Genomic DNA, 72,089 nt, shown 5'->3' on the forward strand with positions numbered 1-72,089 from the left:
AGTCGGCGCCAGTCGTCCGCGTCTAGCCACTTGAGCTTTGAAGCCCCACTCTTGAGTGCCTTGTGTGTGTCCGATCATCTGTGTGACATGTATGCGCGCATACACTCCATCATCCAACCTGTAGAAAACCTATCTACTGCGGTTGGTATCAGAAACTCCTCATACAATGATGCTACTATGTAGTCATTTCTCCCCTCCGGTATGTTCTTCCAATGATCCAAGATGTTATGCCAAAAAACTTGTTGGTACAACTCTCTCATGCGAGCCATCACCCTCCTCCCCTCATCATTCATGATGATGGCTCATGACCTATCATCTACAAGGTAGGCATACCCCTCTGGGGTATGCCTAAGATGGGTTCTCTCCCACCTGCGACCACGCTCCTGGGCATATCCAAGAGACCCCTGTATATCTGGTGTACCTACCAGGATAGTATCTCTCGAAGTAGCACCCATAGGAGTGCCACCTGCGGACGGTTGAGCAAAAGCCGGAGTGACTGGAGTAGAGGTTCCCACAAGTGTGACAAATCCCGAAGGTGACGCAACTCTAACGGAACGACGAGATGGAGACACTGCATCGGTACCTCCACAATAACCACCTAAGCCATGCTCTCTCGAATCGCCCACGAGAGCAAGGAGTAGCACTTGTATCCTCAACTGACCGCAGGCTCACTGCATCCGGATCTCCACAGCATCTTCATGAACCGCTCCCTCCGTCTGGCCCAAGTCTGGAGTGTTGACCTCGTCTGCTAGAAACTAAAGCATCAGAGCGCGCCGAAGTAGATCTAATAGAGCGGCCTGATGGTGTCTGAGACAACTCTTGGTCCTCCATATCTCTGAATCTCACCATTTGATCTAGAGACATACGCGTGAAGATCTCCTGTAGCTCCTCATCGCTCATCCCTCGACTCATCTTGATGATCTAAATATCCACAAAGGTCACCTGCACAGACAAAAAATGATGTTAGCATAATCAATATAAATCATACAAAGCATGGTAATATAAATATTTAAAAAATAATCTTACTTAAAATACATATCTTATGTATCCTTATAAGTGATTTGTCAACGAATTGAGTAGGTGGATGCTTCAAGTATGAAGTACCCTATGGTTCCATGTCAATCTCCTAACACAACTCCGCATACACTAGAAGGTCAATAGACATGTCACCACAAAAGGATGAGTCCACCTCGTTCTCAAAGAATTCTTGGATTCCTGTATTTCTATCATTGTTACTCGATGCTAGCTCCTTTACATGCTTCAAGCTTTCGGTGACCTCCACCCCTTGTAATACCGACCCCTCTATTTGCATACTATCCTCATCCATGCTCGAAATATCGCTTTGATCATATATTCTCGCACTTCAGGGAGCTAAAGGTATAACGTACCACCATCGAGGTTGTCGCGGGTTTGGATAGAAAATTATATGTTCACAATCACGTACAAGAGAGATTTAACTATTGTGACATATACCATGTCATAATACAATTAAAAAACACATGAGTTCATGCACTTGTTCACAATGGGCCGGCAACACAAACGTGTCACGCAAATTCGTCCATTTTTTTTCGAAATCTATTTCGAGAAATCTAAATGGACCTCGTTGAACTGTTGCTCGAGCTCCTTTGAGTACCACTTTGAACCACTACACATAGAATAGGATCATGGAGAAGCTACGGTAATCCATAGTGACAATACTTTGCAAGTTCCCAAAATACTCCATCTCATCTATAATCGTGTTTGGATCTGTTGCTCATCGTCGGCTCTCTTGCTCGAACCTTGCCATGATACCATAATCTGTTGTGGAGCGCATTTTGTAATACGCTCCACATGAAAATGACGTCCGCGCGACCACGCTGCACTATATATTTTGTATTGTACATTGAAATACTCAAATAGTTGTTGCATATAAAATATAGATACTACAAACCCTAAACACATCATCACCTTTAGGCTACATCCCCTTGAAAATTCCCACTCCTCGGTTGAGACCTCCACCCCTTTGCGAGATGTTGTGGTCAAAGCTCCATGCAACCATCACGTTGACATAAACTGTGGCATCTCCTCCATGTCCTCAGGATATCAAATCACTCGATGGCATGTACTACGTCGAAATTCAAATCGTGCTTCCTCTCAATCTTTCCTAACTTGTTGATACCTAGTGAGCCACATCTCCATAGAGGCATGGTGCAACATACAAAAGCGATTCACTTTCTCCTCCATTGCAGCATCCATTCTTTTTTCTACCCCATTTCCAACCACCACATCTCCAGTCAGTCTATCATCATCCTTCAACGACCATAGCATACTGTTGTCTGAATCCACAGTTGGTAGCCATTGTGAAATATGCATTAGAGCCTCAGACACTAACCAACCTTTAGCTATGCTACCTTCTGGGCCGAGCTCGTTGTCGCAAAAAGCCTTTCAGGGTTTTCGTGAAGCGCTCCAAGAAGAACATCCATTGCATATAGACAGGTCCAACAATCTCCTCTTCATCTACAAGATACACAAGAAGTTGGATTTGTATCATAAGCATGCTAGTAGGCAAGTATTTCTCAAAGAGACAGACCCGTCTTCACTGCTCCCCGCCTCGCGAATTCAATAGAGGACGTCTTAATCTCCTTCTGTGAGATCCATTGCACTAAAGTCGACAACCTGTAAATCGCCCCACGTATTTTTGGAGTAAGGCATCTTGCGATTGCGATCTACAGTACAAACTGCCACAAACGAGAAAGCATTATGAACAATGACTACACTCCAAATAGCAAAATACACAGGCCACTTACAATCCATTCGTAGTACAAACCTGACATATCTTACGCCAATCATGGGATTTTAGCCCTGATAATTGGTTGTCTTTAGAAAACGTGGACCTGAGAAAACGCATCATACCCATCGAAGTGCGGATAGACTTGACTATTTGCTTCACAATGCACTATTCTTTAATGGACAAAACCCAAGGAGCGCGATATAGCTGCAAACGACCATCAACACTCAACTGTGGCCAAAGCGCCTCCATCTTGCCTATCTCCTTCAAATCCATTCCTGCACCTACATTGTCTCTCTTTCCTATGATGTGGTCCCATAGCAAGTTGCCCACGTTCTTAAAATATGCATGGGATCCAATAAGTGGTTGATCTATAAGTGGGTCCAATAGAGAAACTCGTAGAAAACTACCGTCACATTCCATTTGGATGCGACTTCATGTGGACCATTTTCAGCTCGTACCAGCTTTGGGCATTCATACGTGCTAGAGCTCATCCAAGAAAACCTTCCCTGAGTTTATGACCCTCTGGCAAGAAAGCGGGGTGTCCTTGATATACCATATTCTTCATGGTTTGTGGCCTTCCGAGAGTCTAACTGTGGCCCACACAATGGACATGCATAATAACCTGAGGTAACCAGACCTATCCCAACACCTCTATCTAGTGAATACAAACTTGAATAGATATTACAAACAAGAACGGAAGCCTACTTACCTGAGCACTCTCCGAGTCCCGAAAATTCATACATGGTCCACATGAGAATGGCTCGAATATTAGCGAACCATCGACCATCGTGCTTGCTCATATCTTGCACGATGACCCCCTCCCATAAAATCTTAAGCTCATCGACTAATGGACGAAGATACATGTTCATATTTTTTTACTTTGTAACAGCCGAGAACAAGTAAGCTAAGGATGAGATGTCCTTTCTTCATAGAAAGCCATGGAGGGATATTGTAGTTGACAAGGACTATAGGCCACACACTGTAAGAAGTTGAGCACAACTTGAATGGGTTCACGCCATCCATAGCAAGACCGAGCTGAAGATTCCTTGGCTCTCGGGCAAAGCCTGGGAAGGTAGAGTCAATGTGGCTCCATGCGTGTGAATCTGCTGATATTCGTTGAACTCCATCTGTTGACCTATTCTGCGCATGCCACGTTGTCAAGCTCGCTATGCGGGATGTAGAAAAATGTGGTTTATGTAGGGGATAAATGAAAAGTGTCTAATAACTTTTTGAGGGATGGTTTGCCCTTGCAAGTCCTGTTGATACCTATGAGCACCACACTTTGGACATGTCTCCATAGTCTCGTATTCTCCTCAAAACAGTATGCAATCGTTGATACATGCATGGATGCTATTGTAAGCCATGCCAAGCTTTCGTAAAACATGTCACGTATCATCACGAGACTCAGGCATGGTATTTACAAGTGGTAATATATAATACTTCAATAACCTGAAAAAAATCATAAAATACATTGAAAAAGCACAAATATTTTTTATGATAGTGCCAAAAAGAAATCAACGAAGCGTACGTATAAGGTACTTGAACAACTCGGTCACACTCGCATCGCTCCACCTGTATTTTGCTTACACACTTAGGAGTGCAAGCAGTGTCTTCAAGTGAGATACTCGGCACCCATCATATAATGGTATGGATGCTTCCTCTCTAAGCGGATCAGAAGTCTCAACATCCATAGGCATCAATGTATCGATCATTGCCTCCATCTCAGGCTCCAAGATTGTAGGTAAGTCTGGAAGGCTACCTATCTCTTTTGTATTGACGGCATAGATTGGGTAGTACCTTCCAAGTGGTGGATTAGCTTAAGCATTCCATCCATCGCACGCCCACAAACTCTTCTAACTGGCTGTAAAGGGTGCACTCCTTGGGATGAGACATTACCTCCTTGGATAGAAAATTTGCCATCCACACCCAATGTTTTTGTATATGGTATTCAATTAGCTTGCGAATACAATGCATGATTGATATACACTTTTCTTGCCATTTGCTCAAAATCTGAGATCGCCTGATCAATGATCTCAGATTGAAACTTGTCGAAGCATCGTACGTGTTTTATAGACAATCAATGTTTTCATCTAATTGCCAGCTTACATTGAGAGCAAGGACATGGGATACGCTGATTAAGATACGCCTCGCGATCTTGAACATCAGGATCTTCATCGTTTTCCATTTGGTATACGTTACGACAAACAATTTATTTTTGTTATCATTCTTTTTTTTCTTTCTTAAATTGTTTGAGAAGGGATTTCTTCTCTTGTAACTCAGCAAAATTAACGTATGTAAAGTCTCCACCCACCCACAAATTAACGTATGTCGGAGTGATTCCCGTCTCGTGGTATTGCACCGGACCTCGCCATCACTCTCTCTTTGTTTTTTATCCATTCATTCTCTTCTCTCCTTCTATCTCTCTCGTTTTTTCTCTCTCTCTCATTTTCTTTAACAAAACATCTCTCTCTCTCTACTACTACCACTACCACTACCACTACTACTACAATAAACAAGCAACAAAGAAAAAAAAAAACAACAACAACTACTACTACTACAATAACAACAACAACAAATAAGAAAAGAAGAAAATACTACTACTACTACTACTACTACTACTACTACTACTACTACTACTACCACCACCACCACCACCACCACCACCACCACCACCACCACCACCACCATGACTATGACGACTACCACTACCACTACAATAAATAAGAAAAGAAGAAGAAAAAAAAAACAACAACTACTACTACTACAATAACAACAAACAAGAAAAGATAAAAAACTACTACTACTACAACAACAACAAATAAGAAAACTACTATTACTACTACTACAATCACGACTACAATAACTACGACTACCACAACAACTCTCTCTCTCTACCACTACCACTACCACTACAATAAACAAGAAAAGAAGAAAAAAAAACAACAACAACAACTACTACTACAAATAAGAAAAGAAGAAAAAACTACTACTACTACCACTACTACAACAACAACAAACAAGAAAACTAAACAACAATAAACAAGAAAAGAAAAACTACTACTACTACTACCACAACAACAAACCACTACCACTACCACTACATTAAATAAGAAAAGAAGAAAAAACAACAACAATAACTACTACTACAATAACAACAAACAAGAAAAGAAGAAGAAGAATAAGAAGAAGAAGAAAAAAAAACAACAACAACAACTACTACTACTACAAACAAGAAAAGTACTATTACTACTACTAGTACTGCTACTACAATCACGACTACGATGACTACGACCACGACTACGACTACGACTGCCACAACAACAACAAACAAGAAGAGAAGAAATTAAGCAACAACTACTACTATTACTACCACTACCACTACCACTACTACTACTATGACTACCACAACAACAACAAATAAGAAAATAAGATATTAAACAATAACTACCACTACCGCTACTGCTACCATTACCACTGCCACTACCACTACCACTACCACAACAACAACAAACAAGAAAAAAATAAAAGAAAAAATAGCACAACAACCTCTACCTCCCTCTCTCTCTCCCTCCCTCCCTCCCTCCCTCCCTCCCTCCCTCCCTCCCTCTCCCTCCCTCCCTCCCTCCCTCTCCCTCTCTTTCTCTCTTTTCCTATTATGTTTAATGTTTTCTCCCTCCCTCTCTCTCTCTCGTTCCTTCTTTCCTTTTCTCTCTTCCTCTGCCTCTCTCATTTCCTCTCCCTCTCTCAATACACATGATTTTTAACAAAAACAAGTAAAAGAAAAGGAGAAAAAACGAAAACAAAGCAAGAAGGAACAATGCACTCACCGTACAGGCCTAAGGATGGATTCGGTGGCTCCTCTTCACGACCGCGGCTCCTCTTCGCCTCCGTACACTTCCTCCTCTTCTTCGCAAAAACGGCGGCAGCGACAATGAGAAGCTTTCATTCTCCCTCTTTCTCTCTTTCTCTCCCTCTCCCTCTCAAATGCAAGATGGAGTTCGCTCTCCCTTTCACTCTCTTTTTCGTTCGTCTGCACAAAATAATGCGCTCGAGTTTCGGCCCACGTTTTTTCGTCTGAGCACCTTGCTATTTGCGACGCAAATAGTGACGCCGCTATTTTGTGTCGGGAAGCGCTATCGCTATGCCTCCATATCCTTGTAGTGCTATCCTTGCCACTTGCACTAGCCTCATAACTTACACCAGACTATGTTTTGGAATGAATTTATTGGAAGAAGCATTTAAATGCCTTTGGAATTCACTAAGAAACTTATACAAACCAAGGTCAAGAGGTATAAAAGACACTTTGTCACATCATAAGGACCTGGCACACCTAGCATCTAGGCAACACACATTAGGCTAACATAACCTAGGAACATATGGGATCATAATGCAAAAATACAACAATCATTTCCACACCTTGGTATAGAGTGTAGAAGTCAAGGAGGCAAATCATCCAAGCTACCACCAAGAGTTAAAGTCTAATCACTACAACAAGGGCCCAATGAAAGAGAAGCTATTAACTAAAGCTATCAAAAGTACCAAGCTAAATTCATATAATTCTGAAGATTCAAAAGAACAGAAATACACACAAGAACTTGAATTTACAAGGCTAAAGTCAAAGAATATAAAAGCACAAGAGTTGGATGTATTTGAGAGTGGAGTATTATTTTTGGACACTTACACTAGTTTTTGTACTTCATAGACATCAGATTATCACCCTAAAATGCAAAGTGGGTTTCAAACCCTAACTCTAAAATAGTGTGCCATCCTAGAGAGGTAACATAACCCTAACCCTAATTTGTATCTATATAAGGGTGGAAGGTCTCAATTGTGAGTGCATGTGAGAAGCGAGCTTTTCTGGGCAACCTCCATTTCTTGTTCCACATAGTCCACTTATTCCTTCTCTTCTCTTGTGCACATATCAAGTGTCACTATTGCCCCCCATTGCCACCACCATCATCAGCACTACAATCTCCACAGCCACCACCACCACCACCACTTCTACCGCCGCCTTCATCGATATTGTCACTACCACCTCCACCGCTTCCACTACCACCATCCCCTCTTGTGTTTCTCCCCCCATGTTAGTTAGCTCAAGTCTCTCTCTCTCTCTCTCTCTCTCTCTCTCTCTCTCTCTCTCTCTCTCTCTCTCTCTCTCTCTCTCTCTCTCTCTCTCAATTAGCAACTCCTCGCTTTTTTCCTCTCTTACAGTCACCTTCTCTCTCGCTTGCTCTCGCTCTCCTTGTATCACTCACAAATACACACACACACACACACGCTCTCTCTCTCTCTCTCTCTCTCTCTCTCTCTCTCTCTCTCTCTCTCTCTCTCTCTCTCCATACACACTCTCTAAATTAACAACCTCTCTCTCTCTCTCTCTCTCTCTCTCTCTCTCTCTCTCTCTCTCTCTCTCTCTCTCTCTCTCTCTCTCTCTCTCTCTCTCTCTCTCTCTCTCTCTTAATTTTGCAAGGGTCATCCATCCATTTTTCACAACCCTCTTATTTTTGCAAGGGTCAAGGATTTGCATGAGGTCCATTGTCTTAGACACTTTTAGTTGTTAATATCAGGATGAAAAGAATATCACATTGTTACTCCCACATGCATATATACATTCACGTACCTCTCACTTTTATGTGCATGATTTGATATTATATCATGATATATCAATTCCATTGTGCACACATAAGCAAAACTACATCGCACATGTTTTTGCTACTTTCAATTGAGCATTATTGTGTGGACTTATTACAAGAAGATAGGGTATTCGATAGCTTGTTACACTCACTGTGATAATGTGCGATATCTATTTCTTTTCACACTATCCGAATAGTTAATATTGAAATAATAATATTACCTAATTATCACTCAATCCACTATGCACATATACATTCACATGTGTGCATGTTTCTACACTCCACCCTTCCCTAGATATTTTGCACGTGTTTTATTTACACATCTTGTAGTATTGCAATTGAGCAAATGCCTATACACAATCTCCTTCACTTGCACATTCCTCTCTCTTTTTCATTTTCCCTCTAATCCTCATTTCATTGCGTTTATAAATAAACACAATCTAATAATTCTAAAAGTACATATTCATCATGCACATCAAATATCAATCGAGTTCCATTGCTAGAGGGTGAAATGGGTGATCCCTAACAAAGTCTAGGACTAAACCATGGAAGCATGCTAGCTCATTCAAGTAAGGAAGCATGTGTTCCAGGAGGATTGTGTCCATGAGATTTCCTTCAAATGGAGGTGGGCATATAAAGGTGTTGGGTGGGTTCATAAGCATCTCCTCCATGCTATCATCCATAAATAGTGTCGTTGTTGGACTGAAGTAAGCAATCAATGTCATTAAAATATTTCATGAAAAGGGGCTTTGTGTAACTCCTTCCGACAAAAGTTGTTGTGGGAGTTGCTCTGCACGTGCCTTGTCCATATTGAAATACAAAGGTTGGTGATTGCTTTGACAACTTCACACATTCACGTCTAACCAATCAGAGTAGCTCACTTAAGTATCTTCCTTCATAAAGCTCCAAATGGCAATGTCAAACAATATAGATATTTCCTTCAAAAACCTTGCGATCCTCAACTACAAAATCACCCAATACATGCCTACTTCCAGGGGCTTCACTGGTAATGATCCCTTCTGCTTTGGCCCCCTATGTAGAAGTATCCATTCATATCGAACACAATTCATTTTTGGGTTGTGGGAGGTAGTTTTACATGAGTACATGGAAGGGTGAGCACCCATGTATTGGTATGATGAAAAAGAGCACTACATTACAATCAAATATTGTACAAGTTTACATAAACATATTACCTTTGCTCTTAGATATCTTCCATGTCCAATAAAGCAATATAGATACGCAATCTGTCTATTGGAATTTAGCGCTACTAATGCAAGGTTACCACATCTTGCATTATTGCAATCTAAAATGGTGTCCTCTTCTTTTGTGTATGTTTGCAAGAACAAGCTCCCAAAATCCCTAGCACATTGTATGCCACCTATAGTATGTGGTATTTGTATAATGAATTAGGAATCTACTAAATGTCTACAAATATCTATGCAATAGTTTAACAACATTGGATCTCATACTGACCTCTCAATGGGAATCTTGATGTATCTTCCACCCACTCATTCACAGTAATGTCATCTTTTGTGAACTCAAAAGGGATGATTCTATTGTAAGCAATATCTAAACGCATGTACTCTAGAGTATATATCACATGTATCTACATTTAAAGCTTGAAATACTAATTTTAGTAATTGCACTCACTAAACGGAACCAGCAAGTGTGATATATAAACATTATCCAACATGGCCATATCATAACTTTAAGACTCTCATCTCTCTACCTCCAATGACATAGACATGTGTCTCGCAATAAATAGCATGTGCCATGCATAAGGCCCAACACCTTTGCCCCCTAACTCCATCCATCGGTGTCCATCCTCCACAACTTGCTTGACAAGCTCTACCATGGAGTGTATTGTGGCAAGGAAAAGTAATATCCATGTGTCCTTGAGAACACGATCAGCCAAATGCATGGCATCGACTAACTTTGCCTTAGTGTATGAGAGTTCCATGATGGAATTGCATCCCCCAATCCATGCACAACACTATCTTTAGGGAGATGAACCACCATAATATTGCATGCTGTGCTTATGGTTTCTTCGTCAACCTCAACCATCTTGTGTTGGTTGACCTCCTCCAATGCCTCTACCAATCAAGAGAATGCCTCACTTGGTTGATCATTTCACAATGCATTTCCTGTCTTGAATAGGTTGCACAAAATCGTATGCCACTTCACCTTCGCCATCGTAGTGGCATGGAAGACAATGACTTGTAAGGGGTCTTCCATTGGGTTTTTAGTGTGGACCTCTGCACATTGACTCCTCAATTAGTAACATATTCTTCTTACTGAATGTTTTATATATAATATTCTTGATACACATTTGTTTACTTGTGTATGTGGTTGGCACATCTTGCACCATTGTAGCTTCGTGGGAGACAATGTCATGCAAGGGGACTTCCCTGTGACTTTTGGTATGGCCCTCTACACGATGAATTCACAATTAGCAACATATTCTTCCTTCAAAATGTTATTGTAGATAGTATTCTTGAGGCACGTTAGTTCACTAGTATCTGTGACTGGCACATCCTGCAACATTATAGGTTGATAATAAAAAATTGTATCCCCCTTTGCAAAAATACAAACCATTCTTATTGACATTGTATTGTGGGAAAAAAACCACGAGTCACGCTTGTTTACCAATAGCTACCACATCCCTTAGCACGATTAGTCCATGTTCTTGCACTCTTTCCTTCCCTACATAGGGACACACATCACTATTAATATCATATAGTGATAGAATATTTTAAAGCTATGACATCATCCAATCACAACATGTGTGGAATTCACGAGCATCGTTTCTTTACCTCTCTGCATACAAGCCACATCCGATGTCACCTCAAATCCAAGACCTTTAGTTCTTCCACCCTTTGCACAATGAAAAATATTATTGTTGTTACTTTGGTGATGAATAAGAATTATGTGCCTTCACATCATGAGTTTTGTGCAAAAGCGAGCTTACCATCTTGGTGCTATGTAATACGCGTGTCAATCTGATGTGATGCTGTGTCCTCGATTATTGCCTCACCGCTTCTCATCATTATCGTGCATCTCTCTATAGAAGTGTGTAAGGTAACACTCTCCACCCCAAGATCTAGAAGAACTTGATGTATCCTTCTATCCATGCCAATGACATGGACCTTCTCGGTGGTGCCTTCCATTGCAATTTGCTCTTCAGTGGTATCAATGAAGGGGCCTACATGGTTTAGTGGTTACTATTCACATTCAGTGAAATATTTTCACTACAAGGACACAAGGGATGTCTTGGCTATAGAACTTTAAAACATCGAACCTTTCGGGTGTGGAGAAACCAAATTAATTGGTGATGAGGGCCGATCTTTGCTTGGCCTCTCTTCAACGATATTAGATATGCGCTTGCTCTTCTCTTTTCTTTTTTCAACAACTACACTACTAGTATCAGTTTTCAGTGAACACATCATAGTCTCTTTATTAGGAAACAACAAAGTGCAATATACTCCTAAGAACATAACTCATTTTACTTACCATGCCTCTGGATCCTTGTGTCTCGTGTTTGTTTTTAATGATATTAGATATATGCTTGCTCTTCTGCTTTCTTTTTTCAGCAACCTCTCTACTAGTATCAATTTTCTGTGAACCCATCATAGTCTCTTTATTAGGAGACAACAAAGTGCAATATACTCCTAAGAATGCAACTCATTTTACTTACCATGCCTCTGGATCCGTGTGTCTCTTGTGTTTGTTTTTTCCTTGAGTATTTTTGGTACAAACCCTTCTCATTGGAGGGGTATTCATCTTCTAGACAATTGAGAAAAATAGGGCATCTTTGATATACCTCCTCGTCCCACTCTTGCTTTATCTAGTAATCCTCATACATGCACTGATCATCCTACAGGTTTTCCCAATTCTCACATTCTCTCGGCAAAGTTTGTATAGTCCCCCTCTTTATTTGCCCATATATGAACTTGACTTGCAAAGTCACCATTACATTTATCGAATGGATTGGCAAGGTAGCACCACAAACATGCTATTAAAGAAGGATATTATGAACTACCTATACATAAGCCTCCATGCTACCAACTTCGTTGACTTCTATGACTCTATATCTTCATCTAGCTTGAAATCATGAAAGATAGTGCAAAACATTTGCTCTCTATATTTTTTCTTTATCTTGTGTGTGTATTAGAAGAACAAATTGTGTTCCACTCGAATTCTATAGTTGTCCTCCCAACTCAAAATTAATATCTTGTCTTATCCAACTTTGAAACGATGGCCCAAAAGGTCTCTTGTCTTATCCAACTTTGAAACGATGCATTTCCATCTACTCAAATTAAAGTTATGTCATTTAATACCAATTCGTCGGACTTATGATGCATATAATTCGGACAAACAAGAATAACCTACGTTAGTTAAATAATTAGTTAAATAACTATCAAGTCAATTAATTAACTAATAAAATTATTTATTAGTTAATTAGTTGAAATTAATAACTAATTACTTAAAATTAATAATAAATTAGTTATAATTAATAAATAATTATTTATTTATTAGTTTTAAAGTACTTAAATTAAAATCAATTGAAATAACTATTAACAACCAATATATATCTTTAATTTAAGTAGTAATTGCTAATTTTAATTTTGTGTATTTATTTTATTAAATTATTATTAAATAATTCCATTACATAGTTATTTAGTAATTAGCACTATTTATTACTCAATTAATTTATATTAACCTATTAATTAAATTATTAATGATATATTTTATTAATATAAAAATAAATTAATACATATATAAATCAATTAATATTTACCCAGATGGTATCAATTAGTTTATTGATTAGTTAAGTAGTATATCAATCAAATTATATTAATTAAATTATTAATTAATTAGTTATTATAGTGATCAATTAGTATGAAGTGAATCATTTGTATATTAATATTACTTAACTTGACTTTTAATTTATATATTAGTATTAATCATTTTATATAAATAAATGTGTCAGTATAGTAATACTAATTATTCAGTTAATATGATAGTACATTAATATGTTAGTTGTATGGGATTTTTTTGGAGGGGATGAAGAGAGAGTGCAAGTGCATGTGGATTAGGATCGTTCTACCCTTGCTGAGAAAGGGGTTGTTGGTGTCCGCATCTTTATTAGTTATCTGGGTTTGGGGTCTAGGGTATATGAGAGGGTGCATGTGGGTCCGGATGGTTGAAGAGAGAGAGAGTCCATGTGGACTGGGATCATGCTATCGCCAAAGAAGGGGTTGCCAACGCCCCAATATTTGGTGTAGAAAAATATGACAAGCACCTCTCCCTCCTCTTGTGGCTCTCTTGTCGCATGGCACATGTTTCTCAATCTCCCTTTCTTCATCTCTCTCTCTCTCTCTCTCTCTCTCTCTCTCTCTCTCTCTCTCTCTGTGACATGCATTTAATGCCCCCCTCTCTCAATTTGTAAAATATTTTCTTAATCTCACGGGTACGTCTCAAATTGTAGAATATTTTCTTAATCTCGCAGGTACGTGCCCATCTCTCTCTCTCTCTCTCTCTCTCTCTCTCTCTCTCTCTCTCTCTCTCTCTCTCTCTCTATCACTCCATGTCTCACTCCGTGGCTCCCTCTTGTTGCTCTTCACCACCATCCCTCCCTCTCTCCCTCTCTCCCTCCCTCCCTCCCTCCTCTCTCTCTCTCTCTCTCTCTCTCTCTCTCTCTCTCTCTCTCTCTCTCTCTCTCTCTCTCTCTCTCTCTCTCTCTCTCTCTCTCTTACCAAACACTTCATATATCTGGCACTCGCACACACACATGCATGCTCTCTATCTCCCTCTCTCTCTCTCTCTCTCTCTCTCTCATGCACACACTTTATATATCCTCCACCTCTCTCTCTCTCTCTCTCTCTCATATATGACACATCCCACACATGCATATTCATACATGTGTAGATAGCTTTGGAAATGGATCTATGTGTGTGTGTGTGTGTGCGTGCGTGCGTGCGTGCGTGTGTGTGCTTTGGCAATGGGTTTGGTGGTGGAAGATAGTGGCAATGACTACTATGAGTGGGTGACAGGTATGGCATGGCAAGGTGAGTTGGCTACTAGCGGTGGGGCTATTGGGTTGTTGGTAGTGAGGGTCTAGGAGCAGTGAGAGGGTGGGGCTATTAGATTGATTGCGAGAGGGCTATAGCCCTGTTGATTGCGAGGGGGCTATTGGTGGAGGCAAGGTTGTTAGCTTGACTATGAGCATGCAAAGGGCTGCTTGCAACATGGTTATCAGCCTGATAGTGAGGAGCTCCAGGGGCAATGAGAGGGCGGTGAGCTCCAAAACTAGGGGCAATGCTCTGTGTGTGTGTGAGAGAGAGAGAGAGAGAGAGAGAGAGAGAGAGAGAGAGAGAGAGAGAGAGAGAGAGAGAGAGAGAGAGAGAGATGAAGAAAGAGACATATCTTTCCATCACTTTCCCAATCATCACCAATCTTTAACTTTTTTATTAACAAGGAAGAGTCAATAAAATTCAAAATTTCCATTAACTTTTCCAAGTTCAAGAGCTCTTTGGTGCTTTGAACTTGTAGCTCAAATAATAAAGTAGAATAGATATAAGAACATGGTTGCTATATTTTTTGGGGTGGGAGGCAAGAGACACCATTTAGTTAGCATATGCATTTACTTAAGGTGCATTTTTATATAAAAAGGTTTGAGGGAAAATGAGAGGATTTTACAAATGAATGCTTTTGTTATATGTTGAGAAGTGACCAATTCATCATTATAATACATCACTATAACACACATAGATATATCATACGTGCATCTACGTGTGCATGTATCAAAGAATAGTCCCCCATTCTCAGGAAATTTGCAAGGATGGAAATTTCCTTATTAAAAAACAATAATACAAAATGACACACTTTTTGGTGGGGATTTTTAAAAGGAACAAAACAAGGTCTTTGTGATTTGGTAGAGGGCCTTAGGTCGGGTCAAACTAAAAAAGGCTACAATGTTTTTGGGGCAGGGGGCAAAATTGGGCCAACTCTAGAAATGCAGGTAACCAATGCAATACATGTGCCAGGCTATTGAGTCCATGAGTGTAGGGACAAGCTACCACCAATCAATTGCATTATAGTTTCTTTGAGCTTGTGGTTTGTGTAACTCTTCATAAATTAATTTGTGACCATCCTATGTGAAAAGGAAACTTGAACCATTGCAAGTCAAGGAAAACCCTATCCATTCCTCTTGACATTGGAATGCTACATGCCATTAATAGTGGGTGGTGAGATGTTGTGAGCTTGGTGTTTGCCAACAAGGTGCTACTATGAGCATGCTGTGTCACTTTGAGGTTTGTGTATTAAAGTGTGATGTTGCATACATGTTCTTCTTCTATGGTAAGATGGGAAGTTTCAATGTTACAACACTCTAATGCTTTGATATTGTAAGTCCTTGAAAGATTGTGTGAGCATGGACATGGTCATCATTGTAGATGTGACCAAGGATGATCTATATTGTCCAAGTTGGACACATTTGTCGTATTTGTTGTGCCTACACATTCTTAAAGAGTGGTAGTGAAGTTAAAAGATGAGTTAGTGTAGTTAAAATAATTACAATGAAAATGATAACTTTATTCATATTAAACTATTGAAAAAAAAAACTTGAAGATGCTTAGGGTGGTTACACATAGGGTGGGGGCTTGCCCTCCAATATGTTAAAGAACCAATGGAAACCTTGTTTTTATATGGCAAGCATATCCCCCTTTACATGCTCGACTAAGCCACATTGGTTTCCTTGGTTGCATTTGTCACATTACCTACCCATATTCTCTATTTTTTTGGGTATGGGAGTTATGTCGATGCAATTCTTGGTAGGGCCCCAAAATGAAATCTACAAGTTAGTTGAAAAGAAGGGTTAGGATATGCATTGGTGGGTGGCTAATGTGTAAAGACATGTGGATGCAACCCCATCCACCGTTTTAACATGAAAAAGTTGTCCAGTGCCATGTAGCATCTTGGGCCAAAAGATGCGCCGGGCCCAAAAAGACAAACAACAACAAGACCAAAAGTAACCAAAATGATTGGATCAAGAGAGAGCTCCTAATGTCCCTCATTGACTTGGTGTTGGGGGTAGTGAGCAAGACGATTGCCCATAATCAAAATACGTGCGAGGGATTAAGTGTTGGGGGTAATGAGCAAGTCGATTGCTCGTAATCAAAATATGCACACCACCTTAAAAAAGTTTATCGGGGCAAGTGGTGGGTGGAATCCTGGGCCAAAAAGACAAAGAGGTCCTTAAAAAGAGCTCCTAATGTGCCTCACAAAATGTATGGGCCTACGAAATGGGCGCCCATTTGAGTGCCCATGGTGAGCCTTAGAGAGAAAGGCAAACTTAAACGAGTGAACTAACCCACTCTTTATTTGTTACAAAAGCTTTGCCTGAAACACAAGAGCTTGTTGCCCCCTTCAGCAAGTCTTAGGCACCGCGAGAGAGAGAGAGAGAGAGAGAGAGAGAGAGAGAGAGAGAGAGAGAGAGAGAGAACCTAAGCAGCAGCCATGTCGCTGGCCTTGCGTCTCTCGCAGCAGGAGGAGAATCTCAAAGACGCCTCGCAGCAGCTCCATTACTCTTCCCCCTCGTCCTTTGCGGGAATTAGCGTCCCTAAATCTCCCCTCTCCCACACACAGTAGGCATTTCCGTTCACTCCGTGATCTTTTTAAATGTGGATCACCGTTCGTCTCTGGCCGCCTTCTGATCTGCTCTTTTTTCTTGGCAGGTATCCCTACGTCACTGGATCTTCTGTTCTCGGAATCAAGTACAAGGATGGTATACTTATGGCAGCCGACTGTGGAGGTGTGTATATATGAGAGAGAGAGAGAGAGAGAGAGAGAGAGAGAGAGAGAGATGGATGTTTGTCGAAGTCCAAAACGGAGATTAATGTTTGTTCAAGGCCAAAATGGCTTATGAGACACAATAATGAGTAGAAGACAGATTAGTGTTTATTGAAGGTTAGAATTCTTTGAGTTACCCTTGTCTACCTCCACTAGCTCGCAATGCACTAATGCATCCTCTACTTCTTGGAGATAGATCGAAGCACGAGACAACTGATGCCTTTCCCTCTCAGCTCTTGAATTTGAGATAATGCCAAAAGTTTAAAGTTATTGAATTGCGTTGCATGTAGAATCAAGGCCTTTAAGATTTACATGTCAACGAAAGAAGGAAAATGGATTAGTTGAGGCTAATGGACTTCAATTTAGTAATAGCTTTTTGTGGGTTGCTTGGGCTTTCTATGGTTCATGTTGGCTTGTAGCTAAATTAAGAGGGTCTTTTATTGCGTTAGAGATACTAACAAGAAACCGTGATTGCTAGGTGTAGATGTAATAGTTGTGTGCAAACTCATGATGCGATAGATGGTGATGGAAACACAGACGTGAATTAGTGGACAACAAGAAGAAGATTAAACATGATAACAAAGGGAAAATAAAGACCCCAGACTAAGATCCTGGTGGGGAATGCCAAAATGAGAAATGAAACAATCCAAAGTTTTGGTGGTGTCTATATCCTTATAAAAAAACTAGTTGATCAACCATTTTGGCCTAAAGTTGAAAAATGGGGACCACACAAGTGCCGAAAAAAACCTAAGTAACGCTTGATATGGAGCTAGACACCTAGAAACTTAACACCTCTTAGCACAGAATGAGCTAAGGAGCTACATAAACATACATACTATACAATGGATGGTAAAATGATAGCTCCCTTTCAATTAAAGAAAGAGAATCATGGATCTCCAACTCTGAGGTGACATAAATCGAGGTGGGCTTTGTCGATTGTGCTTTAGTAAGAATACACTTTTATATAGTGCAAACAAATTTTGTACGATTGACACACTCTCATCTTTGAAGGGAGGTTAATATGGAGAGGATATGGTTTCTTCCCCTCAAGTTGCAACACAAATTGTCATGAGGACCTGAAATTTTATTGCTTTGCTTAGTATTTGATTAAAAGTTAATCAAATGTGCAAATGTGCTAATGTGACTTGTATACGTGAGGTGCAAGTTAATTATTTCATAGTGTGGGATCCAAGACCTCAAATTATTAGTTGATACCAAAGGCAAAAGTTGTAATAAGTTATGCCTAATTATACTAGGTGGTACTTGGTCTCAGATTTTGGCCTAGACCAATTTATTGGCCACTAATGTTGTAAGGATCAATAATTTCTCAAGGATACTTGAAAGACAAATTGGTCTAGCCAATTTTAATTATTAGTTGATGGAATTATTATTTTTGTCATTAGAATAATTATTAAATAAATTTTTAGAATTAATAATTTGAAAATTAATTTAATAGATTGGATAATGCTAGAAAATGGGATTAGAAGATTGCCACCTGGTAAAACTTACCCATGCAAGTGGTATAAACGTTTTTGGGGGTTGGTGGAAGTCCAATCTAGCCATTGTAATAGAGGAGCTGTTAGAGAGCAAGGAGATGTTGCTGATGTGATTTGTAGCCACGAAGGACCAATCCTATAGTGTCAGAAGTGGTGCGGCAATGGAGGCATAGACAAATGTTGAAATAAATTGTGGAACATAAGATAAAAGAAAAAGAAAACAAAGAACAATGTAAAAAAAGAGAACTCAGAGATGTGTTTGAAACATGGAATCTATATACCAAATATGAGAATGATGCGTACAACAGTGAGTTATTGATTGCGTGGGCATCGACATTGGCTCCTCTCTCCAGCAGGAAGACCACTTAAAGAATGATGATGATTGAATGAGGAGAAAAAGGAGACTGTGAATAAATAGATCTAAAATATGCCAAATATGGCAGCTAGTTGTCCAACATTTAATGTTGATTGAGTGGCATAAAATGCCACAAATGCCACATAAAAATCACTAAAATAATGCCTAAAATACGGAGTAAAAGCCGAGCCCATTTGGCATGTACAGACTCACACATGAGTTGACAATCCTGCTAACACCCTCTCTCAGATCATAGGTGATCTAATACAATACAATGAGACAATGATAATGACTCATCACAGTCCATATAACAAAGAACCACGAGAGTAGAACCATGGATATCCAAGCAGTGGGTGATCAAGTCACCACCAAGGTGCCTTGTAGAGAACTTGATGTCAATGTTGATCGTATCAGCTCTTGAAAAAAGAGAAGAGTCATAATAGATAGCATACAAGACTATCCTGTCAAAAATGCCTTTGAACATATGTGACTATGGATTTCCCGCCTTTGGCCAAGATCGCCAAAGTGTCTCCTCATGTGAGCTCGGACTAAGAGCCAAGCCTGCTCTTTGTCAAATAACAACCCATCATGAACTTGGATGCCAAGTCCCACTCCAAGATTTGAACCTGCCAAACTTTCGTTGATGTGACATGGATGTTTCTCTTTGTAACTTGTGCACTTGTATACTGGTTTAGATGAGGCTCGCCAACCCCATCTCATCACCCTCTCATACTTCCTCTCTGGCAGTGGAGAGTTATGAGGGATGACTGCATCACTTTGACTAGAAAACAATAGAGGAAGGGATAGTCAAGCCCTTTTCTCGATTAAAAGAAGCGGATCTCTTTCGTGCCTTGAACTTCACCTTGGGCGGAGGATCGAAGTTAGAGTTCAAGGAAGAGGATGACTCGTTGGTGGAGTTTGCATCTTGCTTCTTCATCTTCTCCTTCTTTCGTGAGGTTGTTAACTCCTTGTAGTCCTTTTGCAAGTGTCCCTTCTTACCATAGTGATAACACCGGGCCTTTGATTTCTTTTTGGCATCCCTCTTTGAAGCTATAAAGGTGTCATTGGAACCTTCATAATGAGACAAAAGCCTTCCTTGTAAACGCAAAGATGACTCAAGGACACATGTGTGAGGCTCACAAGTGTAGATGATGTCTGCACCCACAAGGCATTGACTACTCCATCAAACTTCGGGGGAAGCTTGTAGAATACTGTTCTCACAAGATGTGCCTCCGGAAGGGTAGACTACATGTGTCGAAGTTGGTCCTATATGTATGTAACACGGAGCAAAAAGGACTAAATGGTGTCTGTAAGCTCAAACTTCATTTGCTGAAGTTGTGCGTCATGGTATGCATGGGGAAAGGTGCCTCGTACAACATTTGAAACTTTGACCATGTTTTTGGTGATGTCTTGCAGGAGGTAACCGTTGGTAGAACTTTAGAAATACACCGAAGCAGTGCAGAATATGCACGTGCATTGTTTGAATCCCATGTAAGTATAGCTTCCTTATGGTTGTCTTGATCAAAATCGAGAAGAGGAAAAGAATGCCGAGGCCGAGGAATAGCTCCACATATAATATACCAAATCCAATTCTGCACAAACCAAGCTTTCATCATAGAACTCCATGTAAGATAGTTATGTCCATGTAACTTATCATCTGTAGAAGTGTACGAAGGAGCCATTGGGAGAGGATAAGAAGAGAAGATAGAGAATAGAAAGTATATAGAAAGAGAATACAGTCAAATCAATAGCAAAGACTTCACAAAATGAGAGTTCGCTTGTAGTGTAATAAAAAATCTGATGAACAATGAAGGGCAATGGCTGAAAAATGAAAAAAAACTAGTCAAGAATTGCTAGAAACACCAAAAACGGCATGTACAAATAGTTACCCAGCTATGGTTAGGGGCAAAAAATGAAAATCACAGGTTGGTTGAGCATTTAATGCAGCAAACTTATGATTGTAGGCAAGATGAAAATGCAGGTTGTTGGACCAAAAAATGCAGACCTGATGAGTAGGGGAAAGAAAGACTTGTAATTAGCAGAAAAATCGCAGTAGAAACCTAGATCCTACACTGTGATACCATGTCAGAAGTGGTGCAGCAATGGAAGCATAGACAAGTGCTGAAATAAACTGCTGAACGCAAGACAGAAGAGAAATAAAACAAAAGAAGACTGCAAAAGAAGAGAACTCAGAGATGTGTTCAAGAAATGGAATCCATATACCAAACACGAGAATGACGCGTATAACAATGAGTCATTGGCTGTGTGGGCACCGGCAGCAGCTCCTCTCTCCAATAGGAAGACCACCTAAAGAATGTGATGACTAAATGAGGAGTCGTCCCTGAATAAATAGGCTCAAAATATGCCAAATATGGTAGCTGGTCGCCTGGTATTTAATGCTGGTCGAGTGGCATAAAATGCCACAAATGCCACACAAAAATCACTAAAATGATGCATTAAATACGGACTAATACACCCAACCCATCTAGCATGCATAGACTCACACATGAATTGACAATCTCGATAACATATAATAGGTGACAACATACAAGAGGGGCAACAACCTTTCTAGTGGTCCTCAATTGAAGGTGATAGCTTCCATGGTTGTTTGAGCAGAGTAGTAGTAATTTTTCAGCCTTTCTCATGATGAAACTCTGAAATTTCTCTCTTTACAATATCCTCTCTTATCAAATAGTCATTTCTCATGAGAAATAGTCATTTCTCAAGTTTTCTCAGCAAAATCCAACCATTTGAGTCAGTGGAGGTGGAGATTATGGTGAATCTTTGCTATAAATCCTAATTTATAGTAGAAATTAGGGTTTGGTAGCCATCTTGAGGTGCGTGCTCAAAATTGAGGGCCAGGAGTTGAATTCAGGCACCTAAAATTAAAGAATATTAGGGAGATTCAAGATACCAGCCAGTCCATATCAGATTTGGGGCTTAATTTGTCTTTCAACGAGCAGAGTGAATGGTTTGAAGGCTTGTTGATTAGTTTTGATAGCAAGAGACACTTCGGTTAGTGGAGGAGATTATAGAATCTCAGTTGTACTTCATCCATTTGCAATAAAAGCTAAAGAAATACTGCAAGGGGCGCCAATTTTGGGGCCAATAGGTTGTCCAATGTCCAATATGAAGTGGTAATATTTGCATTTTCAGTTTATGTGAATTTTATACTTGTTGTAATTACTGTTAAATCAAGTTAGTACCATCGAAGGTTGGTTTCATGGTTCTATTGCCAGGATACCATCAATTCCCTTGAATTGGTGGGCCGGAGCCATCTGATTGAAGGTCAGAAGCATTGCTCTAGTGCTGAAATTGTATTCAGCTGAATAATTACAATAATGATGTCTTTAGATAGTGAGATGGAATCAAGCAGTGATGATGTATCTTAATTTGAAAATGCACATAATGAAGGGAAAAATGCAATGCTTAATCTTGGAATAGGCTTACAACATGGAAAACAAGCTAATAATGTTGGTTTAGACCAAAATGTGGGTTCTTTTAGGCCTTTAGAAGTTGATGCTTGCAAGAGGGAGAGAAATTTGATGATCAATTTGAAGACCAGCTAAGGATAGGAGCTGAAATGCTTGTGCAATTGGCAAAATATCCTTTCTCTAAGCACTTTTTGTACCTCTTTAAAGAGGGCAACAAATGCAAGAAGAGAAAATTATCTTCAAAGAGCTTTAGGATAGCAAGATGCATCGAAGGAAGAGCCAATACAGCAGCACAATACTCCAAATGTAAGTAGTGACTATAAGCAAATGATGCTAGTGGGGCAATTTATACATATGCAAGGCCAACTTGGAAGTACAAGTCCAATGTTTTTGAAGAGAGAGAGACACAAATGGAAACTCCAACAGTCACAATGTGTGACCGGGCCTTCCTTTATTCAAACTGTTAATTAAAAAAAAAAGAATAAAGTGACAGTGACGGGCGCTCGTCACCTGCAATGTGCAGTGGTGGATACTGTTAGTGTAGTAATACATGGGCGGCTAGGTAGAGGCACCTTTACCCCCAATAACCTCCCACTTAAAGGTGAATCTGTCCTAGTGAGGAGTGAAAAGAAAAAGAAAAGACAGTACAATGTAGACATGTATAACAGGATGAGGAAAAACTGTTAGCAGTCATGTTTGTCATGCCTTGTCATCTCCTGCCTGTGAGCCTCAGTCTGAGTTAGACGAGGACATTAGGAGCTCTGACATGTCTGTCATGTGTTATGATGGGGGAGGCTAGTCACTCTCGACTGGCTATCTTAGGATGTGTATTTCTTTTTGGCCTCTTTTAGTGGGCAGCCACTGGCTGCCCGGCCACTTTTTGGTCACTGTTGTGGGGCGCCCATTTTAGGGCACTTTTAGGGTTTGCGCCCATTTTAGGGTTAGGGTTAGGGTTTGTCCGTTGCCTATTTATAGGCAGCCCCCCTCCCCACTTGATCACTTGTCTTCTTGCAGATTCCGACACTCCTCCTCCGTGGTGGTGCTGCCATCATCATCAGCCTGATCTGGTGTCCTCACTGACGCTTCGGGCTGCGTGCAGGGACTGATCAGTCCATTTCAGTGTATTCAGCATTCATTTCAGTTAGTGCAGATTTCTCTTCCTTATTTTCTGCTTTCTCTCTCTCTCTCCCTCCGTGTTCGTATTCCCTCTTCCGCAGCGCACTCTCACATGGTATCAGAGCCGAAGGAGAGTACATGGAGCTGAGATTTACGCGGGAGAACACCCACAACTTTGCGTTTGCTGGTCAAGACGTCTCCAACAGCTGAGATGTCACCTTCTACACCATCTCCTTGATCAAGGCGGCCTGTTTTGGTGTCAACCTATTTGCGTTTGCTGCTGGCGTCATCCCCAAATCTGCGTTTTCAGCCTGGGCGGTCCTCCTCTAGCTGGGCGACACTCCACCAAGCTGCGTTTTCAGCTTCTGTGGCTGCGTTCAACCTCTGGCGGCACTCCTCCAAGCTGGTGACCTCATTCCTACTTGCGTTTTGAGGCAGGCGGTTGTTTTTCTGTGGTGATTGCATCGTTAGCACTTGCTTTTGACATCATCCTTGCGTTCTGTGCAAGGCGGCCAGCTCAGGAGCTTATGGTGTTTGTGTTTCGGCACCGGCAACCTTCCCTTGTTGTGTTTTGGTGTTTGCAGATATCGAAGATGTCTTCTCATCAGTTTACGGGCTTTGATGACTCAGATGACGAGCTTTTGTCTCGATACTCATCTGAACGGAGGCGCGATTTCTATCACGAGGATCGTCGTCCGGAGTCTATTCCTCTTTCCCGTCCCCCTTCTATTCATGTATCTCGGCGATCCCCTTCCAGTGGGCCGAAGATGCAGCCTTTGGTACCCCCTGTACAGGTACCCGTACTTCCTCAGCTGCCCAAAGAGGACCGGTTGGATGGCTCCAACTTTTCTCTATGGTCCTGCAAGGTGGAGTGTATCTTGGACTCCTTCGATCTTTGGGAGCTTGTTTCTGTTCCTATTCCCCGGCCTAAGGTGGATCCCGCAGATGGGACATCTATGGATCGTGCAGCATTATGGGATCGGCTCAATTCTAGAGCCAGATCTTTCCTCGTTCTGAGTTTGCAGGATTCTGTCCTTGTTCATGTTCACAGGTTGAAGACTGCAACAGACGTGTGGAGAAAGCTCGCGTCTCTCTATCAACAGAAGACGTTTGCCCACCGGATATCTCTCGAAAAGAAGTTGTGGATGCTCGCTATTGATGATAGTCCTTCCATGAAGGACCACATCAACAGATTACAGGATATGAGGGATGAGCTTACATCCCTCGGTCGGACGATATCTTCTGAAGACATGGCTATGATTCTTTTGACTCAGCTGCCATCGCCTCGGTTTGATGTCTTCTACACCAGCCTTCTTACATCAAGGACCCGTGAGAAGCTTCTATGGGAGGAGCTATCCCCGCTTGTCTTGGAGCATGATGAGCGACTCAGAGAGGTCAGTGCTAGTGGATCCGACTCCACTAGAGCCTTTGTTGCAGGTTCGGGAGGATAGAAGAAGAAGAAGACGAAGTCAAAGGCTAAGCAGAAGGACAGTTCTTCAGGCTCTGACTCAGATTCAGAGAGACCGAAGTGCCCACACTGTGGGAAAGGGACACATCCCGAGGAGAAATGCTGGAAGAAGTACCCTCACCTTTGTCCGGGAGCGAAGGGTGGATCTACATCGGAGCCTTCTTCTACCTCTACACCCGCTGTTACCCATGAGTTAGTGTTCCTTCATATCCATGCTTTGGAGGAGGATTCTTCTTCCGTGGCTGCAGTGTCTTCTGCGCAGCCTTGGTTAGTGGACAGTGGTGCTTCGAGTCATATGACTCCCCGAGGTGATTTGTTACAGGATCTCCGTCCATCAGAGGGTTCAGTCACTGTTGGTGACTTTTTATTGGTGCCTATTAGTGGTGTTGGCACATTGCCTTTGTTTACCGACCGACCTTCGAGCTCCTTTTCACAGGCCCTACATGTTCCGGATTTGGGCCTTTCCCTCCTCTCAGTTTATGGTCTTACGAGGCTTGGCACACGAGTGATCTTCACCGAGCATGCCGTTGTTATTGAGGATTCTTTTACAGGAGCTGTCTTATCTACAGGTTGGCAGGAGAGCGGGCTTTACAGGCTCCATTCCCCTTCTTTGATGCAGGGTCCTCCGAGGCAGTCTATTGCTACACCCGTTCCCGCTTGTGCACCTTCTATTCCACAGGTTTCTTCCCATCCCCCACCTTCTCCTCCGGTGGTTCCCTCGTACCCCCCATCCCTTTCAGAGGGGGACGATCTCGGTGATGCGGCTGTGGATTCCCTGGCCCCTAGTGTTTTAGAGGGGGATTCCCAGGATCGTGAGGAGCTCCTTCAGCGGCAGTCTACATCGACGGACTTCATCGACATTGGCATTCCTCTTGCCACCCCAGGATCTATTTCTTCTTTGGCCTTCAGCCACATCCAGGATCTGAGAGGGGGTGTTAGCAGTCATGTTTGTCATGCCTTGTCATCTCTTGCCTGTGAGCCTCAGTCTGAGTCAGACGAGGACATTAGGAGCTCTGACATGTCTGTCATGTGTTATGATGGGGGAGGCTAGTCACTCTCGACTGGCTATCTTAGGATGTGTATTTCTTTTTGGCCTCTTTTAGTGGGCAGCCATTGGCTGCCCGGCCACTGTTGTGGGGCGCCCATTTTAGGGCACTTTTAGGGTTTGCGTCCATTTTAGGGTTTGCGTCCATTTTAGGGCTAGGGTTAGGGTTTGTCCGTTGCCTATTTATAGGCAGCCCCCCTCCCCACTTGATCACTTGTCTTCTTGCAGATTCCGACACTCCTTCTCCTTTGTGGTGGTGCTGCCATCATCATCAGCCTGATCTGGTGTCCTCACTGACTCTTCGGGCAGCGTGCAGGGACTGATCAGTCCATTTCAGTGTATTCAGCATTCATTTCAGTCAGTGCAGATTTCTCTTCCTTATTTTCTGCTTTCTCTCTCTCTCTCTCCCTCCGTGTTCGTATTCCCTCTTCCGCAGCGCACTCTTACAAAAACGCCATCTCATCCAACGCCCATCAATCTCCTAAGGAAGGTAAAGCGCTCAGTAGTGAGGCTTTTCGTGAGCAGATTTGCAAGATTTTCGTAAGTGGAGATCTTGACAAGGTCAACACACTTGTCCTCCACGACCCCACGTACAAAGTGATATCTCACCTCAATGTGTTTCGTCTTCGCATGGAAGACTGGATTTTTGGCTAGCTGAATAGCACTCGTAGAATCCGAATGCAGCGTAGGTATAGTATCAATCCGAGGACACCTCCAGCATAGGTAAAGACATAGCCAGAAGTGGACTTTCTACTATCTGCATATCCTGTATAATCGGAGTTTGTGTAGCCCACAACTCCTGTATCCTGGCTGCCATAGCAAATACACATATCTGCTGTGTCCTTCAGGTATCTCATTCGAGTGGCTATCATGGCATACATCAAACTATCCACGGCTGATGCATAAGGGATCTTGACCATCTCGGCCCTCTGCTCATCCGTTTACGGACAATCGGCTTGTAAAATCTTCATATAAGAAGGTAATGGACAGCCAATAGGCGTTATGTCCTGCATGCGGAAACGCTCAAGGACTTTGTGAATGTACTCCCTCTATGAAAGGTAGAGTAGTCCCTGATGCTTGTCGTGCTTAATGTGCATACCAAGAATGTGAGAGGCCTGTTCCAAATCCTTCATCTCAAAGCTCTTCTTCAGCTGAGATTTAAGAGCATCTAGCTCATCATGAGCTTTCCCTGCTATTAGCATATCATCCACATAAAGTACCAAAATAAGTAATGAGCCATCATGGGCTTTCTTCGTGTAAAGACACAGATCCATAGCACTTCTGCTGTAGCCTTGTGACTGCATAAAGGCATCAAACTTATGATACCACTCCCTAGGTGTCTGCTTCAAGCCATAAAGACTTTCCTTCAACTTGCACACTAGGTGCTCCTTGCCAAGTTTTGTAAAGCCCTTAGGTTGTTCCATGTATATCTCATGATGCAAATCCCTATGCAAGAATGTAGTCTTGACATCCATCTGGTACAAGTCCTTCAAGCTGCGCGACTAAGGCCAAAACTAAGCGTAGGGTGGTCATCTTGACCATAGGAGAAAAGACTTCATCAAAGTCAACTCCATGCTTTTGTTTAAAAGCCTTAGCGACAAGTCTTGCCTTAGAAGCCGACTTGGGGTTTCCAAGGGTACTTTTCAGCTTGTACACCCATTTGCATGGCAAAGCCTTTTGCCCTGAGGCAGTGTAACCAAATCCCAAGTCATATTCTTGTGCAGGGAGTCTATCTCAGACTGCATAGCCCTCTCCCAGGAGTGACTGTCACCCCTGCGCATAGCCTCATCATAGGTGAGAGGCTCTCCTGCATCTGTAACCAAGACATAATGCATCGAGGGCTCAAATCTATTAGGTGGATGTCTATCTCTAGTAGACCGTCTCACGGCAGGCTTTGTGGCCGGTCCAACACCCTGGCCATGTGTACCAACTGCTGCTGCAGGTTGTCCAACTGGCTGTGCAGGAGCACGTGGCTCCTTGTGGAATATAACCCTGGGTATCTCTACCACCTTCTCAGGCTGCCTATGCATCTTGTCTTCATGGAAGACTACATGATGGCTGCCGATGACTTACCGCGCTTGCAGATCCTAGAGGTGGTAACCCATCTCACCCGCATTCCCATAGCCAAGGAAAATGCTTTTGACATTCTTAGGATCCAACTTAGTACGCTTGTCTTTGGGCACATGGTAGAATGCCTCACATCCAAAGATACGTAGATGCGCATAAGATGGAGGTTTCCCAATTCATACCTCTGCAACTTGGAAATCCAAACCACTAGAAGGTGATCTATTTATGACATGCACAGCTGTACTGACTGCCTCGGCCCAAAAGCTCTGTGGTAAGCCTGCATGGCTAAGCATACTGCGTACATGCTTCTGGATGGTTTTATTTATCTGCTCAGCCAAACCATTCTGGGGTGGGGTACAGGGGCGGTGAAACCAGTCTTCCTTCTTGGAATGGGTAGTGATAACCTGATTTAAGAGTTAATTACAACAATAAATGAATGCATATAAAATGAAATACATACTTTATTATAACATTCTTGGATAGTAAACTTCCTGTTGGCCCCAAAACTGGCGCCCCTTGCAGTATTTCTTTAGCTTTCACTCAGTTGGAAGGAGTACAACTTGAGATTCTTCAATCTTCTTCCGCTAACCAATTGCTCTTGCTGTCATACATGACCAGCAAGCCTTTTGGGTCATTTGCCCCTTGATTCACCCAAGATTTCTTCTCCAATTTGACCCTTGGCTGGCCAAATGCTGCTCCAAATCAATTCGGGATGGGCTGGCTCTTGAAATCCCTTGATAATCTTCAATTATCAGCTGCTGATTTCAGTCCCTTGAGCCTTTAATCTCTGGCACGGATCCCAAGGTGGTTGCTAAACCCTAATTTCTACTGTAAATTAGGGTTTATTGCAGAAATTACAGATCAGCCCACCAAAAATGACTGAAATCTTCTCCAAATGGCTGAGAATTACTGAGAATGGCTGAGCATAGGCTGAAGGAGATGAGAGAATGCTGTAAAGAGAGAAAATTTTGAGATTTGTCGCGAAGAACTGATCAAAATCAGTTGCTGCCTTGTTGTACCAGCCCCAAATGGATGCACCAACAACAATAGGAGCAGAGAGACTGTGATCTTCAGGAGAAAGTGCATCAGCAGCAATTGCCAGCTTCCCAAAGTCAAGAATATGCAATCTCCATCACCAAAATGGTCTCCAGTGGCTGGGAAATGGCCCCAAAAGCTGGCAGCAACAGTCCAACATCTCTTTCCAACAGCTCCAAAATGAAAAACCGAGATTTCCCTCTCCCTTTAGCCCCTACTTAGCCTTTCCCCCACTTGCATGGGAAAGTTTTGCCAAGTGGTAGCTTTCTTAATCCATTTTCAGCAATTTACAGCCATTTAATTAAATTTCAAAATTAATTAATTCTGAAAATTAATTCAGCCCTTAATCCATGCCCAGAAAATTGACCTTGCCCATCCAAAAATTTATTGGCTTGGCCATTTGCAACCCAAAGTGGTCCCATGCATTTTTTGACCCTTGGACAAGCATTAATCCATTAATTAATGCCTAGTCCCTAGTGTCATCACTGACACTTAATGGCCAATTAATGGTCCTAGGGCCAAACTGACACCAAAATTCACCTAGAATCTAACAGGTGTAACTTGTTACAACTTTTGCCTTTGACACCCATCTTTTTCACAGGGTCCTTCGGTCTTCAAGTGTGAAAAAGTAGCTTGCACCTCACATGTGCAACACACATGCATCTTTTAATTGCACATTTGATTAATCCTTTAATCAAATGTTAATTAAAAATAAGCAAAGCATCAAAATTTCACGTCCTCGTGACAGACCACCCCCTTGAAATCCTTGCAATTGTCCTCGATTGCACTGTAATGTGTCAAAGCAAACAATATTGCACTAGAATTTTCACAAGGCATCATAGTCAACGCAACATTGGCCACTGTTGGCTAACTATCTCATATGCCCACCATTTGCTGAAAATTTCCAGCCAGCATAAACATAGCATAAAGCTCAACAATAGATGGCATTCAGTACACATGCTGTTGTCCATAGAACTAGCTGAATACCATTGAAACTAATGATCATACACTGAAAACCAGCACTCCATAATCAGCCTCTCATGATCATAACCTGATGCAAATGTACAGTTTCAGAGCTGCAGTGAAAACCATACCCATCTGCATACGTACCACAGTGACTAGTACACTGAATAGTGACCTCATGGCAGACATACTGTCAGCACAGTACCTTGGATGCATGCTGAATACATCCGAGATCCACTATACACGAGAGCAGTCCATTCCTGGAGGAGTGGAAGTGCTACCTCCCCCTTGAGTATCAGGTGGTACTCTGGACCCTTGCCTTGTTGAACCTGAAAGAGCCCGATCCAAAGTCGGCTCTAAGTGAAAGACATCAAGGTAAAGCTACAACAACTGAGGATGGTCTGCCAAGTCATCCTCTTCCATCCATTTAGCATCCATTGGTGAATAGTTGTGAAACTTCACCCAATAGCTTATGGAAGCTTTGCCTTTGATGCATTGCCAAACATTCCACTTTGTGCCCCAGGTATCAAGCTAATGCTACCATACATAGGGTTTTGCACATTTCCAGCCATACCCGAATACAATGGGCCTTGCACACCATGCATTGGCTGTTGCATACCATAGGGATTTGTGCCATGCATTCCCGTATGCGAACCTTGGCCAACCATTGCATGAAAAATCGTGCTACCACCAAAGTATCCTGGCTGCTCCATCATAGCATGCATGCCTGGCTGTCCAAAATCCATTGGATTGGCACTTCCATAATGGCCTTGCATTTGCATTCCTTGCCCCATAGGTACCAACTGTTTAGCTTCATTGGCCTCTTTAGGAGCTTCAAGTGAAGGATTTGGCACTACCTTTGGTGCACCTTGCTGTCCCAAAGGTGTAAAAGTTGACTTCTTCTTCTTGCCCTTGCTGTCCTTCTTCGGAGCATTCAAAAATCGGGTGAACTAAGGATCCTTTGCCAATTCAGCAAAGAGATTTGCTGCTGTCCTCTTCCGATTCTTGAATGCATTATCAAATTCCATTTCCCCTTGCTGGTCATCATTCTCTTTCTACATTGAGGGTTTAACATCTTGGCCTTCAGCCACATTTTTAGCATGTTGTCCATGATTCGTGCCTTGTCCAAGATCAGGCAATGCATTTTCTTCTTTCCCATGTGAATGTGCATCATGAGAGGCATCATTACTACTTGATTGCATCCCACTGTACGAAGACATCTTGCTGTAATTTCTCAGCTGAGCACCAAGATCAACACTAGCACAAAGCTTCAGGTGCCTCTGGCCCACCAAATCAAGAGATTTGATGTGTCTCGGCAATGGAACCATGAAACCAGCCTGCCTTCTTGGAACGGGTGGTGATAACCTGATTTAAGAGTTAATTACAGCAATAAATAAATGCATATAAAATGAAATACATACTTTACCATAACATTCTTGGACAATAGACTCCATGTTGGCCCCAAAATTGGCGCCCCTTGTGGTATTTCTTTAGCTTTCATTCAATTGGAAGGAGTACAACTTGAGATTCTTCAATCTCCTCCTGCTATCCAATTGCTCTTGCTGTCATAAATGACCAGCAAGCCTTTTGGGTCATTTGCCCCTTGATTCACCCAAGACTTCTTCTCTAATTTGACCCTTGGCTGGCCAAATGCTGCCCCAAATCAATTCGAGATGGGCTGGCTCTTGAAGTCCCTTGATAATCTTCAATTATCAGTTGCTGATTTCAGTCCCTTGAGACTTCAATCTTTGGCACGGATCCCAATGTGGCTGTTAAACCCTAATTTATAGCACAAACCCTAATTTTTGTTGTAAATTAGGGTTTACTGCAGAAATTACAGATCAGCCCACTAAATTAGGATTTCCCTCTCCCTTTAGCCCTATTTAGCCTTTCCCCCACTTGCATGGGAAAGTTTTGCCAAGTGACAGCTTTCTTAATCCATTTTCAGCAATTTACAGCCATTTAATTAATTTTCAAAATTAATTAATTCTGAAAATTAATTCAGCCCTTAATCCATGCCCAGAAAATTGACCTTGCCCATCCAAAAATTTATTGGCTAGGCCATTTGCAACCCAAAGTGGTCCCATGCATTAATTGACCCTTGGACAAGCATTAATCCATTAATTAATGCCTAGTCCCTAGTGTCACCACTGGCACTTAATGGTCAATTAATGGTCCTAGGGCCAAACTGACACCAAAATTCACCTAGAATCTAACAGGTGTAACTTGTTACAACTTTTGCCTTTGACACCCATCTTTTTCACAGGGTCCTTCGGTCTTCAATTGTGAAAAAGTAGCTTGCACCTCACATGTGCAACACACGTGCATCTTTTAATTGCACATTTGATTAATCCTTTAATCAAATGTCAATTAAACATAAACAAAGCATAAAATTTTCACGTCCTCGCGACAAGCGGTCAATTGACGCTTAATACCTCTCTTGTCACATAGTTGCTCAAAAGCACGTGACACATATTCTCCCCCCATTGTCAATCCTAAGGCATTTCAGTCTCTATGCCCAGTTTGGTTTTCAACAAATGCAAGCCATCTCTGAAATACAACCAAGACATTGGACTTGAGCTTAATGGGGTAAGCCCAGACTTTACGTGAAAAATCGTCAATGAACGTCACAAAATACTTTGCACTATCCATAGATTGAGAGAGCATAGGCCCACAGACGTGTGAATGTACCAATGCCAAGGGCTCACTCATGCGTGTCTTACTAGACTTCTTATGTGTATTCCTAGTCTGTCTGCCATAAAGACAATGCTCACATGAATCAAAACATGCGTAGTAAAGGGGCGGTAAGTACTACAAACCAGAAAACATTTTCATTCCCTTCAAGGACATATGGCCAAAATGCGTATGCCAAAGAGATGCATGTGGGATGGAACCCACTGACAAAACATGGTCAACAAAGAACCCATCAAGTACAAGAGGATAGAGGCTGCTAGCCTTAGCACCCCTAGCAAGCACAAGTTTGCCATGTGTGATCTTCTAGGCAAAATCTCCAAATGAAACATGAAACCCAGCATCATCAAGCTGTCCTAGGCAACAACTGGAGAAGAGAGAAACTCAGCAAATGGAGATTCTGGATGATGGTAATAGTGTCTGATTGATGGCAACAAGTCCAGTTGATGACATCAGCAACAAACGCAAGGTGTGGATAGTAGGCGACAACTTCAGGGTACCAGGCGATGGGTCCAAGATGCATGCAACAGCTCACAGGTGGAGATGAAGGCTGGAATTAGGTGCCAAATGGTAGCATACAGCAATGGGAAGGTTTGAGTGCGATGTCCTCTGTGAACAAGGTGTGGGCAGCAGAGATGCGGTTTTTGAAATGCGCATAAACGAGATTGAGAGAGTGGTGGGCTGCATGCATGTTTGTAGAAAGTTTTGGGGCACCCAAATTAGGGTTTGGAATGTGGGACACAATGCCTCTCTAGGATCGCGTCTCCTTTTCAAGTAGCAAGGTTTCTTCATTAGTTAAGCGTGTTTTGGGGTTGTTTAAGTCAAACTATTGCGTTTTTAGGGCAATAGGTGACCACCTAAGGGGATGTATGGCACAACTCCTTATGGTATGCAACAACCGTTGCGTGGTGTGTAATACCCAATGTATTCGGGTATGGTTGGTAATACTCACAAACCCATGTATAGCAATGTTGGCATGATGTTGGGGCACAAAGTGGGAAGTTTGGCAATGCATATATGTAGGCCACTATGTTTGGGACCCATGGTATTAATATTTTGCAGTGATTGATGATGTCACTTGGATTGAGCTCTTAGAGTTTTCTAGCGGCTTGGATGAGCACAAGCACGTGAGTTGTTTATTTAGTGTAACAAGGGGCATTACTATGTTGGCAATCACTTGTACTCAAGGACAAAGACACATGAAGCGAAGACAATGATGAGAAGTTCAGATGCAGCTCTCAAGCCTTTGGTGATTTTCAAGAGGTTGGTTGCCCCTTGGTGGATTTGGCTGGCTGTAGTGCAGCCAAGGACAACCTTAGTGTTATGTAGTGCACTTGATGATGTGGCAATTATCACTAGTGGGTAGCCAAGTTAGACAAAATGATGATGTGGTAGGTTTGTAGGATTTGCTGACGCGACAAAAGTCTGCCTGACTAGCTAGACATGCTTAGTGCAGGTTGGACTATTATGGGAGGTGCTTGTTTTAAGGTGGGTTTTCTAATTATCAGGAGGTCATTTGTTGATTTTGGATCAAAGGATTGTGGATTGAGATCGGAGGAGCACTAGCAATAGAATTCATGGCTGATTGTGACCATTAGAGGATTGATTGTGAGTCTGTCCTGGATTGGGCTGATAAGGCATACTTTGAGAATTTGGGATATGCAAAAATGCAAGATTGCAACTTGAGGTTGGAGCGTAGCACGTGATAGTGAGGACATGAACACAAAGATGAGAGAAAGAGAGAGACAATATGAATGCAAGAGAATGAAGGAACACTTCATCTGAATCTGAAACAAAACTGCTACAATCAGCCCTTGTGTACTGCAGCGATGTGTCAATGAGGGCACTGCACTGAGGCAGGAGAGATGATGATGAACAGACAAAGACAGGATAGTGCAGATGATGATCAACTGCTGCACTATCTGACCTGGCTCCTGCAAAAGGTGAGAAATGGTCTGATCCGCTGCCATACAGTCTGCCCAGCTACCATATGGCACTCCACAAATGTGCCTTCTAATCAGGCTTGGAATGAAGTGAAACAGGCTGGAGATGCATGCAGAGACTGTCCCTAACAAACACACAGACAAGACACGTGTCAGAGCTCCCCGGTCTCTGTCAGACTCGCACACAGCTCACAACCAAGAGATTATTGCTTGAACACACTGAATGCTTAACTCATCAGGCCCCCTCCATCAAAAACTCCTTGTCAGCTATGTTTTCCTCTCCAGCAGCCATTCCCATCATTCAGCTGTGCTGCATGTGCTGCCTGCCTTGCTCCAGCTGCCATCACCAGCATGCCACACCATCATCCTCATTTGTACCAATGGAATTGTTGCTGTTTGGTCTGCAGCCTGTCATCATCAGCAAGTTCAGGCCCTAGTGTGCTGTCCAGATCCCCATAAGGTTGCATTTTCTGCATCATAGGTATTGGTGCCTGCTTTGACCGCTCCTAGAGGCTGCCATGTCATCCACACACACACACATGCAGACGTGTGCACAGACACACATTTATCTATGTATGGTTGTGTGTGTGTGTGTTTTTTGAGAGTGAGAGAGAGAGAGAGAGAGAGAGAGAGAGAGAGAGAATCTAAAACGAAATTCAGGTGCATATGGCTCCACTTTGCGGTATAAGTCTGTGGAAAGATTGAAGTCAATTGGGAAGAGCTGTGTGATTGGAGGATCTGGAGAGATTAGTGATTTTCAACAAATCATGCGCTATTTGGATGAACTTACGTAAGTTTGTTTGAGTGACATGTATGTTTCCAGTTTCTTGTAATGTGGAAGAGACCACCTATAAATACTATGAATTTTAAATTGTTGGTATGTTTTTGGGAGGCTGGGGGATGTAAAAGGTGACAAAGCTGCAATGCTGGCAGTTTATCAGCTTCTATAAGCCCTAATCGGTGGTCCTTGAGAAGCTTAACTCAGTATTCAAAAGATAAGCTCATGTGGAAGTTTTAATTATTCCAAAATTTGGTTTATTTCAGGTTGAATGACATTATGTGGGATGATGGAAACACACTTGGGCCAAAAGAAATACACAAATATCTTAGTCGTGTGATGTATAATAGACGCAACAAGTTTGATCCTCTTTGGAACACGCTTATTTTGGGGGGTGTCAAGAAGGGTGTGAAATATCTAGGCACGGTATTATTCTGGACCCTCTCTTGTTCTGCTCTTTTGCTCTTTGGGTAATCTGTTTATACTGTGGTATGGCTTAATGCAACAGGTCTCAATGATTGGTGTTCATTTTGAAGACAACCATGTGGCATCAGGGTTTGGCAATCACCTTGCAAGACCTATTTTTCGAGATGAATGGAGGGAAGACTTGACTTACGAAGAGGGTGTTACCTTGCTTGAGAAATGTCTACGGGTGTTGCTGTATAGGGATCGTTCTACAGTCAATAAAATCCAGGTAGGAAATGGCCAGTGGCTGTTTGGTTTATTTTGCTGTGCATATTGTACAACACACATGGACAAATGCATGTGTCTGTTTACATGCGCACATTTACCTCTACATAAATCCATATATCCATACATACTTATAGATATACACATAAATGTCTTATCATGATGTGCATGTGCCTGCATGTGTGGATATGCGTGTGTGCACTTAAGAGCCAACAGTAGATTAATTTCACCCCAAAAGAAAGATTGCATGTGTGCCTTCACATTAACTCTACTTTGTAAATTGCCATAAGAGTTTACCTCTTCTGATGTTTCCCACCAGTAATGTAGACTATTACACACAAAAATGTCTCCGTATGTGTGTAAAATGTGGCTTGAAAGCGTCACAAAAAGTCCCAAAATGAGAGAGAGAGAGAGAGAGAGAGAGAGAGAGAGAGAGAGAGTATAATGCATTACAAGAAAAAGAGAGAGGTTATAATGCAGTCAATCCCTTTGGCAGATTGCAAAAATAACGGATGACGGTGTCACAATTTCAAAGCCATATGCACTCACTACCCACTGGGATTACAAAGCTTTCCATAATCCAACTCATGGGGCAGAAGGATCTTGGTAGCAATATAGCTGTTATTGGAATAGTTGGAATAGATTGAAATTTTGAGAAGCTGGTATTTGTGACTCACGCCTTCCTTTTCTGCCAAAAATTCAGCTTGCAGCTAACTCTTTTATATACATGTTCTCTTACAAGATAAATTTTTGTGATATATTGGTGTGCATGACTAAGGGTTTGCTGATTATGTGCAATTCTGCACATGCACGAATAATTGCGCAGAGTGTTGTGATTGCCTTACCATAGAAATTAGACTAGACACACAGTAGTTGTCATGCAACAAGTTTGTTAGTTTCAAAAGTCTCTGGCTACTTGCACCTTGTAAAATGACCGAATGAGGATGGTGCTTTGTGTTGCCCTAGCAGTCTTACGTTTTCCTCATTTGTTTTGCTGGTCATTATCGTAATCAATTGCTATCTTCAAATTGGTAGGAAAGTAAACTTGCTATTCCAATTTCATCATGCTGACTCTTGGGTTCTCCTTGATTGGCTTAGCAAGGCCTGACAAATGGCTGCATTTTTCATTTTTAATGCCATTTTTGCCTTGAATGTTGTAGGTTTTGTGAAAACTTGCACTTGCTATTACACCCCTCATAGGGTATGCTTAATAGTACATGGTCTGATAATACGTTGTGTGTAAGGAGGGATACTATCGTACTCTTTTGGGCCAAACGGATGGCACATTGCAAATTTTAAGGCTGAATTGTACTCGGCCTTTGGAATGCCATATTTTGGGGTGGTTGCTTGGCTGTTCTGATGCACACAGCTCTTATTGCGAAAACAGTTTTATTGATGTAGATTTGGACTTGGTCGCAAGCGTTTCTGCACTATGGAGGCGGGTTTAGATCTTAGTATTCAAGATTCTGCTTTGATGCTATTTTTAGTTGGTATGTTGTGGGATGCTTTATCTATGTCCACTAAACATGCAGTCGAGTCTCATGGTTGAACAAAATTTACTGTTAGCCTAGGCAAGGAGCATTGGCAAGCTATGAGGTGTATTGTTTGTTGTTTTTGAGTAATCATGCTGCTTGGGTTGTCGTACCCCAAGGTGGAGCATTGCTGTGAAACTTGTATTTCACTTGGGTTGGTTGTTATGGCACAAGTATCCACTAGTGTGTTTTGCATTGGATGTGGTGATTGTATGTATCTCATGATGGCTTAGAAGGCTTAGGAAAAAGCAATCAATTGTGGCAACGTGTAGTTGTCTATTCTTGAGGGTGTTTGGCTTGGATGCCTTATGGTTGACATACATGTTGAACAATAGTACACTATCTTCTTCTTTAGTAGTTAGAGCATATGCGGAGTTGTGAGGAACCCATTGTTTCATGTTAGCATCATGGAGCTTCATTATCAATATTTTAGGGAGAAATTCTTAGTAGGGTTCAATATATGACAACATAGGGCATATCTTTTCACGAAGGCATTGCCTTGTGAGAAGTTTGAATATTTCATAAAATCTTATGTTTACCCTTTTTAATGTAAGTGACAACATAGTACACTATCATCTTCTTTAGTAGTTGAGCATATGCGGAGTTGTGAGAAACCCATTGTTTCATGTTAGCATCATGGAGCTTCAGTATCAATATTTTAGGGAGAAATTCTTAGTAGGGGCCAATATATGACAACATAGGGCATATCTTTTCACGAAGGCATTGCCTTGTGAGAAGTTTGAATATTTCATAAAATCTTATGTTTACCCTTTTTAATGTAAGGGAATATCTAAAAAAAATCCTTGAATGTTTCGAAAATCAATGGGCTTATTGGATCCACATCATCATTCATATCTTTGGATGCATCTTTAGGGTAAATGCATTTGTTGTTAGAGAAATGAATATATTGGGCTTGAAGATTGATTGATTATTTGAGTTTAGATCTGTCTCTTGAATAGATGCTTGTAAATATACTCAGACGGTTGTCGCTAGAACGAATGAACGAACACATACACACACATTTATACTTAAGACTCCTTTATAACTTGCATTGGACACCTTAGTACAATTTAACTTTCTTGTTTGCTTTTTGAGTTTCTTGTATATTGAGACAATTAGCCTAGTAGTAGTAGTGGCTTAATCTTTTAATATATATTATAGTGTGTAATTTGTTAGTCTTTTGAAGGTTGGATATGAATACAAATGGATCACTTGGTTAGATGGATCTGTATGTTTATATTTACCATGTCGGTGATTATTATGATTTTTACATGGTCATTGGTTATCACTTATTATATTATATTTAGTTTGTTGCATCTATCTACAATTGTCACAGTTATAGCGCTAGTTAATTAGTATAGTTAGTTGTGCATTGTTTGACTTAGTAAGCCACTTTTCTTTATGTTGTGTCTTATTTACACATCGTGTACTATTGTGTGAGAAAAAAGAAGAAACCAACAAGAAAACATGTTATCTATAAATATATTATAGATTACTTATATTATTGAGCAGCTAGTAAACAAGATTGCTTGGTGTATTGCTATGTAGTTGTGAAAGGTTGTAAAAGACTTGTGGTTTTGTATCAACTTTGTGATAATAATAAAGAATAGTGAAAATCTTATCATTAAGAAGTTGAACAAGAATAGCTTATTCATCATGGAAGTTTCGTGTGGTGAACTTTTTTATTGAAAAATGTTTTTACGAGTTCATTTCAAGTAAAGAAAATGAGTTAGAGTTGAGTAATCTTAAGATTGTAAATGGACTAAATATATGAAAATAATAAAATGTAAGAGATAAAAATGTGATGTATTGGCTATTTGTAGTCATTTGATAATATTATATTAGAATATATTGAAAATATAAAATTTTTACATGTAACTTGGATAATTTTTAAAAATATAGTTTTAGTAAATACAAAGGGATGGAAGATTCAATTGAAGTAAGAGTTGAATACTTGAAAGTTAATTAGTATATTTTGAAGGTGATCAATATTGTATATATTTTATCAGTAATTGATGCAATGTTTAATGATGATTTAATTTTATATACTTTGGGTGGTCTTAATAATGAGAATGTTTAAAAATCATGTCATTTTTATATATGTATGAAAGTTATTTTTAGATTTTAATAAGTTGGTCTCTTATGATTACTAAAAAGATCAATATGTAGGGTGATTTATCTAAAAGAAATGGTGAATATGTTTAAGTATTTTACTTAAGTTAAAAAAAACATAGTATATCTTTTTTAGATAATATATTATGAGACGTGTTGGTGATAATCGATGAAATGTATTAAATTAGCAATTCGGTGAAATGTAAGTTTTAGGAGGTCGTGGAAACTTTAGAGGTAAGGGAAGCTTTAGAGGAAGAAGTAGATGGTAGAATAAAGATTCTAGTAATTTTAGTATGTCATTATTGTGATAAAACATGTCATATTGATAGCTCATTGTTATGCTAAGAATGATGATATCCATTGAAAAATTATAATATGGAAACTATGCTCGTTTTTAGGATAGAATGAAGATAAAAATGAGTATTTGCTTTGTAGCATATGATAAAAGTTACAAGAAATGGGAGACATGATGATGTATGATATATTGATTTAGGTATATCTAATCATATGATTAGTTACATTGAATGGTTTAAAGATGTAAGATTTACAAAGTTTAAGTTATGTGTAGATATTTGATGATTTACGTCACTCAATTTTACAAATTGAAAAGGTTTCTTTATTCTTGCATGAAAGGTAAAAAAAGTCTCTTAGATATATTGCATGTGTCATTAATCATAAAGAATTTAATATCTACTGGCCAAGTGGTAGAGCAAGGGTTGTAGGTTCGCTTTGATATAAAAGATTATTTCGTAGAATTTAATGATAAGTGTATGTTGATTACAAAAAAAGTAGAGTTGATTGCATGTTCATCTTAGATGTTAAAATTTTTGTTATGAATATTGTAATATATGTTAAAGGTAAAAAAATAGTTGTAGACATTGAAATATGGCATAAATGTATTGGATATACAAATGTGTAAAGGTTGAAATTAATACACTCTAAAGGATAGTTTACATGGTGATTTGCTTTTAGAGTTGTAAAATTTTATAAAGTATGTGAAACATGTTAGTTTGGTAAGTATGTAAGATAATCTTTTTCGCATGATAGAGGAGAAATATACTTGATATTGTACATATGGATGTTTGGGGGTATGTATAAAACATATATCTTGGTGGTAGTATATATTTTGTTAAGTCTATTAATGATTATTTAAAAAACTTGTGGGTGTATTTTGAGAAGGAAAAGAGCGATGTATTTGACTACTTCAAAACTCTGAGGATTGCTATTGAAACAGAAACATGCTTGAAAATTAAGTGCTTGAGGCTAGATGAAAAAAAAGAGTCTCTCTTTAATAATTTTAGTGACTTCTTGAGGTTTGATGGGATAAAGAGACATTTTACTTGTAGGTATATCCCACAGTAAAATGAAATTACAAAAAGAAAAAATAGGCATATTATAGAAGTTGCATGGATATTGATGTTTGAAAAAAATATACCAAAATATTTTTGGTTTGAAGTTGTTCATATTACTGTCTATATTATGAACACGACTTTCATAATTGTAGTTTATAGGATGATCTTCAAAGAATTATTTATAGGTAAGAAGCTCGATGTGTCACACTTAAAAGTGTTTGGTTGTATTGTATATGTTTATGTATTAGATGAGCTATGAAAAAAGCTTGATCAAAAGGTTGGAAAATGTATTTTTATTGGATACTCTATAGTACAAAAACAATATCCTTGTTATAATCTTGTCACATAGGTGAGTTTAAAGTAAGGATATTATTTTTGATGAGATGAGTAGTTAGTATGCATCTACAGATGATGTATTGGATGACGATGATGATTATGATAGTTATGTACAGAAAGAAAAGTAAGAATCACAAATTCTTAGTGGACTAGAAATATCATATAATACTACATCTACAGTTATGGGAGACTAAGGAGTGGCCCCATATCTTCATGTGCATCTACAAGTATTACATGTAAAGACAAAGGAGAGAAGAAAGTATCAGATGGTAATGATGTATTTGTTAATAATTTGGAATTTGATAGAGCTTTCAGTGGTTCAGAGAGTTTGGATGATGAACTTGGTATTCCTTTAGTCAGAATACCAGGTATATAGAGAGTATATAAGTGATCCAGTGATATGCTGGCCTAGTAGAGTCAATTATCCTCTTAAAATAATGGTTTTGAACGTTATGCAACTCCCCATTATGCTTATATGGTAAAGGTAGTTGAGAACATTGATTCCACTTGTTTTGAGGATGTTGTTGGTTATGCTCATTGGGATGTAGCAATGGATGAGGAGATGGATGCATTAGATGCCAATAAGACTTGGGATCTAGAACCATTATATAAGGGCAAGAAAGCTATTAGCTATAAGAGGGTTTACAAAATCAAGCATAATATAGATGGTTCTATTAGTAGGTATAATGCTAGGTTGGGTGCAAAAGACTATGCTTAAATATCTAGCATAGATTATAAAGAGACATTCAATCTAGTGGCTAGAATAATAATTGTTAGATGTGTGATTGCTTTGATGGAAGCCAAAGGTTAGAGTTTGCAGTAAATGGATATCAAGAATATCTTCTTGCATAGTGAGTTGCAAAAAGAGGTGTATATGGAGCAACCAACATGTTATGAGGATTTAGAGCATTCAACATATGTGTGTAGGTCAAAGAAGGTGCTCTATGGGCTGAAGCAAGTACATAGATCATGGTCTAACAAGATTAAAGAGTATCTTGTCAACATTGGCTTTTATGGTTCCGATATTGATCACTCACTTTATGTGAGAAAGGAGATATAGGCTTAGTCATCATAGTCATCTATGTGGATGATTTGATTATTATAGGTGATAATGATAGTGGGATTGCTGAAGTTAAGGACTTTTTGAATAAGTTTGAGATAAAGGATTTAGATGAGCTCAAGTACTTTCTTGGTATTGAGATGATCAGATGTGATGATGATATATGGTTGTCCCAAAGAAAATATGGCTTGGATATGTTATCAAAGTATGGTATGATAGCATGTAAGCCTCTTTTAGTACAATTGGAGCAAAATGTAAAGTTGAGTACTAATGTTGGGGATAAGATAGAAGGCCCTACAATGTTCAGGAGGATAGTAGGGAGTTTGATCTACATGACTATCATAAGGCTAGACTTGAGTTATGCTGTTGGCCTTGTCGATTAGTTTATGTAAAGACCTAGAAAGCCTCATTTGGATGCAATTAAGACATATATCTAGGTATATGAAGTTCACTTTGCATTATGGACTTTTTTATGAGGCATGTCAGGATATATAGGTGTTTGGATATATAAATGCAGATTGGGATGGTAGCACGTTTGACAGAAGATCTACTGGTGGATTCATGTCTCTGTATAGTGCAACAATTACATGGAGCAACAAAGAGCAGCCTACATTTGTTTTATTGAGTACAAAAGGTGAGTATACATGTGCTACTATGATAGCATGAGGTGGTATAGTTGCAAAAGTTATTGGGTGATTAGGATGTGCAGAGAGATGGTTTAGATAGTTGACATTTTCATAAAGACATTGGATGTAGAGAAGCTTCAAACATTTCGAAGCTTACTTGGAGTTACAAAGATACAATTGAGCTTGAGGGGGGTGTTGAGATGGCAAGCTCAACGTGTGTGGACATTGATGATGGACTGCCTGGTTAGATGGATTCACATATCGACACTTCTCATGTCGGTAGTCATTATGATTCTCACATGGCCATTGATTTATCACTTATTATATTTAGTTTGTTGCATCTATTAACAATTGACATAATTATAGCGTTAATTGATCAGTATAGTCAGTTATGTATTGTTTGACTTAGTAGGCCACTTTTCTTTATATTGTATCTTATCTATACTTTGTGTACGTTGTACATTGTATTGTGTGAGAAAGAAGAAGAAAAAACTGGCAAGAAAATGTTATAGCTTCTGTCTCTCTTCTTGTGTTCTTGATGAGTGAGCTTCCTCTTGTGTGTATGGTGTGTGTTTGACACAACAACTCAAGCAAGTCCCTTCCACCACACGATTCATGACAATTTGGATATATCTTTAGCTTGGGGATACAATCTTTGGCCATGCTAATTCAATAAAGTATTTGAGGCCAACACACAAGTGATCTCTATATGTGTCATTAATGTGCAACCCTTGAACATGATCTCTACATTGCCGTGACCATGACAGGCTTGAGTACACAGAGGCAAGAGAAATACATGAGCTCAAAGATAAGGAGAGAAGAGTTTGTAAGTATACAACAACGAACATCTAGACGAGATAAAAAGTTGTGGAAATCTTTGCAAGATAGTACATTGTGAAAGAGCCAATGCATGCATTCCATATTTCCCTTATGATAAGGTGCCATGGAATGGACTTCTTTTTAAGAGGCCACCCTCCTTACATAGTCATGAGATGATTACTAATAATGGTTCCATATCAGAGGAAAATCAAGTTGATTGGCATGTTGGCTTGATACTTTATTGGATAGATAGATTCAAGTTCATTTGCAACAAATTTTGTGTGTGGTAACAAGCACATTGACAAGCCCACTCCATGATAGGGATACAAGCAAGACCCATTGGTGATAGGGTTCTAATGAGTAGCTTTAGATAATGTTCCATGCCAAAATCTTTGTCTTTGCACTTCACACAATCTTCCATTTGATCCCACTAGAAAAAATTCATGAGATGGAAACCTATTTGGCATTGAGGACTATGTTACCTACAAGTTGGATACCACAATTCCCATATGTATCATCACTTTCGACTACTACAATAAAGGGAAAGGGAACCTAGATTCCTTATTAGTTGTTTAGATCATGTAATGATCTAAATAGCGGCTTCTCTTCAATGAATTAATGCTCACCATCCACTTTGTTAAGGATGATACACAAAATTGGCCACAAAAGATGTCCTATTATCTTGCAAAGCCATGGTTTCTACCTCCTTGATGTAGCAATTGTAGTCACCAGTGTACAATAAAGTTGAATGATCCAACAAAAGTAGAATGGAGTGGAACAATCCACATGTCAAAAGAACATCTTGTATATAATTGATAACAAAATATTTCATGTTGAGCACTTTCCAGGCCATTGTTGAGGAGTTTTCATCATAACAATAAATGGGTTGAAACAATCTAGTGTCATAATCTTGTGTAAGAACATTACCAACTACTAGATTAGATGCATCTATGAAAATGAAGTTAGAACATGTTGAAATTAAAATCAAGGATGTGAAGTGCCAAATCAAAATCCCCAAAACATTGGAATCCAACATTCTTTTGATGTTACAATGGAGATACCAAATTAGTGAGAAGTAGCAAGAACCAATGACATCAATTTACATGGCATAAGAATAACCAATATCTTTAGAATTTGTTGAGGTTGAGGGCTTTTGGATCACCACGACCAATGGCCTAAGAATCACCAAGGCTTGTGACTCCATTAAAGTTGATGCTTTCTCAACTACCAAATTAGCTAGAAGTTGCAAGAACTAATTGCATTACTTATGTGGCCTAAGAATCACCAAGATCTTTAGAATTTATTGAGGTTTATGCTTTCTAGATCATCATAATCATTATTGATTCATGAAAATTTTGAATTAAGAAGAAATGTGATACAACAACATCCCATTGTGCATTGCATTTAATGGGGTCAAGATTAATTGTACCTCTTGGCATTTCATCAAATACAAGTGAAATAATGTAGATATTTCTTAGCTTTGCAAAATACATTTAGCTTATCTATGAAAGTCATTCAATGTATTGCAAACCAACTATTTAAATTGATTCATGTAACTATGTAAATAAATACTCCTTACAAAGATTTTCTTTTCATATTTCTTTGCATTCATCATATCCAATTGTAAGCCCTAAACGCATCTAAACGGGAATACATTTCATGACCTACTTTTGTTGGGGTAAAAGGCCAATGGCCAATAGTTTGGTGGGCACTCTTTGTATAAGTACATGGTGTATAGTCATATATGAGTGAAGATAACAAAGAATCATGGTACATTCATTGCACGCATAAAACCCTCTTATGTGCTTCTCTCTCTCAATCCTCTTGCATGCCATAGCTTCAACTTTGCATCCCACCATTGCTTCTCTCAACTAGTATCTGAGTTGTGTTCATGAGAGCTTGTGCTTGGAGTGGCATGCTTGTTATCCACATCTTGAAAGAGGTACTAAGTTAAAACAAGTGTTCCAGCTTGAGGAACCATTGAGGCTCAATTCAAGGGCTTCCATAGCTTAACTTGGTTGCATGTGGGTAGCCATCAGTGGTTGGAATTGAAGCAAAATAGCTTGGTTTTGGATGCTTTGAAAGAGGTTTTGGTGCATGCTTTTGATGTGTGCAAGCACAAGGCTTGCTCACGTAGGGGGCAACTTGTCATTTGTAATAAGCAGGGGGCTTGCTTGCTACAAGTTTCTTCTCTTGACTTGCATATTGACATCGACATCAACAAAATCCTCATCTTGGAGATATGTTTTTGTAGTCACATCTCATATTATAGCAATTAGGCTACACATGTTGGAAATATAAAGATAGTTTACATGAACTTAGTCTTGGGTGGCTATTTGATGCTTAGAAAAGAGCCAAAAAAATTGAGGAAAATTGTTGGAAATGCATATGCCATTTGGAGTGACGGAACATTAAATTTGCATATGTTTTGGGCAAGTTCAATGTTTCTTTAGCAATCATTTAGCTTTATAGGGCACTCGAATTATAGTCAATCAATCTCTTTTGAGCTTGCAATGGGGCATATCGTGGTATTTTGGTGTGCAAGACGTATTTTGGTCATTATGGCTTCCACATCTATTGGCACCAAATTTTCTCATATAAGGAGAAAATCTATAACAAATTGGTTTAAAGAAGCAAGCAAAGCTCATCAAATGCAATGACATTAAACTTGAAGACATGGATGTAGATATATGGGAAGAAATGGATAAGTTGGCACATTTCATTATCATGTTGACACTCTCAAAGCTCATTTATTTTTATGTAAAAGACACTATGGGTAGTGCATTTGGTGTATAGAAAAAGCTACGTGATTTATATAAGAAAGAGAATGCTACTTCATTGGTATATTAGTTGAAGAAACTCCTTGATCATTGCAAATAGGGGACTTCTATGTCCAATCATATCAATGAGGAGAGGACTTCTATGCCCAACCATCTCAATGAGTTTAATACTACTTTCAACTAGTTGACATAATAAAAGATCACTTTTCATGATTTGGTTAAGGTTATGTTCTTGTTGGTTACCTTGCCCAAGAGATGGGACACTTTTAAGACATGGCATTAGTAATTGCACACCTATAGGTGGTCTTACGAGTACTAACGTTGAGAATAAATTTCTCACCAAGGAGATGAATAGAAAGAATAATGCAAGGTCAAAGAAGTCCAATGCACTTATTGTGGGAGGAAGGTCAAAAACTAGGGTAAATTCTCGTGAGAGAGGCAAGCCAAGAAGCAAGTCTCATAGCCAGAAGGATGTGGAATACTTCTTTTGTAATAAGAAGAGGTATGTAAAGAAATATTGCTACAAGTGAAACAAGAATTAAAAGGGAAAAAAGCATATTGAGGATGATAGCAAAAAGGAAGATAAGATTGTAAAGATAGAAGATATTAGTGTCTACAGAAATAATGATGGAGATGTCTTGTATGTTTCCTCTTTTAGTGATGCATTCTTGGTTGCTGTGGATAATGGCATGTTAGAGAATTTGCTTTTGGACTTAGGAGCACCATTCCATGTCACTTGGCATAAAGAGCGCTTCATTTCTTATTAGACTGCAAGATGATAGTCTCGGTAATAACTATGCATGTAGCATTGTGGATGTTGAAGGTGTACATTTGTCACTGACAAATGGACCTTCTTTTGTCTTGTGGAATGTATGACATATTCTAGACTTGACTAAGAGTTTGATTACAATATTTGATAGCTTGATGATTATGGTTGTAAGGTGATCTTTGGATATTATATGTGAAAAATTCGAAAAGGGTCTCTTGTTGATGTCAAAGGAATAAATGTGGTATTTGTATCATTTGCATGTTTCTAGGATTAAATACCATGTTTTCATTTTCAACAAACAAGTAGAGGTTTCATATGGCATTGTTGTTTAGGTCATATGCTAGTTACTAGAATGAAATTTGTTTGAATTATCTTTTGTGTTTGGGGTTTTTAAATCTTTGAATATTTTGAGCATTGTCTTTTGGTACACAAACTAAATTGTTACATAAGACATGGTATCATTGCCATGTAAGTGGGCCTATAAGTTGAAAGTATATCCATCTAATGTATGGCCTAATTACAAGGCAAGATTGGTGGCTAAGGAATTTAAGTCAAATAAGGGAATTGAGTTTGATGAGATATTCTCACCAACTAGTCAAGATGACCACCATTTGTAAGCTAATTGCATTGGTTGTTGTTGCCAAGAAAGACATGGAACTTGTTCGATGGATGTAAGTATATCTTTCTTGCATGGAGATTCACTTGAGGATTATTATATGCAATAGGTTGGAGGGTTTGTTATAGGACATTTGGTGTCCAAGCTACATAAGAGCTTATGTGGTTTGATATGTACTCCCACGGAATGACATCCTAAGTTTGATGCTTTGTAGTCTCAATGATAGCCTAGAAGAGTGATTAATTAATGTCTATATACTAGGAAGGCTATGGATGGGAGCCTTCTGATTTTGATTATCTATGTAGATGACATGTTGATTTGTTGGAAAGTTAGTCATGTATGTGGGTGCACTAAACAAAAGGTTACATGAAACCTTTAACGTGAATGACTTGGGAAATGCTAATTCCATTCTTGGCATGCACATCACATGGGATAGAGACAAAAAGATACTTTATTTTCCTGAAAAGAAATTTATTGAGAAGGTATTGGAGCATTCAAATACGGAGAGAGGGAAGGAAAACAATGTTCCATTGCCTCCATATTTGAAACTTAGCCACAATCGTAGAAGTGAGAGCTCAAATGGCGACTATTCATTATGCATTTGTAGTTGTTAGCTTGATATATTCCATGGTTGCTATACATGCAGATATTGCTTTTGTAGTAAGGGTGCTTAACGAGTATATGGCAAACCTTGGTAAGAAGCATTGGGAGGTAAGAAAGAGCATCATGCGATACTCAAATGGCACTAAAGTAGACTCTAGGAGGTCTACTATAGGTTTCATTTTTTCTTTCATAGGTGGTGTAGTCTCTTGGGTCTCTTAATTACAGCCATCTACAACTTTATCTAGCATTGAGGTTTAGTGTGTTACAACCACTAAGACACGCAATGAAGATATATGGCTTACTCGTCTAATGGAAGACTTGGGTATTATAGGAGATGTGCCTACATTACATTATTTGTCTCAAAAGGAGTCAAGTTCCTGTATGAATTTATCTACCATTGAGATTGAGTATGTTACAAAGCTAGTGACACCTACAAGGAAGCTATATGGCTTAGTCATCTAGTGAGAGACTTGGATATTGCAAGAGAGGTGCCTATGTCACACTATTTGTCTCAAAAGGAATATATTTGGGGAGCATTTCAATATGAGGAAAAGAAATAGGAAAAGCCAAAGGGAAAGCAACCAGGAGAAAGCTACTTCTTGATGTAGAGAGAGGTATAGATATTAAAAAGATTTTGAAAGAAATGATTCTAAATAGCAAAGTTGAGTTTACATTGGGTGAAATCCTTGGAATAGAAAGAATAGAGTTCCATGAAGAAATTATGGACATTATAAAGAGAAAAATATATTTTGTGGGTGAGTCAACTAAGGCTATGATACAAAGTGAAGAAGAAATAGGTTTATAGGGCCTATAGTTGGTTTCTAAAGATGATATAGCTGTAGAAGTTGCTTTGTGAAGAAACAAAAGAGCTAAGAGAAGAATGCAATTAGTGTTCCATTGCCTCCATATTTGAAAGTTAGCCAAGAGGATATCCCCAAGTTAGATGAGAAAAAGCCTAAAATAACTAAGATTCCTTATGCATTTGTAGTTGGTAGCTTGATATATGCCATGGTCACTATACATTCAGATATTTCCTATGTAGTGGGAATGATTAGCAAGTATATGGAAAACCCTAGCAAGAAGCATTGGTAGGCAGTATAGAGTATCACTATTTTCCAAATGCATACTTTGTTTGCAAGGTCAAGGCATTAACAATTGGTGTCCTTGAATCTCTCTACAAGGTCAAGACAAGGCCCTTAGTAAACCTAATCTCCATGGCATGTAACTATAGACAATTGCTATGACTACTAGTCAAAAGGGCAAGAATCTCCAATATGCATGAGTGCACTTGAAGCCTGTCAAAGGTGAGAGGGAAGCAATGGTAGGATATGAGATAGAAGCTATGGAGTGCAAGAGGGTTGAGAGAGAAAAACAAAAGAGAGTTATGTGAGTACAAAAATGAATGGTATCCTTATTCTTTGTTATCCTCACTCATATATAATTATATAGTATATGCATATACAAGGGGTGCCCGCTCGGCTATTGTCCATTGGCCTTTACCCTAACAACCTCCCACTTACAGACTAATGCACCTTTATGGGAGTATAAAAAGAAAGTGAATATATTATCGAATGCCCATCAACAATTTGCAGTGTACAAAGTGCTCAAAAGGTAAACTCTTCGTGGGAAGATTTGCAGGGTTATCATCAGTATGGATCTCATGCACTTGTCCTCATTCATATCCCTAATGAAGTGATAGTTCACCTCAATGTGCTTTGGTCTTTGCATGAAAATCAGGGTTCAATACCAACTAAATGGCACTTTGACTATCATAGTGCAACGTAGGTACCTCTCCTACAATGGCCAAATCTCCCACTAGACAAGTAAGGCATATAGCTTCCTTGCAAGCCTTTGTGGCTGCAACATACTTTGGCTTAGTGATAGATAAAGTTGTACATGATTGTTGAGAGATCCAAGAGATTGGACCACCTATGTAAGTGAGCATCTACATATCTAAGAACATATGTATCCTTTCTAAAGCATATGCATATAGATCTAAGGGCATTCAAGTATCTCATGATACTCTTTACTACCTCCTAATGTTTATTTCTAGCGTGTGCCATATACCTGCTAACCATTCCCACTACATAGGGAATGTTTAGACATATAGCAACCATGGTGTATATTAAGCTACCAACTGTGTATGCATATGGAATCTTGGCCATTTTAGCCTTCTACCCATCTGACTTGGGGCTATCCTCTTGGCTAAGTTTTAAATATGGAGTGGCCACGACAAGAGATTCATTCCAAATCTTCTACACATGATCACAAAAAATCACTATATCAACTCAATCATCAAGGTGCCTTATATTGATCAAAATTTTTGTTAATTCTAGAACATGGGGTACATTCCAAAAGACAAAAACCATTTGGCAATGACAATTGTATATCCCCAATGCCAACAATATTGCATGCATACTTATTTCCAAGATGCAGACGCATCCTCTTTTTTCGATATCATAAGTAGAGAATCACTCCCTATGTGGAGTAACATGAAATGATGCTCTAGAATCCATTAGCTAATTCTGATGCCACATGCATTAATCTCTTGAATCTTTGTCTTGATTTTCTCTTTGCCATCATCCTCATTTGCCTTTTTGCCTTTTTTCTTATTCTTCCATTTGAAGCAATCCTTTTTTATGTGTCCTTTCTTGTTATAGAAGTAGCATTCTACATTCTTTTTGCTATGTGACTTGCTTATTGAGTTACCTCTCTCACAAGAGTTCTCATTGGCATTTGACATTTTTCTTATTATAAGTGCAATGGAGCTCTTTGACCCTCATTGTTCTCTTTGTTCACCTCCTCAATAATTAATGTGCTCTTAATATTAGCACTTGTAAAATTACGTCCAATAAATTTGAAGCTAGTAATGGTAGTCTTGAAAGTATCTCAACTCTTAGGCAATGTAAATAACAAGAACATGGCCTTCACTGAATCATGAAAGACAATTGTTTGAGATATTAGTTGGCTGAAAATATTGTTGAACTCATTGAGGTGATTAGACATCAAAATCTTCTCCTCCATGCGAAGATCAATGAGTTTTTTCACTCAATAAACCTATAATGCAATACTTTTTTTTCATAGAGGTCACCAAGCTTTTTACATACATCATATGTACTTGTTGTGTCTTTCACATTAAAATACACAAACTTTGAGAGTGTCTACATAATAGTAGAGCGTGATAGCTTATCCAATTCCTCCCATACATCAACATCCATGTCCTTAGACTTAATCCCACTACATTCAATCAGCTTCACCTACTCCTTCTAGACCAATACATTGTATATTTGCTCTTTCAAATATGAAAAGTTCATACCATTAAGCTTTTTAATATTGAACAATGCATTCTTTGAACTTGATGAAGAAGCCGTAATGACAAAAGTATGTATGTACATAAAAAACAACAAGTTATACCCAATTGCAAGCTTAAAATATAGACCAATGGACTAGAAGCGAAGTGTCACACAAAGGTGAGCAACGGCTATCCAAATATCAAACCAACATAAATCTAATGTAAAAATGATATTTTAGCACTCTCAAAGGCACATAAATTTTCATGTTTAAATCTTACAGAAAGGTTTTTATGATAGAATGGATGCCATCTAGCTTCTAGATAATGAAAAAGTGTGGAAAAATGGGATGAGCAGCTTGATTGACAAAATTGCATCAACATAGGTGATTTATAACATAAACAACCTCTTCATGCATCTAAATCATTAGTATAGTCCATAGACGACATGATTTTCACAAATAACCAAGTGTCTCTCTTTATGTTTCTCTGTTACAAACATAAGCACACTTTCTGCTTTTCACAGTAGAGCTTGAGCTTAAGCAAGCCTCCTGTTGATCCGAGTAGACTCCTTGCTTAAACCCCTTGCTTCTGAAAAACAAGTTTCCCTTGTGCTTAAGTAGCCCATGTGCTTGATACATTAAAACCATGTATCAAGATATTTTCCAAAGTATCCAAAGCCAAGCTGTTTTGCATCAAAGATAGTTACAAATGGTTACCAAATCATTACCAAAGTGGGCTATTGTAGCCCCAAATCAAGCCTCAATTGCTCAAGCACTTGGTTGACTTAGATCTAGATCCTTAGAATGAGAATAATACCTCTATCAATGTGTGAGCCACAAGCATCAATGCCAAAGAAGAAGCTCAAATCCTCGACCTTTCTCGTGAGACAAACCTTCACTCCTTGTACTTCTAGCTCCAAGCACAAGCTCCCACGAATACCAAACACCTTTTTGATACCAGTTGAGAGGGAAGCAATGGTGGGTCTCATCCTAAGCTTATGTAGAACGTGCTAGATCGATGTGCAAGGGACTCATCTTTGCTAACATTTTTTGTGAACACTGGAGAGTACTAAGAGGGGCTTCTCATGGTCTCTTTTTGAAACAAACATAACACATAGGGCCTTCTCTTCTCCATGCATGTAGGTTAAGGGTTGTCAAAGGTCAAATGGAGCTTAATTATAGCTTACTCATGTCTAGATGTGTGGGTTATAGGTTGCAATAAACCAAAATGACAAAATAATTTGGCAACTTTTGCCTTTTTGTGAGAATTATTGTGTTTTATGGCATCTATGAGTTTTGGAAAGGTTCCATCGTCCATGTGAAGCCTTGCTAAATCTTTCTGTAAGAGTGTAAACTACATAACGCATCCACTTAAGGCTAATTTCAGACACATCCAGACTACCTCGAGCTACAAGGGCGGTAAGGAGACGCGTCATTCACAGGGGAAAAAGGACAAAGTGTTTGCATGCAAAATTTTTGACTGATCGGTTGTAGTGTCGAGGGTTGTGCATTAACAAAAATTAAGGTTTGAGGGATTTGGACTGCTGATTCCACCAATAAAAGATAACAATTTCCTGCAAGCCAATGACAAGTTGCCACGTGCAAAGTGTTTAACTTGTTCCATAAGGTGTGAAAGCCCGCGGGACATTAGTTTTAGGAGGCACACATCGACTTAGTTGTACCTTTCTCTTGGAGTGAGAGAGTATTAATTCTTTCCATACAAAGTGAAAACAGTCTCCGGAGTCTGTTGGTAGAGCAGCCATGAAGGTCCGAGAGCTGGACCTCTGTCAAATCCAGCACTGGTACCCTCGCTTCAGCGCCATATCCTTCAAGACCCTCCTCCATCCCCTCCCGGAGCCCTTCGTCTCGTACCTTCTCGAAGATGGCCTGTTCCTCCCTCGCTGCACAACAGATGCCCTCCCCAAGCGGCCCAAACCCTCTCCTCTCGACATCGACTACCAGCGATGGCCCGAGGAGGACGAAGATGAACGTTACGAAGCGGCAGCAGCAGAAGGCGACGACAGAGATGCTGATCGACCCCCTAACCGCCCTTCCTTCCCGCAGCTCGAAGCCGACGTCCTCGCCTCCATCCGCACCCTCGGCGGCGCTGTCTTCCCCAAGCTCAACTGGAGCTCCCCCAAGGACAGCGCCTGGATCAGCCCTAGCGGCTCCCTCAAATGCATGAATTTCGGTGAGATCGTCCTCCTCTTGAAAGCTTCTGATACTCTTGTCCATGATCTCATGCATGCCTTCGATTCCTGCGAAGATAGACAGTCTAGAACCCGGCCGGATACGTTTGTTCTTGCCCTGCGCAAGTGGCACCACCTCCGGCCAGAGATGGAGTTCCGCGGCTTCGTCAAGAGGGGATTGCTAGTTGGTGTCTCTCAAAGGGAGGTGACATCTTTCTACCCCGCGGTCATGGAGTCTATGGACATGTTGGAAGAGGTCATCTTCAAGTTCTTCATAGAGAACCTGTGTGAGGCCTTTGAACTGGAAGATTACACATTTGATTGCTATGTCAGGCAGGGTTGCCGGCATGTGAAATTAGTGGATTTCAATCCATGGGGAGCTTTCACTCTTCCTCTTCTTTTCTCATGGGATGAACTGGATGCATGTTATGAGAAATTTTCCGCAGCACTTGCAGGCAAAGATGACAGAGATGGAATATCTGAAGTATCTGAATGGTTCTCAGGGGATAACAGCTTGTATGAAACAGAGGAAACACTAGAAAACCAAGAAAACATTACAGATTCCAGTCATTCAAATATGGAGGTACGGAGTACAGAGTGCGAGGCTCAACTGAATGAGGGTCTACAAAAGAAGTTAGTCTTGGAATCACAAGAGATAGATTCAAAGACTGTGAGCAAGCTTCAATGCGAAGATCCTGAAGTGCCTATTAACTTAAACTCCTCTCAAAATCGGCATTCAGATGAAGGACCATCTACTGTGCGAGGAACAGAAATGTCCAATGGATGTCATGTGATGGGCAAAGCTTCATTAAATGTTAAACTAAGGGAATGCAATCTCAAATCTGAATTTCGAATAGTAAAGAGTGAGCAACATGTGCAACCTAATCTGAGGATGGGTGGAGGGGTACCGTATGACTACATCAACACAGGTCCTGGTAGTCCATGGGATGAGTTTCTGAGAAAAGCAACTGAGGAATCCAAACAGCAGATTAGGGACATGGATGCCGGGGGGTAGTAAGATGCATCCAAGATGTATGCTTACAGACTTTTTGTGATCAGTGTTAACTTGTACCGGCTGGTTATTGCATTAGACTTGCACCTGAGAGTTTCTATTTGCACAGAACTCCAGAGTTTGCAGCCAATGTCTTTTCACTCATCTTGCAGTTGTCTGTCTGTTATTTCTGATGTCACTGCGGCTGGAGCTGCCGTCATTGCAATACGTTCGGGGTAAATTTTGATTGACTGCTTCTAACTACACTGACCACAACTGCAGAGGATGTTCTGGCAGACTAGGTTCAACCATGTGATATTGGCTTTCATTTCAAGTTAGGCAGAAGGCAACTGCAAAACCATTGTAATCTTGTAGCGTACTGATGAGTGAGGTTGTGATCAGCAACATATAATTGTCCATATGCAGGTAGGCACGGAGCAAGACATAAAGCTGGCTGTCCACGGCCATTCCATGCCAGTAATCCTATTCTTTCCACTTACCTTGTTCTTGCTCTAATAGTCTTCAGTCTTCAGTCTCCATGTGTTCTTGTTTTCTTGCAGGCTGTGCTCAGCCCTTATTGGCTTCTGTCTCACAATTTTACTTGCTCCTTATAGCCATTGGTTCCACAGCAAGTCATTGCAAAGTAGGTAGGCAACATTGCTCCATCTCTCTAGTCGTGCCCACTTCTGCCCACTAGATATATGAATTGGTGGTGTAATGGAGTCTTGGACATGACCATAGTTTAGTGGGAATCTTTAGAAACAACGAGATGGGCTATGTGGAACTATTGTTTCAGAATATTGCACTAATGTTTTCTTTTGTGTGGGGTGTGTGTACACGTGCATGTGTACATGGACATGTCCCATATAAGGCATGATACTCTGATTCTTGGTTTGTGCTTGATGTTTGAAGTTTTAGTTGTACTTATTTTTGTGCTTTGATTCTTGTTTTGTACTTTGATTCTTGGTTTGTGCTTGATGTTTGAAGTTTTAGTTGTACTTATTTTTAAGTTTTTACTGAAATCTCTACTTGATCAATTAAAGAAAGGGCAATGGTTCTAGGAAAGTTTACATGCAATGTCTTGTATGTTGAGTGTTCAATAGAACACATTAGGGTTTGGAGAGAGAACATATTGTGTATGAACAACCACACAACTAATAAGTGAAGTGGAAAGTATGAATAAATGATTGAACTTAAAGCAAGTGTAGGGATGTTCATTAGCCACTCTCTCATAGAAGCATGTGGAGGATGTGGAATGAGTGTGTTATAGACTTGCATGATCACTTACGATGCTTGTCAGTCACTTGACTCTAGAAGGAGAGGATGGCAATGAAGTAGGCAAAGAGGGTGTTGAGAAAGGCTAGTAGGAAACATGTGATGACAATGATGGTGATAGCGGTTTTTGAGAAAAGGGAAGGATTGTGATGAGAAAGTGTGGCCATACCATGGATCACTTTTATAGAATGTTTTAAGTCAATTGTTTGACCAAAATTATTGATCGTTGTCTTTTTAATGAATTGTTTTGGGTTTTGGTTTAGGAATCTATGAGAGGTAATGAAATTAGCCCATTATTTAATATTAAAATGGAGAATTAAAATGGCTTAACACCTTCTCTTAGGCCCAAAATAGAATTCCGAGGGAGATGAGAAGGTAACTCACCTTTGGTGCATTAAAAAAAGTGAAAATGGACTAAAATTGATGTCATGAAGGGCTACCTTAGGGTCCACGTGATGGATATTTTTCTTGGGTGATTAATTTATATATATAATAATTTAAGTTAAACTGTAGTGCTACACAAATGTTGAGGGAACTCGTGAAGGATGATGATAAAGACACAAGGAGAGTGTTACATTGTGACCATTGGTTTGTTTGGGATCCCACTAATTTTCACTCCTCTAGATAGAAGGAAAGGATGCTACACAATGTAAGGGTTTTCATTGAGAAGGTTGCCTAGTTGGGTTCTCACCCTCCAATTTCCCAAATCACATAAACACGATGCTAATGTAAGGAAGAATTGCAAGTTGGAAACACTAGTGCAACATAGTGTAATTAGAATAGTGCTCTCACATGGGAATTGTTAACTTGTCCGAGTACCCTTTTTCCAACAATACATATGTTGATGATTAATGCAGAAGAGGAGTTAGGGTCTTCTCACCCATCCATGATTGTTGAAGGAGGTGGATTGCACATGCCATCTAAGGTGTTGAGAACCTAATGAAAGAACCTACTAAGCATCTTACTTGCAAACCTATGAGGTGAAACTAAAAAGTTAGATGTCTAGTTGAAGAATTAGTATAAACTAAGGTGTTGAAAACCTAATGAAGGATGAAGATAAAGACACAAGAAGAGTGTTATATTGTGGCCATTGGTTTGTTTGGGATCCCACTAATTTTCACTTCTCTAGGTAGAAGGAAAGCATGCTACACAATGTAAGGGTTTTCATTGAGAAGGTTGCCTAGTTGGGTTCTCACCCTTCAATTTTCCAAATAACATGAACACAAAGCTAATGTAAGGAATAATTACAAGCTGGAAACACTAGTGCAACTTGGTGTAGTTAGAATAATGCTCTCATATGGGAATTGTTCACTTGTCCAAGCACCCTTTTTCCAATAAATGACTCATGGATAGCAACCTTGTTGTAACATATGTTGATCTACTTAGCCTCTCTTGATGGGTCTCCTTAAAAAGTAGCTTGAGGAGTGTAGCTTGACCAACATAAGAATCCTACGAGATGCATCACCAAATTCCACCTCTTATAGGTAGTGATTGCTAGAGCAAGATATCTCTATTGTGTCTCTAGAGGGGTGGTTGATGTGAGATGAGCCCATTGGTCAAATTCCATTAGTAGGTTAGTCAATCAATCCTTCAGGAGTCCTAAAAGGTGTTAGTGTTGTCATAAGCCACATTTACAATGGGTCTCCAATGGGTCATGTGGGCTATCAAGATGTGGAGATAAGGTTGCTTTAGGTTTAGCCATTTGAATTGTTAGACTTTCTCTTGGAGCTCAGAATCTAAATTTACTAAATTCAATGCAATGAAGAGTTGCACAATAGCTGAGGAGATGGAGATGAGCCAAGCAAGCTTATGTAAGTGAATAATGTACTTGGGAGTGAAACTTGTGTATAAGCCCTTGCATTAACTTGACAATTGCTATAGCATTGCAAGTTACCATTGATGGACTGACTCGAGATGGGTTTAAATAGGATTTAGTTGTGGCTCCATTCATTGATTGAGTTTTCAAAAACCTTAGGATTCTAGGGCTACACAAGATTTGACCAAGTGATGACATTTGACCCATTGAAGCTAGGCTTGTTACTCGCATTCTTGGTGGTAGCAATAGGAATGTGAGAGCTAACAATAGAATAATGAGGTGTGGAGTACACTTTAGAATAGCCCACCATCTACCATACATAGGGGTTCCTTGCATTGTAGGTCCACTTTTTTAAAGATAGGATGAGAGCTAGCAATACTTATTGAGTAGGTGTACTAAGACCAAGTTTGGACATCTATGTGAACTGAGTGGTGAAGTGTGGAATGAAAGGGGCCACAAGGGCTTATGAAGAAAATCCTTGCGAGCTTTCTAGGATGTAGTGTGCATGAGTGGGACTCCTAGCATCATGTCACAAGGAATCAAAGTGGTTCCCATTTGTGGAGATGTGTAAGGTGTAGAGTGCATGAGTGATATCCCCAACAATGAAGCACACTATAAGGCAAAGATGGGTACTCACTTGAGAAACATGAGGTGACCTAAGACCTAAGTTAGGACCTAAACTAGCTTAAGGTGGCATAAATGATCCTATAGTTGACCAGAGTTAAATCTATCAAAGAATATGCCAATGAATATATGATAGGATGAGTCTACTCCCATATATGATCCTATAGTTGGGAAATAGTTAAATCTATCAAAGAATATGCTAATGAATATATGATAGGATGAGTCTACTCCTAAACTTAAGAGTATGAGATGCAAGAGGTCCAACGATTGGGTGGGATGGGTCGTTTTAAGATTGGCATGCACCAACAACAAGCTCATTTGAAGGTAAATGTAAACTTTGAGAGCTAGGTCTATGGGATCTTTTGCTTCTAGATCCTTCTTTATTGAGACTTATACTAGTACAAGTCTAGGCTACACATAATGGCTTATAGTTGATACTAATATGTAACTTTCAAGTGGGATCTTCTACTTCTATATCCTTCTTTGTTTGAGTTTGCATATTGATACAAGTCTAGGTCTTTGTGTTGACTTACATCTAGTACTTGCATATAAAAAAGACCAAAGGAAAGAGAACTTGGCTTATTCAAATTAGAATGTGAATATAAACCAGTTCCCTCAATGGCATGTCCTCTCCCAACTAAGAGGTGTCCATCCTCAACAACTTGTTGGTTGACCAAGATGCATCCTTGGAAGAAGGAATGTGGAGAGGATCCATTAGTGTTGAAAGTGAGGATGGATGAATTAATGATATTACCACTAACTTAAGTCGCTACAGATGAGGAAACTAGATACAAGGGTTTGGGCTCTAAGGGTGAGCATTGTGGTGAGGAAAGGTATGACCTAACACGTTAGTCTCTACACACTACTCTTACAAACCAATGCTTTATAGTAGCTCAAGTAACTCTTTTAAAAGCAATCGACTTTGATACCCTCTTGGTACCATGAGGATACAATTTGTAAAGAAAATGCACAAGACACAAATAACCACACAACTACCAAAATGAACTTAGAAATGGAATGAGATGAAGTGAATGAGTGATGTTTGGTGTATGTAGTTGTCATAGGCTTCTCTTCACGAGTGACACTTATTAATTCTGATGCCACACACACACACACGCACGCACGCACGCATGCATGCCCCCCCCCCCCCCCCCCCCCCCATTTTTACACCAACTCTAATATTTGTTGCTTTATCATTGTGATTTAACAATGAAACATGGTTTAAGGTTGGAAGGATTTTTAAGTAGGTTTCATGAAGTATTGGAGGCAAGGAGAATTGCATTCAATCTATTAGGATTAGATCATTAGTTCTAAAATAGATAGAGGGGTCGACATTAAGTACCTTTATCTTTAGTCGATTTCATAGGATTGGATCACAAGTCCTAATAAGGATGGAGGTTTCAACATTGAGTCTTTACACGATAAAGCTTCAAGCTTGATGATGATCAATCTTGGACTATCTTATTTAGAAGTTTTATCAAGAAGGCCAACACGTTGGATGACCATTTACCACTAAGATGCTTTGGATTGGAAAAGTCTAAATTTTTGTTGAGGCCTCAAATTAGCTATTGGCCAATCGGACATTGGGAAGACACTAGTTACATCTTAGGAAAGCATCCTTTCAATTCACAAATGCAAAGAAGAGGAAGACATTAATGGGACTCCTCCATTCGACACAATAAATTTGACATTATCATTGACTTCCAATGATGCTTGCTTCCTAATAATAGGAAAACCTTGACTTGCCAGAATGATTCATACAATGGGATCAAATAGGTGGCTAGACTTCTGGAGTGATGCTACCCTAAATATGGAAGAGATAGAGAAAATTCAAGAGATGTGTTCCCTTGAAGAAGGAAGCAAAAGCATTAAGTTCCATGATGACCAGGGAAAAATAGCAATAGTTTACATCTTCAATAGCCAATTTAGAGAATTTGGCAAGGTATCAGTTCACAAAGAACAACATTCCATTGAGTTCTAGGAAAGGAAAAGATTTTGAAAATAAGAAATCTTAATGGTGACCAATACTTAAGTCTATGTGGAAGGAAAATAATTCAAATAGATCTCTCTACACTTTGAAAGCTAATAGGATATGGAAGGCTACACCCTCTAATAAATTGAATCTAGTTTGTGGAAGGATATGGAGGGTCACACCCTCTAATAGATTGAATATGGTTTTGTGGATGTCATTGGTGCACAAATTTCCTACTAAATGTAGGCTTTTGAAGTTCAAGAGGGTCCCTCCTACATATCTCTTTGGCAAGTGAAAAGGAGAAACTATGTCATGTATCTTTTGGGAATGTAGAGTCAAAAGATGTATGAAATAGGCTGAGTTGGATGGATAGGGCAGGTTTGATTGATGTTCTATTGTGGCATTATGATTCTATCTTAGCTTCTTACATTACATTGAGAGATGCATTGAAATTCTTACATATACACGTATATACATGCATGCATATATGCATAAATGACTCCTGACACACACACATGCATGCATATATGCAATGTGTACATGCACACATACGTATGTACACGTGTATGCATATATGTACATGCATTTTATGTGTGTGAGTGCATGTGCACACACATGCATGTATGTGTGTGTGCGTGTGTGCATGCACATGTGCATGTGTGCCTAAAACTATGTAATTTAGGGAGATATATTAAATGATAGTGTGATACATAGATGTATAATTCTACTAGGAGTGTGTGAAGCTTAACAAAGATGGTAAAGCTTGTTAGATACATACTGACAATCTTTGGAATTTAGCATTAGAGATGGGCATGTTTGGTTGCAAAATCACTTATTTCTTGCTTTAAATGATTAGACTATGAATTTCATTTGATCCTTTTTTTGTACAAAGTAACCAAATAGGTGTGCACAATTGTGTTTGTATGCTACAAGGTTAGCGATGCTATGGGCTTACACACGAATTTTCACAATATGTATTCTGACTTTTGAAGGAGACTATATTTGTGCAAACAAAAAAAAAATCCATTTGCTCCGAGCTTGAAGATAATAATATAATAAGCTTGAAGATCATTATTACAAATGTATGATTCTCCCTAGCTAGTGGGTCATTAAGGGTGTTCAAGTTCCCAAACTCTAAGATGAGGGATTTCTTGAGACATATGTTGGAAAATACTTCCAACAAAAAAATCAAGTAAACCTGGTGGAGACACAACCTATTCTAAAGAGCCTTTGCATTACCTTTCGCCATCTTGGTCTTGTGCATTGTTTAGGATTGGTTGCACATGTATCAGAAGGATGTCATGTGCTTGTGTTTTGTATTTGGAATGGATCCAACCTCCAATATTAAATATATATGGCTAATTCAAATATGAATCCTAGTTCTATACCTCCAAAAACCTTTATTTGATTGTCTTAAGATGATGGTTTAAACATGTCCAAACAAACACTTTATCCTTTTAGTATGTGACTTCGTGACCATGACAAGCATTTTAATTAACAACAAAACCACCCCATAATGATTTACCTACATAGAAATGATTTTATTTACTTCACTAAAAAATTGAGGAGGGTGTTCATTGGATAAAATAAGAAATTTATTCAATTACTTATACTAGCTTGTTTGGCCAGTGTTGCTTGCTAGACCCACTATTGATCATTGCGCGGTTTGCATTCTAGCAAAGCTCAAGAGGCTTTGCCTCATTTTCTTTGCTTTTTCATGGGCACAATTACTTCCCTTTTCCCACCAAAAAAACTCTAGATTAAGAATAGCATGTTCCGTGTGCAATGCACAAAGTGCTATGCATGTAAACTATAAGTCCATAATAGTGAAAATCCTATTTGGTGAGGTTATTCATAGAGACATGCAAGAAAACTTATATACTTTTGTATATATGCAACAATCTGTTCATTTGTGTGATGTTGATAGTGCACACACACACACACACGCACACACACACACATGCACACGCGCACGCGCACGCGCACGCGCACACGCACACGCACACGCACGCACGCACGCACGCACACCGACCCACCCGCCCACCTACCCAGACACCCAGCCACCTAGCCACCCACCTACCTACCTATGTGCATGTGCTTGAATGTACTATTGTTACACTTCCATTTATCTTTGTTAATACAAGTAGGTGTATATGTCCCACAATTACAGTTAGTTTATTGCAAAGCAAGGATTCATTTGAAAACCTCAATTATATATTTTTGCATTTTTTTCAAAGAAAGACTAAGAAAATAATTTATAAAGTATTGTCATAAGAAGGGAATCCCCATGCGGACCAACCATAATGTGCCAAAGAAAAACCTTAAGGGCACTTCCAAAGTAATATTGACATGCATGCCATGAAGGTTTGCTAGTGCAAAACCATTGAATGTTGAGCCATGTTAAACCTCGTTTAACTATTGTTACACTTCCATTTATCTTTGTTAATACATGTAGGTGTATATGTCCCACAATTACAGTTAGTTTATTGCAAAGCAAGGATTCATTTGAAAACCTCAATTATATATTTTTGCATTTTTTTCAAAGAAAGACTAAGAAAATAATGTATAAAGTATTGTCATAAGAAGGGAATCCCCATGCGGACCAACCATAATGTGCCAAAGAAAAACCTTAAGGGCACTTCCAAAGTAATATTGACATGCATGCCATGAAGGTTTGCTAGTGCAAAACCATTGAATGTTGAGCCATGTTAAACCTCGTTTAACTGTGAAATGGCATAGAAGGCAGAAAAAAACACTCCAAGATCCACAATGTAGATGTATAAGAGACAACAATGAAATGAAACCATCAACAGTTGTGGGTAGCACAAAAGCTTAGCATCACAAGCAATGGTAGGTAGAAAAGTTGGGAAAAAGAACTATACATGTTTGCATTGGATCAAGATTCTCTTAAAAAAGCCACCTTTTTTTGGAGCAACTTTCATTTGAAACCAATGGTACTTCAATAACATTATGCATCGGAGAAGCATTAAACCTCTCAAAAGAATGCAAGGAATACTTGAATTTGGAACCCTTGGTCTTCAAAACATTTCTTTTGCATGCACAAACATGTGCAATTATTCTTTACCAGCAGGAATGACCATGAAGAGAAATGGAATGTCTAAAAATAAGCAAGATTACCCACCTACATTTGAAGAAGGAATGCGAATCTCTATGTCGCAAGATGACTTGATTTGGGTGCAAGTGCAGTTGATGCACCTTGACCAAGCACAAAAAATCGAAGAACTCATGATATTGAAAGGGGAATGGGATCCACAAAGAATGCATTTTATGGATCAAGAAACTCAAGGGGCCAAGAACATGAAAACATTGGACATAACTTCCAAGTTTCACCTCTACAAAAGCATGTGTCGAAGGATCCAAATATGGCAATGTGGAAAGTCGCTCAACAATGTGAGCCAAGGTTCTATGTATAGTGGCATCTAATATAATGGGTGTGAATTGCTCTTGCAAGTGCAATTGGGTTGGTGAATCAGGATAATATCCAAAGGTTGGGGCGGACATCTGAGTGAGCATGATAGGTACTTGAAACACGAGACACCCAAAAATCTTAGAACATTTCAACTAATCTCCAAAGAGGAAACTATGTTACCAAAGTTGAAGTAAATGTGTAACATTTCCATTAAAGACCATTAAACTTTCACTAAGTGCATTGGTGAGGAATCATTAAAGACAAAGTTTAGTGAAGCAATAAAAATGAGGCTCTTGAAGCCACACATGTGAAATGTCTTCAGGTACAATAGTGTGCAAGCAAATATTTCCTCAAACAAACCTAAAATTGTGCATTTCAAATTTGAATTATCATATTTTGAAATGGAAGTCTCCTAGACCCACAAGCATATTGAATCGCAAGCAAACACTTCCTTGACCATGGCATCCACATGCTCTTGTCTAGAATTCAATGCTGGTTGCACCTTTCACCTCTAGTTACAACTCTTTAAGAATGCTATGAAGTTCAACCTTGACAACTTGTACTATTAAAGAATGTCAATAATGCAAGTTGTTTGAGATCTCATTTCCTTAGCCAAACATTCCTTGGTGGCATAAACATGATCAATTATTTCTTTGAATTTCTTGTTCAATTTAAGAGGTTCCTATAAGATTGAAGAAGCCATCTCTTGCTCCAAAGATTTTGGATGCTTTGGGGTGCAAAGTTGTGTTCTCCAATTTCTCACTTTTTTTCCCACCTCATGTATTGTGGCCTCCCCATTTGCAGCAATAGGCTTATCATTGAAAAAGAAATGGAAAATATTTTATACCATTCTTTAATGAACGTAAGCCACGAGGAGATGTTGATTTACACCAAAATCAAAGCACTGTCAAAATGCAAAACACATTTGCAATGGCCAATTGCAAAGCTATCCACATGCATACATTGATGAGATAATAGAGGTATGGCCATTCAAAAAATTTGTAAAATAGCAATGAAGAAGCTCAAATTCTCATGCAAGCACCAAACTTGGAATGGCCATCACAATGTCAAGGATAGAGGAATGCCCATTGGCCAACTCCATGCATAACTCTATCAAAACCACAAATTCAAGTCCAATTGCACAAGACTTGAGAGACCAATAATTTATGATCAACACCTTCTAAATTTTTATAAAAAGCATACCAGTAGAACAAATGTGTAGCAACATGCAATAGCGAAACGGAAGACTCAAACTCAAAAGTACAAAACTATTGTTTAAATCATGCTCAAAAGTGAAGTTAACAAACACGAACGGAAAAGTTTACACAAGGTAGATTATCTTGATCTTTGCAAAGCATCATGGTACATAATATTTTTTGTGGGTTGTGACTTGGTACTTTTATCAAACAACAAAACTTTGATTGCATTAGGGGACCTCACATGGAACAATGCAACAAACAACTGTCCATGCAAGAAAATTGGAGTCCTTAGATACAACCATGTGTACCTTAGATTTTGTCCTTGGGACTAATTGATTGTCATTGCAAATGCCAATCAAATGGGAAACTTTCTCCTTCTCATCATGAAGGGAAGGCTCGATGAAATAGGAATAAACATGATATTGGGAACAAAAAAGTTTCATCAATATTTGTTCCAATAATTATTTTTAATTCAACACCTTGCCATGAAACTACCTGCATAGCAACCTAGTTCCATTTCACAAACCCATTGCAATATTAAGATTCCTCAAGAGTATAACATGGGCATTCTTTTTTAGCATAAGACAATGGGGCAAAAAACCACCTACGAGGAAAATATAGTTTAGATACTTAGTTGAGTAAAGGAAAGAATTAGCATCACTCTTGCTGATGGAATCTGCAATGTAGTACATGCGAGCATCCCCATGCATTTTTTGTAGGGCTCCAAAATTCAATGCATCAACATCTTTGTTCAATGAAGCCAAATTAACTTAGCCACCATCAAAGAAAGGTGCAAATTTTTTCTTATGCTGGATGTCCATATAGACATGTGAAATTAGATGATCCATGGAGGCATTATGTAAAACCATGTGCAAGAGAATAAGAACACAGTTGCTATCGGGCAAAAAGTTCTCACCATTCCCAAGAGAAAGAATCTAGTTAATGAAGCCTTCATTTCCCACTTTGTCAGCCCCCATTACCACTCGCATATTTGGAGACTACTTTAATAGTTGCATATGGTTCCAAACAGGAGAATGGAAAAGAGTCACATTCACAATATCTTCATGTTCAGCCTTGGGAATGATCGGCAATATTTGAAAAAAATCACCACTAGAAAGATTTACCTTTTTTCCAAATGGTAGGTTGTACTCCATGACATCTCTAAGAGTCCTCTTTAGCACTTCAAAAGCCAAATGATTTGTCATAGGAGTTTCATCCCAAATAATAAGGCTAATGGCTATTATCAAATCTGCAAGTTGCCCTTTAATAGGGATATTGTAGAATGACATGCTAGTCAATTCAAGGGGTATCTTGAATCTAGGGTGGGTAGTGTGACCTTTCGGCAAAGAACAAAGTTGCAATTCTAGATGATGCCATCACCAACACAACTTTTCCCTCCCCTCACAATCTTTCCAAGAGAATTCTATAAGTACTCTTTCCTTGACCCTCTAGGGCCATCTTGAAAAAACTCAACATTTTGCAAATTATTCATAGCAATAAGAACTTTTTGAAATGGCCTCATTTGATAGCCATAAGCTAGACTCAATCAAACATGCCATGCTCTACAAGTGCACAATGTCTACATACAATTCCTCACAAATCAAAGGATTGCCGAAAGATAAAACCAATGTTCTATCTATTTCAGGCATCCCCTCAAATTGATTAAGGCTTCAGCCATGTTGCTACAAGATATCTTCTATATGCATCAATCCAACATTGAAAGCCATTTCTTGAATAGCAAGAATATGACCATGGGCACTAACCAAGCCATGCAAATGATAATCTATCATGTCAAATTTGAAACACTCCCACAGTTGGTTGGGGACCACAAGCTCACAAAAAATCAAGAGGGTAGCAAAAAGTACCAGTAATTGTCTTCTTGTTTGACCATCAACACTTCCTCCATGCACATAAACCACTCATGATCACTTTCCAGTAGACCCTTGGCCATGCATGTAACTTTAAAAGTAGAGTAGAAAACCTCATCCACAGTACAAAACTCTTGGAAAGATTTGCAGCTAGCACATTCTATTAGAAGCATATGCAAGTAATACAACTCCCCTACGGTAGTAGAAGGCAAAACATAATAAATGCGACCACAAGTGTTGCCTTTTTTCGCCTAGACCATAATTTTCTTCTAGTATTCCAAACCCACTTTGTACAAAACTCGTGGTACAACAACTCTCTCACATCATGATTCAACTGGTTGCAAACAAACCATTCTGTCGGGGTCGTCTTTTGAACATTATCATCGGAAACTAGTTCTCCAATGTCATCACTATCATGAAAAGTGACCATGTTTTGACCTAGGAAAGCATATATGCAAGCGCTAAACATTAGGCTTCTCATTGTACAACCTATAGTCATAGATCCTCCAACATTCCTCAAAAGTAGACACATACTGTACATCAAGATATATATGTATTGCATCAACATTGCCAGCACACCCATGGTCATTTAGCACACATGATGAACTATACATCATAGCCTAAAACGTGATTGAAGCACGTTCATGCCCCTTATAAACATATTTGTAAAGATATTTCATAGTAGAAATGGTGGAGTAAACCTTCATATTGAGATGGGCATTGTATTTTCAAGAGATATATAGATTGTAAGGCACCACCCATTAGTTATCTAGGAGCATACCTCTAAATATGGATCATTTGCCATCATTTCTTCTCATGTAAATAGGGTAACCTTGCTCATCATCAATAGTGGTAGTTGTGAAGTTGTGCAAGTAATGCCATGAGCACTCACCATCCACCATGTAGGGGCTATCTTTTCTTTGATTGCCACATGGTCCGTGCATGTTGTAGGCAACAATAGTCTCATACAATTTAGTAAATATTCTCCTTATCAGGAAGCTCACCACAAACTAGTATGTTGCATTGCTCCACATCATTTGACTTCTAATCTCTCTCCATGATTAGCAAAGTATGTGAGTGTGGAAACCCACACTTCTAAAACTCCACCACAAAAACGTACCTTGCAACTTTTCCAAACATTTTTCTTTTCAAAATAGAATCCATCATGTCTTTGTGTTTTTGCTAGAAGACCCTTGTGGTCAAATCTAGCTTATCATGTTACAAAAATATTAAGCTTACCTTTGCATTGAACAATTGTCATTGCATCTTGATACAACTAGTACATGTGGCATGGCCGGTGAGTAATTGATGATGGAAGAACAATGCACTTGTGGTCAACAGACTTTCCACACACATCATGGTGTCCATTAGTGACCATGTGAGCAAGACCAAAATAGACCTCTACATGTAAATTGGAATGATTGAGGCAATACCAAGTCAACCTAGATTGCTACATACTATAACAAGCATTCACCATGTGTTGTTGCAACAATCGTCCACCACACAACAAACACATGATTATATCTGATTGGATTTGAATACGAAAGGCATAATATTACATTTGTGTGACACATTCCTTGTTGGCACTTGCTTCATAGGGATATCTTAGGGTATATTGCTATACAAAATTTTCATGTGCCACCCATCTTTGCCACTAGGAAACAAAAGAACATAAAGTAAAGGCATAGAACTCCTATGCAAGTTCGGTATAGAGATGAAGACACCATTTCTTGTATGCACCTCAATATCATGATGTTGCAAGGTATCATCATCACCTTGCCTAGGCACTATGGTAGCAACCTCATTACTGGTAGTAGGTACTTAGTACTGCCTTTAGGTGCCTTGTCCTTTTGCAATAGTTATTCTTAACTCCACCGCAAGGTTCTAAACCATCTCAAACAATAAATGAAATGCACAAGCATAAACATTGTGAGTATGGATCATTACCTAGAGTAATGCCAAGATTTCATAGTTTAGGTTTTGGGGAGGTTTTGGCATTACATTCATCCTATTTTGAAGCTCATGCTTTAACATGTACAATTGAGAAAACCTTGGACCCACACGGTATTAGGCATCTAGCACCAAAGAAACAATACGGCGATAAATTGAACCATGGACATGAAATGTGTAACCATTTTTTCCAGCAAGTAGTGACTCATCTATTTCATCTCCCATTGACACAAAAGCAAGTGCAACATTATATGCACGGATGCTTTTCTTGAATAGAGTACTATGCATATCCTCACTATGCAACAAACTTTGCAATGGCTTCGGAGGTGCTTGTTGTAAGGGCAGCAATGAAATCTTTCCATTACGACAATAATATTCTGCACACTTAAACAATCTACAAACTTAGAATAAAAATCTAAACACTTTCATGATAAAGAGAGCATATTTTATTCATTTTCGAAAGGCTATGGACCCAAGGATTATGTATTTGAAGTGCACACATCGATGGATGAATTTCAAGCATTGGAAGATTTTCTTGAAGAGCAAGCACTACACCATTAGAAGGATCAAACCTTGGAGACTCACCCAAACTTTAGCTATGAATTTCTCTTTCAAAAAAGTGTGTTTTTGTGCCTTTAGTATGCAACAATGGGTGTGTTTGACTTGCAAGCATAGATATATTCAACATTTGAACATTAAGACCACAATGAGAACTTGCTCTACTAATAGCATGGGACATTCTGCATGTTTGAGTTGTTATTTGTTGAGAAGAATGCACTCGATGAGACAAACCATTCCCATTTGCATGGCAATATGACCAAGACCTAATTGAATCTTGTGAATTTGAGTGCAAAGTCTTGCATGATATCTTTGACTAACTATTGTAGATTTTAACCAAAGTCAATGTGGTTGTAGCATGCACTCCTGTGATAGCATAGGCACATTTGGAACCATTGGGGGGTAATCATATTTGGATATATTTAAAAAAAGAACCTAAAATACAATAGGGTTATCAATGAGAATAACACACACACACACACACACACACACACACACACACACACACACACACACACACACACACACACACACACACACACACACACACACACACACACACACACACACACACACACACACACACACACACACACACACACACACACACACACACACACACACACACACACACACACACACACACACACACACACACACACACACACACACACACACACACACACACACATCAAATGATTAAATTACCAATGAGTAGTTTATGACAAATAATTTGAAAGAAGATAATTTACAAAGTAAATGGAGAAATAAAATGTAGCACCATTCTAGGAAAACTTTCTCATAGTAGAGATACATTGATAGACATTCATAATCATTGTGAACTTTGTAGTTTATTGCCTAGCTCTAGAAGACCCCAACTACTCCGTTGCTACCACCAAAGGGACACACACCACTAGACGGAATAGGTGAAATACTACTTCTTAATCTATCACCTACTTTTTTAGTTAGCTTAGCAATCACATCATTAAGATATTTAAGGTGCACCCTAAATTTTGTGCCTTCACCTTCAATTATGTCAATTTCAGACTTCAAGCTTTGAGTCGTAGATCCCTCTTCCACACCCCACAAAATGCCCCACATCTCCCCATACAACTCACTGGTATTGTTGTGAATGGTAGAAGCAATACAACCTAGCAATCCCTATAGAGTTGCATCAATTCCATCTTTCTAAGCAATGTCTCTGTACATTGCACATGCAATTTGTGTACATAGGCTTTCAAGAACTTGTTGAACCTTGGACTTCCAAGCAATGTCCTGCTACCTTACACATTGAAACTTCTCTCGAAAGCTTCGAATCTCTTCCACAATGGTAATAATGACTCCATTGTTAGAGGTTTCTCTTCTATGTATTGTAGTCATTACGTGTTTCATAGCTTTGCCTTTGGCCATCTCCTTGGACCTCCTCACATTCATGCACCATTGTGGAGTGTATGCAATGACCTTTGGGATGTCATTATCAGAGGTCTCAACAATGGCATTGCGATTGCACACCTATATATCTATGAACGTAGCATTGGAACGCATGATTTGAAAACTTAATATTAAATATTCATGTTAATGTTATCAATATATTTTAATCCAATGGGTTTACATGGGCACTTAAGAAAAAACATACTCTTCTTAAATACACGTGCATGCTATGATTGCAATAAGCTTTTATGAAAGATGCATCTATCATTCCTCACATACCCAAGACTTTGTTTTTTCTCATAGTTGAACATCCCAATGAATGGAGTAGATTTTAAAGTATCTTAAAATATATTCTACCTTTTGCTCCCACCATCAAAATTTAATCTTTCTTGAAATCATAATTTAATGACATGTGTAAATGGTGCACAGATCGGACGCCATAGCGTCAGAAGGTCCCCAAGAACAAAAGAACTCTACTTTTGCACAAAAAACAAGGAAGAAAGCTTGCACTACATGGAACAAAAGACTAATTGGGTGCAATCTCCCCCCATGCCTT

The 72,089-nt window shown here is 39.5% G+C and overlaps 2 protein-coding genes across 2 annotated transcripts; both read left to right on the plus strand.

Moving 5' to 3' along the window:
- Positions 1-16,835: 16,835 nt before the first annotated feature.
- On the plus strand, positions 16,836-37,092 carry PBG1 (20S proteasome beta subunit G1). The gene is made up of 6 exons (XM_087685161.1): positions 16,836-17,048; positions 17,139-17,215; positions 35,527-35,656; positions 35,911-36,070; positions 36,153-36,338; positions 36,831-37,092. The coding sequence occupies exons 1-6, from the start codon at positions 16,921-16,923 to the stop codon at positions 36,942-36,944; spliced, it is 795 nt and encodes a 264-aa protein (XP_087541287.1). The 5' UTR covers positions 16,836-16,920; the 3' UTR covers positions 36,945-37,092.
- A 16,837-nt stretch (positions 37,093-53,929) lies between these two features.
- On the plus strand, positions 53,930-56,025 carry EDA35 (temperature sensing protein-like protein). Its single transcript, XM_087685162.1, has 2 exons — positions 53,930-54,421; positions 54,497-56,025. Exons 1-2 carry the CDS (start codon positions 53,992-53,994, stop codon positions 55,432-55,434), a joined length of 1,368 nt encoding a protein of 455 aa, XP_087541288.1. The 5' UTR covers positions 53,930-53,991; the 3' UTR covers positions 55,435-56,025.
- The last annotated feature ends 16,064 nt before the right edge of the window (positions 56,026-72,089 follow it).

The sequence above is a fragment of the Lygodium microphyllum genome, chromosome 9 (assembly GCF_053477565.2).
Source record: "Lygodium microphyllum isolate KBCC chromosome 9, Lygodium_microphyllum_v1.1.10, whole genome shotgun sequence".
NCBI lineage: Eukaryota > Viridiplantae > Streptophyta > Polypodiopsida > Schizaeales > Lygodiaceae > Lygodium > Lygodium microphyllum.

What these genes read in the sequence shown, in the direction of transcription:
- PBG1 (XM_087685161.1), top strand. Translation starts at nt 16,921, where the DNA reads ATGTCGCTGGCCTTGCGTCTCTCGCAGCAGGAGGAGAATCTCAAAGAC. An exon ending in TCTCCCCTCTCCCACACACA is followed by an intron (nt 17,049 to 17,138) that starts GTAGGCATTTCC and finishes TTTTCTTGGCAG; the next exon opens with GTATCCCTACGTCACTGGAT. An exon ending in CTACAGTCAATAAAATCCAG is followed by an intron (nt 36,339 to 36,830) that starts GTAGGAAATGGC and finishes TCCCTTTGGCAG; the next exon opens with ATTGCAAAAATAACGGATGA.
- EDA35 (XM_087685162.1), top strand. Translation starts at nt 53,992, where the DNA reads ATGAAGGTCCGAGAGCTGGACCTCTGTCAAATCCAGCACTGGTACCCT. An exon ending in CCTCAAATGCATGAATTTCG is followed by an intron (nt 54,422 to 54,496) that starts GTGAGATCGTCC and finishes ATTCCTGCGAAG; the next exon opens with ATAGACAGTCTAGAACCCGG.